Consider the following 72,089-nt stretch of genomic DNA (forward strand, 5'->3'; position numbering starts at 1 on the left):
CTTGGTCACTTTGCCATTGACCTCACATCTTTGGAGTTGCTCCTTATTCCATTTGCTTTTCTTGAGGACTTTGCCCTTGGAGTTCTTTGGAACTTCAAAGCATTCCATAAGAGCAAACCATTGCTCTATCTCCACCATCAAGAAGTTTTCGATCCTTGATTTCCAAAGATCGAAGCTTGTTGAAGCGTATGGTGGAGCCACCCTCGTGTCAAATCCAAGTCCATCTTGGAATTGCATCTTGAAGTTGAGCTTCTTGAATTCTTCGCCTTTGATGAATTTGCTCCAACTTTTTCAACCTCTAGCTTTGCTTGTTTTGTTTGCCCCTTCTGGCGATGATTCCGGTGAAGAGCAACCTCGCTCTGATACCACTTGTTGGGACCGAAAAGTAGCTAGACGGGGTGAATAGCTCGTCGCGTGCTAGGTGCTCGTCGTTTCTTGTTTCTTCAAAGATGCGCAGCGGAAATACAAGAAACAAATCACACAACGCTAACAAGGTTGGTTTACTTTGTATCCATGTAACGACCCGCCTTCTACTGACTAGGCTGTAAGGCGAATCGCTACAATACTGCTATACCGACTGTGCGGAAACTGAGCTAATTTAAAATTTGCTAAACTAATTACTGTAAAGTCTTAACCTGACATTCTAAGAGTATCTAAGTGTTGTACACATGCTAGGAGAGACAATCTATGCCTCTCGAATGTCCTGCTAACTGAAATCAGACATTTCAACCAATCCGTGAGTCGATTGAGCCGTCGGAACGATTCACAGGATCGCTACTGTATCGTGCCGGATCGGTCGGCTAACCGATCCATAAGCTTACCTCGCTCAGATGCAACTGGATCGGTCTACATCCAGAACACCCTGATCGATCGGGAGACCGATCGGTGAGCCTCGCCTGCTGCGTTACATGCTTGGATCGGCTCATCGATCGATCCGAGCGCTCTGATCGGTCGAAACCGATCGCTGCACTTCCTAACTTGTTACACGGATCGGTCGACCGATCCATAACCCTTGCCAACTCTCTGTTTGTGCAGGTCGGTCGGTGACCGATCCGTGACACTAACTCATTCGATCGGTCGGATCGTGGTTTCGATTTCGAATCAGAAACTCTGATTTCAGCACTGGTTCGTGCCAAAACCTCCCACTACAACTATCTAATGTATAATAAACATTCTAACAACATGTAGTAACAATTCTAACTTAAGCTAAAGCAAGGTTTACTGGTTCATGGCATTTTAACAACTTAAAGTGCATGAAGATATGAATTTCTAAAAGTTCTAATTGCTTAAAACATGAAATTGAACTAATAAACTGAAAAGTGCTAAAGTAAATGCTAAATCCCCAGAGGATCTTTTATTCCAGTTCCTTCCACACACATCCTCATCTGCATTGACCTCCAGCCTCCACTGCTAGTCCATTTTCCTTTTACCTGTATCTGCAGTATAAGGAAAATAGTATCTGTAAGCTTAAAGCTTAGTAAGAAACCATCTACCTCACTAAAACATGCAACGATGCGATTATGTTTTTAAACCATGCTGTTTGAAACATACTGAATATGCAAGCATGGCATGACATGGTATCATACAAAGCATTGAACTGAAACATGCATGCTTTAAATTGAACATGGCATACTTATAAACTGAGCATAAAACTGAACTAATCATGCATATATCTAAATCTGTACATGAACTCGAATCATGTAAACTGAACCTGAACTGAACTGAAAGCTAAACTAGTGTTCTCATCACTGGTTTCAAATTTGAAAACTATACATATAATAGATGAAAATACTAAACATGCTGCTGGGGCCCTGGCAACTGTACATACTGTGCGCGCATCCCTACGAGACCCGGGATTGCAAGTTCCGAATCCAGCAGGGTTACTAGGTTATCTGAACCTAGGGACGACTGTGGGAGTCCAGCCCATGGATATCTGATCCAAGTACAGTGCCAACTGAACAAAAGTAAAATACTGAATACTGTTTTATTTTACTTTGCTGTTCTAGGTTATCTGAACCTAGAGTTAGGTTATCTGAACCTAGAGGCTACTGTGGGAGCCCACCCAATGGATATCTGATCCATTAGCTGTAATAACTGATAATAAACTGAGTAAAATGTTTCTAATTCATTTTACATTCTGTTAGGACGCCTATTGGTGCATCCTTCGGAACTGAGCATTCTATCGAACGCTTGGTGTGCACTAAAAGCACACCCTAAAACTGAAAACTATAAAATTACTGAACTAATGCCAAAACTAACAAGCGAGAGCAATTATACTGCAGGTGAGGGGTTTCTTACCTCAATCGCAAGGTTTTCTTACGATTTATCCGCTAGGTTTTTCCGGAAAACTGCTCCGTTCGACGAACCGCTTACGTCCTCGCGTTCCTCTCGCGGAGAAGAACCGACTTCGTACGGGTGTTGTCGTCGGAAAGTGAACACACGATCCTAGGGAAGGAACCCTAGGTTTCCCTTGCTTTGTTTTGCTGCGCCGAGAGAAAGAAACGGGAGAGGGAGAGGGTCTCGGTGAGGGTTTGGAGAAGGTCACGAACCAATTAGAAATAAACCAACCCACTTAAACCTCCTATTTATATCATGTGGTAATTCCGGTCCAACTCTAATATAAATATAAATGTTTCTCCTTTCTCTCAGCACGGCCCTGCTGGGTTCACTGGTTACTAACATTATCCCTTAAACCATAGGTCTCGGGTTCGATTCCCGCTTAGGCCATTTTCGTTTCCAATTCTTTTTGCTACTTCCGATACTCGTAAAATTCCGGAAAAATATCTAAAAATTCCACAAAAATCCTAGAATAATTCTAAAATAAATTCGGGAATTTTTCGGGCTTCACAATCCACCTCACAAGAGGTGACTAGTCCAAGGATCCACACCTACTCACGCACCCTCCACTAATAAAACCCTCCTTTTCGGTAACTACCAAAGGCGGAGAAGCCCTACAAGTTCACACTACAAGAAGAAGGGGAAAGAATACAAAATACAAGCACAAAGCTTACAATGAGTACAAGAAAACCCTAACCCTAGCTTTCTTCCTCTTGCAATAGATCCGCCTCTTGACTTGGAAAAACCTCCAAGAACTTCAAGAACTGGCGTGGAGAGCTCTGTGGAGTCGCTGGTGAAGATCTGAGCTTTGTCGTGGAAGCAATAATGAAGGAAATGAACGCCTGCGACTTAAATCGACGCTAACGGTCGAATCCCGATCGATTGGAATGCTCCCAATCCATCGGGGAGGCTTTGGATCGATCCACGGATCGATCCAGAGCGCCTTTGTGCTCTGGAAAAACGCTTGGATCGATCCACGGATCGATCCAGCGCTTATCGCGCGAAGCAGCAGCGTCCTAATCGATCCACTGATCGATTGGGACCTCTGGATCGATCCACTAATCGATCCAGAGGCTTTCTGTGCGCTGGAAAACTTCCTGGATCGATCCACTGATCGATCCAACTCTTGGTTTTTACCCAAAACCAAGTCCCAAGCCTCCCAAACCAACATTCGGTCAACCTTAACCTATTGGTACATCATGCCTAGCATCTAGTCACTTCCTTGACCTGCTAGGACTTCCTCACCAAGTGTCCGGTCAATCCCTTTGACCCACTTGGACTTTTCTTTGTGCCAAGTATCCGGTCAATCCCTTTGACCTACTTGGACTTTTCTTTGTCATGCCTGGCTTCACTCACCAGGACTTCCAATCTGCCTAGCTTCACTCACTAGGACTTCTCTTCTGCCTGGCTTCACTCACCAGGACTTCTCTTCTGCCTGGCTTCACTCACCAGGACTTTCACCTAGCTTCACTCACTAGGATTTCTCCGCTACCTGGCTTCACTCACCAGAACTTTCATTTCGCCTAACATCCCAGTTAGGACTTCCCAGTCAAGTATCCGGTCAATCCTTGACCTACTTGACTCTTCTTCAATCAACCTTGTATTGTCAAGCATCGAAACCCAAACCAAGACTCAAGCTTGGTCAACCAGGTCAACCTTGACCTGAGAGATGTTGCACCAACAATTACAACATAGGTATAATCAACACGAACCTCCAATAGTACACACCAGACACATGTGCACACACCACAAGAGTATAATCATCATAATACCTCTAATAATACAACCTGACATGTGTGCATACACAATACAAGTATAATCAACATGATACCCCTAACAATATACACCCGACATGTATGCACACAACATAGGTATAATCAATATGATACCTCCAACAGTGCACACTAGACATGTGAGAACACTCAACATAGGTATAATCAATAAGATACTTCCAATTGTATACTTCGGACACATGTACACACACCACAATACATGTTTAATTGACAAGATACCTCTAATAATATACACCAGCCACATGTGCACACATGACAAACACGTATGCACCACAACATAGGTATAATCATCAAGATACTTCCAATTAAACATACTGAACACGTGTGCACATAACAACATAGGTATAATCGATAAGACATCTCTAATAATACTCACCCGACATGTATACATATACACCATGAGTATAATTAACATAATACTTCTAATAAAATATAATAGACACGTGTGAACACATAAAATAGATATAATCAACAAGATCTACAATATGTAGCAACACTTATACACATGTACACAATAGTATATACATAATCAGCATGATAACTCTTATAGTACATATCATACACATGTATACACTACTACATATAAACAATTTTAATAGAAATTTCTATCGTACACACCATACACGTGTGTACTCGATAGAATAGGAATATCAAACGGTGAGACTGTATAGACAATAAAGAGATCATCTCAAAGATCAAACATATAACTATCAAACATAGATAAAATATGAGTGGAATCAAGATAAAAGCAACTTAATGCATCTGATAATCCATGCACTAAGTTCAATGAACTATAGAGACCAAGGAAGAAGTACCCACCTTTAATATGTATTTCATGTCAAAATCACTCCCACATCAACATGTCTATCTCTAATTAAAGTCCTATAATACAATACATATTAGAAATCTTATCACACATTCAAAGAGCTAACTTAAATCCAAATCCAATTAGAAAACCTAATTGGATCATCCGAATCATCAATCAACTCTAATTAATCCATTCTACTAATTAGATTAATTTTAGCTAAAACTCATCCATATTACTCACCAAATGCGTAGCTGCTAGTGGCTTACGGTCGGAGGTGACCCACGGTCGAAAGAGATGGATCGCTGGTGAACAGTGGTGGCCGGAGCTAACTTGATAAGAAGACCCCACTCCGAGTGCTCTCAGCCTCTAATTTGTGACCATAGTAGCATTAACCATGCATAGAGATTAGATGACCTTCTGTCGGTGGCCGAAACATTGGTTAGCAGGTAGGCAACACTAGGATGGCCGACATCGATGGACGGTTGGAATCAAAGGGTGGAGATGGTTGCAAGCAGGCAGAGAGAGGGGTTGGTTGCACAAAGGGTGGGCTGCGTCGATGGTTTGCATGGACGATGGTCAACGGATTGCATCTCACGGTTCTATGGAGAAGGGTGGTTACGTAGGATTGGGAAGAAGAAGATGCGGTGGTGCATAGGGGTGGAGCGCCGATGTCAAGGGTCGTCCATGCCACTAGCTATTGCTACATACGACGATTGTGGCTGCGAAGAGGCCTCGTGGCGGTGAGCCGAGGCAAAGGAGAGGCAACTATGACCAACTATACTTGGCACATATGAAGAGGGTCGACGACACATGTGCTCGCAACTATTAAAGATGGGGCAACGGAGATGGTGCTTGTCGCGAGGCGGCCGAGAGAGGGATTGGCCACTGCTCTTATTATTGCCACGACCTGCGTTGGTGACCGGGGGCTGCACCGGAGATGATCGCCACTTCGTGGTCGTTGGCATCGATTCTCGACGGCCGACGATCGAGAGGAAGAGGTGGGTCAACGACGTGGATTTAGGGCATGGGTGAGGAAAAATGAGAAGTTAATTTTTCAATCAACTCCCACTTTATTGATATTCCAAACATGCTTCCTCTGAGCTCAATTGATTCTAAGCCCAATTGATTCATCTCCTTAAATATGTCATATGATCTTCGTTTAAATCCTGAAAATTTTTTAAAAATTCTCAAAAAATCTAATAAGGTTATTTCTCCAATAACACTTATTATTTAATTATTATTTGAATGTCTATTTTGCATTAACCTCTTGATTAAATTACATGAAATAATAGTTTTTTTTAGTTGGAGCCTGGTATCCATCCTATGCTGATTAATTTTGGGGTGACCGATTCTACTCCACCTAGAAGTTTTTCATTGGCCAGTAAGGTAAATCAAAAAGTCCTTACAGTGAATGAGCCATCAACCTAGCATTCTTAAGTTAATCACCCATTAAAGAAAATTTATCCGTAAATTTACCGAAATTGAAATTCAATCCTTGGCCACCTGCATTAATGACTAGTAGCCACCTATGATTTATCTTCTCCGTATTAACCTAGAGATGAGTTAACGAGGGTACTGGGAATGAATGAATCGCCTTTTGTTACTTAGAAACAAAAAGCATTCTGCCACGATGTCATTACTCGGGCTAACAATCACTTTTAAATAATAAGTTAAACTGAGATGTGTTCGGGTCCATTTAATTTTTTTTTTTAAAAAAAGTCATAGTAGATTGAGCAATAATTTTGAATTCAATTTTAGTTGTTTAAAAATAATTTAAATTGCTTGGTAGCTAGCCTTGTTATCTTCCATTTAGGGTAATCAATTGACTAAATTATTATATTTCTTAATTAATCAATCGAATTTCTAATTCTTAGGGTCAAGTCTGTAATTTTCATCTCACAACTAATAAGAATACCACTATCTTTTCTATGTGCAAGTTTTTCTTAGCGCGAGGTTATATCACATCAACTCCTAGAGCATATTAAACTAAATAAGCAAGTTGAAAGATTATTAGATAAGGCTTTCATCATGGAAAGCACAAGTCCTTGCATTGTCCCGACCTTATTGACAAGGCCTTATTGACAAAAAGGATGATTTTTGAAAAATGTATGTCAATAGTATTGTTATAAAATCAATAATAATTATAGGATTTTTTTATAATTAGACTTAACATTAGTTTTGTAGGTCACGTGTGGCCGATAAGAGGAGGTAAATTGTCCTATTAACGAAGTCAACACTTTCTTTTACCTTCCGATTTTAGCAAAGATCGATAAATATTAATTAATCAAAATGATCATAAAAAAAAGTAAGAAGCAATATCAATTTACTTAGGCTACGTTTGGTAGGGTGTAATCTGCCTTGTAATGTAATCAGGATTACATTACAAGGTTGATTATTTTGTTTGGTTTAATTTTAAACTTGTAATGTAATGTAATATGGATTACAAAAGGTAGTGAAGTTTTGTAATCTGGATTATAAAACAAATACTATGTAATCCGATTACATTACGAGCTCACCATTTAACCAAAATTTAAATGTCGAATATACCCCTAGTCCACCTCGGTCGTCGCTCGCCGCCACCCGTGGCCGTCGCTCGCCGTCACCCACGACCGTCGCTTGCCGCCACCCGCCGTCGGCAACCACCGCGGGCGACCACCGTCGGATGTCGCCGCTGGCCGTCGCCAGCGGCCACCGTCAGCCATCGCTGGCGACCACCGCCGGCCGGTGACGGCGACCACCGACGACCACAACCGGCCGCTGCCGGCGACCACAGCCGGCGACCACCACCGCCCACCCCCGCCACCCGCGACCACCACCGGTCACCGGCGACCATCGCCCCCGTCGTCACCGCCGCCAGCCACCTCTGGCCGCCGCCGTCGACGGTTGTCGTTGTCGCTGGTTGCCGGCGATCGCCGACGGTCAGTGGTTGCCGATGGCGACGGCCGGCGGAGGAGGCTAACAGCAGCGACCACTGGTTGCTGCAAGTTCCGGTAGAGGTGCGGCGGTCGTCAGTAGAGGTTGCATGATATTTTTGTCATTTAATAATATTACGAATTACATTGCTTATAAAAAATATAGACACCAAACAAAAGAATATAATCACCTTTGTAATCAAAGATTATATAGATTACATTACCAAACGTAGTAATGTAATCAAGATTACATTACATTACATTACATTACAAATTTGATTACATTACAAGTTACATTACATTACATTACTAGCTGATCGCCTCAATTTATTTTACAACGGTTAACTAATAAGTTGTTTATCCACTCTCAAGCACTCGGACTGGTCTGGGCACCTAGATGGCTACTGACATGGACCCGAAAGTGATCTATAGTAACGACTCTACAACGAGGTGCTTGTTTGGCACCAAGGCGGTTTGGGCGCCCTGACCCTCTCCAAGCGCCCGGAGTCCAGGCGCCTAGACTTGGTCTAGGTGCTTGGACAAGGTCAACTCAGAGTTGACTTTATTCGGCTTCGACTCTGATCGCTTGAGTGATTCTATAGCCATTCAGAGTTGAACTCATCCGAACCCAACTCCAGCCTTCTCTTCTTGAATACCCTTTCACTCCGGCTTCTCGTCCCTCGGAAGCATCACACACGTCCTTCTCGTCTGCCGATGTACTCTTCCCCAGTACTGTTGGTGCGGGAAGCATCTAACGATCGAACCTGAGTTTTGATAATGGCAAAGGATTCAAAGTTAAGGTGTGTTGTGATCTAACATGTTGAATGAGTATTTCAGGAAAAGTCCTAACTGCGGTTAGGCAGGTGAAAAACCCTAGGGGGTGGTAACCCTAGGTCATAGGGGGTGGTAACCCAATGCGGAAAGTCTTGGCAGGTCGATGGCTTCAGGCAAAAGTCCTAGGGGGTGGTAACCCTAGGTGGAAAGTCCTGGTGTCGCGAACCAGGTGAAAGACTGGACTAGCTGGGAAGCGGATGTCCAGCAGAAGTCCCGAGCGCCGAGCAAAAGTCCGGTCGATCCGGAGGATCGTGCCGGCAACAGGTAAATCTTCCGAGTGGAGTAGGTGAGGACGTGTTCCCGTAGAGGGAACAGGAGCTTCGGGTCGACCTAGGGTTTCCGGGGAAACCAAGTCGACCCGGACAGTTCAAAACTTTCAATATTTTATTTACTATTATGTTCTAACTTTGTTTTGCAGGTATGTGTTTGGGACTAACACATTTTGCAGGAACAAAGGAGCAAGTTACAACTCGGATGAACAGGTCCGAGGCGCCTCCATGGAGCTTGAGGCGCCTGGAGGCGCCTTAGATGAAGTTCAAGGCGCCTTAGGTCGAAGGTTGAAGGCGCCTTGGGTAGGCTGAAGGCGCCTTGAACTGGATGAAGTTCGACCAAGTCTGTGCTGATCTCCGCGGGTGACTCGGCCTGTTTAAGGCGCCTTGAAGGGCTTCAAGGCGCCTTGAACACCCTTTATAAGGGGTCTCGAGTAGTAGCACCAGAACAACGAACTCCAAGCAATCCTTACGCTACAAGCTGCTCTAGAAACACCCAGAAGTGCTGTTACAAGTCCCCGACAACCCGGAGCTTCAGATTCTGCTACTTTATTGTTGTCGGTATAATTTGTTTTAGTTCTTTCAATTGTAATATCTTATTGTACATTTTACGAGCTTATAGTTGTTGCCCACGGAAAGCGATCAAGGATCGCGGGCCTTCGAGTAGGAGTCGCCTTAGGCTCCGAACGAAGTAAAACTTCTTGTGTCCCTCTGTGATTGCATTCGTTATTTCCGCTGCGTATATTTACTTTGATAGTTTTACGATTCCGATACGATCAAAATAGCCACGAGCGCTATTCACCCCCCCTCTAGCGCATCTCGATCCAACAAGTACCTCGTCCCTCGTCCCTCGGATGCACCAAGCTTGTTGACTTTCTTTCTATGACATTTTTCTCGCTAGCTGCGTCTTCCGCTCGATTTCTTGTATTTCTAAGTTCCTTCACACTTAGACACAAGAATCAAATATAACAGGACCTAACTTAACCCGGTTGATAACATAAAAACTTACCTAGGGTACTTACAATTTCTCCTTTTTCGATTTGCATCTGTTGGTTGCTACTCGGAAAACCTAGAGGTTCCACTGTACAAAAATTTGTACAAAGGTCTGAACCTTTTCCTAGCTACCATGTGTTCTTTTAAATTAAATTTTGGATCGCCTGCGGAACTTAACATGTTTGATCCAAAACTTAATCTATTTGTTCTTTTAGGTTTTGACTTGGATCTCCTGCGGAACTTAACACGTTCGACCCAAATCACCTTAAGTTATTAATTCCATTAAATATTAATTTCCATAATTGGTTCCCAGTACTGACGTGGCGAGGCACACGGCCTTCTTGGATATGGGAGCAACCACCACCGACTAGACAAAACCTTTTATAGAAATCTAATATTTAATTTCCTAAAATAACTTTAGGTTAACCGAAAAGAACAATCAAATCACAAGGAAAAGAAAAACAAAAGAACACAACATCGAAAAACATATTCGAAATTCTAGAATCGTAAGCCTCTTGTATTTGGTATTATTTCCATAAATAACTAGTATGATGCGGAAAGAAAAATTACTAGTTATACCTTGTAGAAAATCCTCTTGATCTTCTACCGTATTCCTCTTCTAACCTCGGACGTTGTGTGGGCAACGATCTTCCGAGATGAGAAACCACCAACCACCTTCTTCTCCTCCTAGCTAGGTTCGGCCACAAAAATAAAGCTTCACCAAGGAAGAAGAAAAACACCAACCAAGCTCCAAGAGATGCAAGCTTTCTCTCCTTCTTCTTCTTCTTCTCCAAGTAGTATCCGGCCTCCACAAGAGCTCCAAGCAATAGAGAATTTCGGCCACCACAAAGAGGAAGAAAAGGAAAAGATGTTGGCCGGCCACACCAAAGAATAGGAGAGGGAGAATAATAGAGGTTGTCTCATGAAGGCACCCTCACCCCTTCTTTTATATTCCTTGGCCTAGGCAAATTTACAATAAAATTTCCTTAATTTCCTTGACATGATTTAATTGAGAAAAATAAAATAAAATTTCCCCAATTAAATTCTAATGGCCGGCCACATCAAAGGAGGTAAATTAGACAAGTTTTAATCAATAATTAAAACTTCCTAATTTGTTTCCGGAAATTTTAAAAAATAAAATTTCTCTTTAAAAATCTCTTCATGGTTGATAAAAGGAAATTTCTATAATTTTAATTTTATCAACATGTGAATAATTTTGAAGAGAAAATAAAATATCTCACCAATTTACAAATAAGGAAAGAGATCTAATCTCTTTCTTTAATCTTTTGTAGATCTTTAACAAGAGAGATATTTTAATTTTAATTCTCTTTAATAAATTATTTCTTCCACATAAATAAAATTAAAATTAAAATTTCTTTTTAATTTAATTTGGCCGGCCCCCACTAGCTTGGGTTCAAGCTAGGGCCAACCACCCAATCTTATACCTAGGTCGGCCCTAGCTTGGTTCCCAAGCTAGCTTGGCCGGCCCCCTATTGGTGGGTATAGAAGGTGGGTATAGGTGGGTATAGTACTCTATAAATAAGAGGCTACAATAGGGACCGAGAGGAGGAATTAGTTTTGGTCTCCCGATAAAATTAAGCATCCCGTGTTCGCCCCGAACACACAACTTAATTTTATCAATAACAATTCATTCCACTAGAGAACTATTATTGAACTACCGCACCAATCCCAAATTACATTTTTGGGCTCCTTCTTATTATGAGTGTGTTAGTCTCCCTGTGTTTAAGATATCGAATGTCCACTAATTAAGTGAGTTACTGACAACTCATTTAATTAATATCTTAGTCCAAGAGTAGTACCACTCAACCTTATCATCATGTCGGACTAAGTCCACCTGCAGGGTTTAACATGACAATCCTTATGAGCTCCTCTTGGGGACATTATCAACCTAGTATCTCTAGGACACAGTTTCCTTCTATAATCAACAACACACACTATAAGTGATATCATTTCCCAACTTATCGGGCTTATTGATTCATCGAACTAAATCTCACCCACTGATAAATTAAAGAAATAAATATCAAATATATGTGCTTGTTATTATATTAGGATTAAGAGCGCACACTTCCATAATAACCGAGGTCTTTGTTTCTTTATAAAGTCAGTATAAAAGAAACGACCTCAAATGGTCCTACTCAATACACTCTAAGTGTACTAGTGTAATTATACAGTCAAGATAAACTGATACCTAATTACACTACGACCTTCTAATGGTTTGTTCCTTTCCATTTTGGTCATGAGCTACTGTTTATAATTTATAAGGTACTGATAACATCATCTTCTGCATGTGACACCACATACTATATTATCTACAATATAAATTAATTGAACAACTACAACTAAATGTAGACAATTTGACCAAATGTGATTCTTTATTCATAATGAATGTTTACAAAGCTTAGACTTTCAGTATACACTCCAACAGCATCAACACTAAGTTAAGTTAGGGTTAAATAAATATAGAATTTATTTAAAAAAAATTGTCATGAATAATGCAATTAAGTATGACTAAAATATTACAAATAAGTCCTAAATAACCCTCCAATTTCTCTCCCTTGATCACATATTGTTTGAAGAAATGTATAATGAATTAAAATGCAAGTAATTTGAAGACATAATTTATCAAAGAAAATCTAAAACATAAAAAATCCATGGTACCTTCAGTAGAATGTTTTTCGTCAGATATTGTCTTTCTAATCCTAGCCAAAGCCTTCTCTTTAAAGTGTTCTCGTCTTTCTAGTAAAATACTTAGATACTTGTAAATATTACTTTGTATTATCAGTTTCATATTTTTCAATTTATCTTGAGAAAACTTATTTCCATCTATTAACTAGGGGTGAGCAGTCAATCCGCCAAACCGACCAACCCGCTTATACAGACCCGAACCGAACCGAAAAAAAATGATCCGCCTGATATAGGGCCGGATGTAGGGTCCTAATATTGCATTATCTGATCTAGTAGGGCCGGATAGTGTTTTATCCCAATAACCGAACCAACCCGATCCGATCACCCCTACTTGTAGCAACTAATGTTGATAAGCTGTTACACGTTGAAGTAACTACTGCCGATAAGCTGCTATACGTTGTAATAGTTATTTCCGATTAGCTGCTATAACGTGTAATGAGTAATGTCTATTATCATTTTAAAAAATTTTATTTTTTTTGTTATATTTATATTTATATTTTATATTTCATTGGATATAGGGTCAGATATCCAAATAACTGATAACCCGTCGGATATCTGAAACATAAGAATCGCCGGATATAGGGCCGGATGTAGGTCCCGATTTTGCATTATCTGATCAAGTAGGGTCGGATAGTTTTTTACCCCAATAACCGAACCAACCTGATCCGTGATCACCCCTACTATTAACATAGCTTGTTTATATCATCAAGCCATTAAAAAGAAATTAAATGACTATCAATGATTTTAGGATTTCTCTAGAGTAGACTTTTATAAGTCATTAAGATTTACACGTTTGATCAACATTAAAAAAATATTTGTATTCCTATAAGAGCAGCTTCTTAAATAAAAAGACATTTCTATTTCTGAACATTTCATATACTCTTCAAATGGATGCATGATTAGAGTTGAATATAGAAACTTTATTGAAATTTATTGATTTAGGATTATACAAAAGGCTAATTAGGTTATATTGAGTCAGAATTATTACTAATCTTGTGAAAAATTGATTTATGTAGAGGTACCTAGAACATACATCTTATGGCAGTGGAGTTCGCGGGAGGTGAGTAATCACTTCCTCGGTGGGGATGGCGAGCAGTGACGACAAGGTAGAGGAGAGGTAGAGGGGCTTAGAGTTAGAGGAGCGAAGCATGCCACGACGAGGAGCGCCATCAGGATGAAGCAAAGGTAGATCAGTCCGACTATGATAGGAGTCTCGTCAGCGCGGGGGTCAAGAAGCTGAAGAACGTGAGAGGAGTCACAGTGAAGGGTCAAATGCCTCACCATCAAGTTGCGGGAGTCGAACACCTCACTGTCGAGTTGCTGGAGAAGTGTCAGGGGCGATGGAGGTGAGTCTTTGACGAAGGAGGCGAGTCTGAAGGAAGGGTCTTTTTTGGCGCTTGAGACTTTATGAAATATTTAGGTTAAAAGAAATTAATATTTTAACCAAAATATATATTGTCTTGAAACCCAAAAAAGTAAAAAAAAAAAAAAAGATAACAGTCAGAGAAATCATTGTCGTAGTCCTTGTAACAATAGTTAAATACAATGGTTTTAAAAATCCGTTGTCATAATCCCTCCAAATAACGTTAAAAGACAATGATTTTTCAAAAATCGTTAACAAAAAAAAAAAAAAAAAGTACAAAAAGATAACTGTTATTGTTAAAGTCATTGTTAAATGCTCTAAAATAAAGATTTTCTTTTAAAAGAGTTATCTTTTTACTATTATTGATGGTAGATTTTCATGTAGTGTATAGAAGTTTTAATTTGCAAGAACATACATTAGTCTTGATTGATGGTGTATATTCACTTTATTGCACAAATTATAATTGCTTGTGAAGTTGAAGGACTTGATGATAACTATCAAGCCCCACAGCTATATTGAGAATAGACTTAGTTAGAGTTGGGATTAACTATAATAAGACAGACTAATTGATCTTTATTGATCCAAACGACATAACTTTGATTGTCTATACTTGAGGTGGAGGAGAAGTAGTGCTGGATTACTTAACCTTTTTTAATTTTTTTTTATTTTTTTTTAAATTCAGGCATGTAATTTTTTGAATTGATTAATTCTGAAGATGATCCATATGAACTTATGAAAAATTGTTATTTATCATTAGAATAAATTAAATTTTTATTGATCATTAGAATAAATTAAGAAGTGTGAATTACTTATCACTTTGGATCAACTTTCTATGATTATTTTTTTATTAGAGGAAATTAATTTTGTAATGCATTATCAAGTTAATTATGAAAGCACCTTATTGTTGCACTGTAACTCTAGTGCTATGTTTACCTCGGGTGAAGGAAATAAAAATTATCAAAAACTTTTATCATGAAAATTTTCCTTTATTTACTTTAAAAAATGATGAATTATATTTCTTTCTATTATTTATAAAAAAAACTTAAGAGTTATTTTTTTTATTTATATAATGAACACACAGATTTATAAATTTATTGGTGAATAATTTTTTCATTATTTTTGCTACTGTCCAAATTAAGCAATTCCCTCTAAGAACATTTCAACTAAGGATGATAATTTCATTCGAATCCGATCGAAGATTCGACATCCGACCCGAATGGAAAAGGATATGAATGGACTATCAATACCCGATATCCGATCCGAATACCCGACTAAATAATATATATATATATATATATATATATATATATATATATATATATATATATATATATATATATATATATATATATATATATATATAAACCTATATATATTAAAAAAAAATATTTTTCCAAAATTAACTTATTATTTTTGTTGATATTAGGAGGAGACTATATAGATGTTTAATCTATTTTTTAATTATATATATATATATATATTTTAATAAGTTATTAATTTTAATATATTTTTGTTGAATGATAATAGTTAGATAAAAAGAAAAAAAATTATAATTATAGAAGATATCATCTGGGTAATAGTTGACAGGTTAACTAAATCAGCCCACTTCTTAGCTATCAGAATATCCTACTCCATGGAACAACTACCTCAGTTGTATCTCAAGGAGATCGTTAGATTACATGGAGTCCCACGAACCATTATTTCAGACAGAGACAGTCGATTCACATCACACTTCTGAGAGTGTGTACAGTCAGCATTGGGCACTAAGTTAAAATTCAGCACAGCTTTCCATCCTCAGACAGATGGTCAGACGGAGCGAGTAAATCAGGTACTTGAAGATATGCTCCGAGCATGTGCCCTAGACTTCAAGGGAAGTTGGTGCAAATATCTGAGTTTAGCGGAATTTGCATACAACAACAGCTACCAGGCTACTATCGGTATGACACCTTACGAGGCTCTCTATGGGCGGAGGTGTAGATCTCCAATCTGCTGGTATGAGAGTGGTGAACAGAAAGAACTAGAACTTCAGACAGATCTAGTAGCAGATACCACAACAGCTATACAGCAGATCCGCCAAATGATAGAGATAGCTCAGAGCCGCCAGAAAAGCTATGCTGATACACGGCGCAGACCCTTAGAGTTTTCAGTTGGGGATTCAGTGTTCCTCAGAGTGGCTCCCATGAAGGGAGTAATGCGTTTTGGGAAAAAGGGCAAACTAAGTCCCAGATATGTGGGACCGTACCTTATCACTAGAAGAGTTGGCAAGGTAGCATATGAGCTAGAACTACCACAGGAGATGTCAGCCATCTATAATGTATTTCATGTCTCTATGCTGAAGAAGCATATCCCAGATGCCACCCAGGTGATTGAGCCCCAGTCGGTACCCGTCCGCGAAGACCTCAGCTATGACAGTCGGCCTATTCAGATAATAGACCGAGCAGTTAAGAAATTACAGAACAAGGAGGTACCATTAGTAAAAGTTATTTGGCAAAATCACACCACAGAAGAGGCAACTTGGGAGCATAAGACAGAAGTACCCAGAGTTATTCTAAGTTCGAGGACGAACTTTTTATAAGGTATGGGGGATTGTAACGCTCGAAAATTCTCAAAATTATTTTAGAAATATTTTATAATTTTTTTGGAATTTTAGAATATTTTTATGGAATTTTTAGAGTAGCGGAAGTAGCAAAAATAAATAGAAACGTAAAATAGCTTAAGCGGGAATCGAACCCGAGACCTATTGGGTCCTACGACTTATAGTGGACTCTAGTAACCAAGTGAACCCAACAGGGCCGTGCTGAAAGGAAAGGGGAACAATTATATTTATATTTGAGTTGGGCCGAATTACCCACTTAATATAAATAGGGAATTAAGTGAGGAGTTTTAATTTTTACCGTGACTTACCTCTCCTCCCTCACCCTAGTCACGCCGCCCCCTTCTCCTCTTCTTTCTCTCGGCGCACCAAGACCAAGAAGGCTAGGTTTCCGTCCCAACGGCCATAGGAGCACCTTCCGGCGACGACTCTGACACGAGGATGTTTCTCTCCGCGAGAAGAACGCGTGGACGCAAGAGAATCGTCGAGAAGATCGTCCCCACCGGAAAACTAGCGACTAGATTTGTAAGAAAACTAGCGCAACAGGTAAGAAACCCCTCACCTGCAGTATAAGTAGTTTCCGTATGAATTTTATACTTCAGTTTAGTAGTATGTAGATTTTCGGCACAAAAGATGCGAATTAGTGCATACCAAGTGTTCGATTGAATTATTAGCACGGTTAAAATGCAACTTAAGTATTTTACTAGCTTAGCTAAATGCAATAGAAGCATTCATTCAGTATGTTTAGCTTTAGGACAGCTTATATGGGACTACGGTCCAATGGGTGGGCTCCCACAGTCGTCTCTAGGTTCAGATAACCTAGCTATAGGTTCAGATAACCTAGCTCTAGGTTCAGATAACCTAGAAATAGCAATATAAGAAGAATTTAGCTATAATCAGTATTTTATTTTAGCAGTGGCACTGTACTGGATTAAATATCCATTGGGTTGGGCTCCCATAGTCGTCCCTATGTTCAGCTAACCTAGTAAACCCTACTAGATTCGGAATTTGCAACCCCGGGTTTAGTTAGGGATGCGCGCACAGCAAGTACAGTTGTCGGGCCCATCAGCAGCATGTTTAGTATTTTCATCTATTATATATTTATAGTTATCAAACGCTCACAAGATAGTTATGTGAATTTGGTATAGCTTCAGCATTTGTCTAGCATTAGCTTAGCTCAGCTTGTTGTATCAGTGTAGTTTTCATTATTGATACATATGATAGTTCTATGATTAGTTTTGGTTTCCATGTTGTATGATACTATGTCATGCCCTCACCTGTTCAGCATATATATTTCGAATAGCATGTTTTCAAAACATAAATTGCATCGTATGCATGTTTTGTGAGGTAGATGGTTTCTTACTAAGCTCTCAAGCTTACAGATACTATTTTTCCTTATATTGCAGATAAAGGTAAAGGGAAGATGTACTAGCGGAGGCTGGAGGTCAATGCAATGATGAAAATGTGTGTGGATGGAACCTGGAATAAAGACCTTGGAAGAACTAGAACCTTTAAGAACTTAGTGTTTCTTATCATGTTACTCTTTGCTTATTCAGCACCTAAATGCATGGAATTATAGAAAATCTGCTTAGATTGTTAGTAAGCATATTTAGAATGCTAGTTGTTTGATATTAGAATGTTCTCCAGTTATTTTAGAACTTATGTAGGTGAGTTTGGCACGAAACAGTGCTGAAATCAGAGCTTTGCTGTGAAATCAGAAACCCCAATCGATCAGCGGATCGATTGGGGCCCTCAATCGATCAGCGGATCGATTGGGGAGGCTGGTTCCGCGAACAGTAAGCTTCTGGATCGATCAGTCGATCGATCCAGTCGCATTCTGTCGCATACAGTAAGCTTCTGGATCGATCAGCCGATCGATCCAGTCGCATTCTGTTGCGAACAGAGAGTTTGGGGATCGATCGTTCGATCGATCAGGAAATCGCTCCCGCGAACAGAGAGTTCTGGAATCGATCATTGGATCGATTGGCCAGTCTGGATCGATCAGCCGATCGATCCAGAATATTAACCCGAGCACAGTAGCCATCGGAATCGATCCATGGATCGATCCAATAGCTTGCAATCGATTGAGTTCAATCTGGATCGATTGGGAAGATGGGTTTCGACCAAGAAACCCGGTAATTCAGCTCCTTGACCATAGGGGATGTAGGATATGCCATGTATACCTTAGATTGCATCCCTTAGCACATGTAGGACCAAGAACTTGTGTTAGCTTAGTAAAGTTTTAATTGGTACAGCTTTCCGCACCTAGACTAGTAATGGTCATGGATATAGCTTAGCACAGCATATTGTAACGGTCCAGCCTTACAGCCTAGCCAGTAGAAGGCGGGTCGTTACATATCCGATCATTTAATGAGTATAGGTATACCATCAAAGATTCTATACCCGATAAATATAAGGATGAAGAATATAGAATCCGATCCAAATCCGACCCATTACCATATCTAATTTCAATCTACGCAATTATTTTTGTTCATGTCATAATTTTTGCTTCCTACCGACGGCTCCAACTGGTGGCCCCGTGAGGGCGCCGGATGTGTCAGTGTGGCCCAACGAATGACCTTGGAGGTCGCTCGTGGTCGGAGGTGCTCGGAGGTTGGCGACCCCTGCTTCCGTCCAAATCGTGTTGAAAGCAATTCTCTAACAACGTTTCAAACTACACAACTATTTTTGTTCATGCCATCATTTTTGCTTCCTACTGGCGGCTCCTGCCGATGGTTCCGCGAGGGCGCTGCGTGCGTTACTACGGCCCAACAGAGTGACCTTGGAGGTCGCTTGCGGTTGGAGGTGCTCGCAAGGCTGGTAGCCCCCCAAGGGCGAGCAACCTTCAAGGTTGCTCGCGGGTCTGCAACCCCCCGAGGGTGAAATACCTCTGGCGGCACCACGAGGGCGAACGACCTCGAGGGTCGCTCGTGGGGCCGGCGGTCCTCGCGTGGACGAGAGTTCGCGGGGCTGGCAGTCCTCGTGTGGGCAAGCACTCACGAGGCCGGCGGTCCTCGCGTGGCAGAGCGCTCGCGGGGCCAGCGACCCTAGCATGGGCAAGCGCTCGCGGGACCGATAGCCCTCCGAGGGCGAACCACCTCGAGCTTGGAGGCTGTTCTCGAAGCCGTCGGCCCCGCGAGGGTGAGAGTGAGCAACCTCCGACCGAGAGGCATTCTGCCGGAGGTCGAGTGGCGGTAGAAGATGACATGCAAGGAGGCGTTCCTTCGCCAGCACGTTGCGAAGTTACACAACATGCTCCGCAGCCAGCAGTTGGCCAACTACGAGCTCGAGACCTCGGAGGTTGCTCACGATCGGAGGTAAGCCCCATGATTCTCTGTTTCTTCCTTCGTGTAGCTTTTCTTTTCTCTCTCCCTCCTATTCTTTCTCTGCACTTCTCTTTCACCATTCTTTATGAAATTTTGTCCGCCGTCAATTTCTTGCCCTTACCTTTCCATAAACATAGCCTAAGGGCGATTACTTACAATCTAATGCTGGATTACTGAAGTTGATGAATGTTCAAGAATCCAACTAATCAAATCAGGAAGACACGACGCTAGATTCCAGACGCGTCCCTGTTCTCACTGTCTTGTGGCCCTAAGTAGTTTTGCTTGACCACGCCTGGACTGCCGGTGCAGTTCTGTTCTCGACCGCAACGCACACTTTGCTTCCTCGTCACGCCATCGCTCGGACAACTCGCAAACCAAATTGCCTTTTGCCTGCTCTTTTGGATAGGCATGGGACGGGCCAACTATAAGACCAGCTGCTCGGATGCAATTCACAAACCAAATGGCTTCGTTATTATTGTCCTTCTCTCCCTGCAATTCCGACTCCCTCGTTTGGAGGCCTTCCCTCTCACAATCTCCCACTATCTCATCAGCATACAAGCCCTCCTCCGTCCACCGCCGCCGCGGGTGTTCACGGAGGAGTCCGCCGCGCCTCCTCGTGGCCAACCCCTCCTCTCCTGTCGCCCCGAGCCCTGCCGTGGATGACAACCACGACGCGGAGGAGGCCTCATCGTCCACTCGATCGGAGCCTGCCTTCTCCTGGAGGGATCATTGGTACCCTGTCTCCCTCATCGAGGACCTCGATCCGCGCGTCCCCACCCCCTTCCAGCTCCTCAACCGCGATCTCGTTATCTGGAAAGATCCCAACTCCGGCAACTGGGTCGCCTTAGATGACCGCTGCCCTCACCGTCTCGCGCCTCTATCGGTATTGATCTCCGCTTTCCGCAAAAATTTTCGCGTCGGTGAGTTTGATTGATGGTGTTTCGTGTATCCGGGCAGGAGGGAAGGATCGACGAGAGCGGTTACTTGCAGTGCTCGTATCATGGATGGTCCTTCGATGGGAGCGGCGCGTGTTCCCGGATCCCGCAGGCAGCGAGCGAAGGGCCTGAAGCGCGAGCAGTTCGATCGCCCAGAGCTTGCGCAATCAAATTTCCTACCCTGGTCTCGCAGGGTTTACTGTTTGTCTGGCCCGATGAGAAAGGTTGGGAGAAGGCCACTGCTACCCAACCTCCCATGTATGTTTGCCTACAAAATAGATTCGATTATCACGTTCCTGAATTACATTATGTAAGTTGTTTTTTACTTTGACTTAGGTTGCCAGCAGAATTTGATGATCCCAATTTCTCCACCGTGACTATCCAGCGTGACCTGTTCTATGGCTACGATACACTCATGGAAAATGTCTCGGATCCGTCTCACATAGAATTTGCACATCACAAGGTAGTATCGTACGTTGCATTGATATTGAAATTTTAATCGATTTTATATCTGGTTTCCCTTTGTTGGTAGTGAAACTACTCCTCTGCCATTTAAATTCTCCTATCGTGTTGTATATGTTTTAGCTACTTTTACTACCACCAGATTGTTTTCTGGATTGCCAAAAGCGTTGTGTGCGGATGCTGGTACTCTAGAACCTCCCAGCGATTGAGCAAAATCACTAGACATCTGTAGTCAGTGTATTGTGCAAGAAAGCGCCACACTTCCCAACTGTGGTGAGTAGGATTTGCTATTTTAGGAAGATTTTTAAGTCAAAACAAAAGGGAAAAAAGACATAAAAATTCTAGATAGGAAATATTTCTATATTCATGGTTAACCAAAGATATAGTATTTATCTGATATAATTTGTTGATAGTTATATGGAATTTTTATATATCAAGGTTTTCACCATGTATATAAGGGGATTACCCAAACTAACTTACTTTTTAAAGTGTTAGTTGCTAAATAAATCATGAACTTCACACATTTTAATATTTTTTTTAGAAATTAATAAATCTATCATGAAATTTGTAAATTTGTTCTAATCTATCACAAAAATAAATTGTTGTCAAATTATCATCAAGTGATGAGATGATACTATGCCTAGGTAGCACCAACTCAAGTGCAACATCATATCCTATTAAATTCAATCAACTAAAAAAAAAAAATCCTAAAAATACCTAAAATCATTCTAACTCCACCCTAAACCATCCGCTCAACCTGTGTCATCATCACCTATGGGTCCATAGCCATTTATTGACCACTACTTCTTGTCACTCCCACTTACAGAACTTAGAGTAATGGCTTGGTGATAGCAACATGCCTATATTAGTCAATGATATAAAACAAATTGTTTCATGTGTTGTGTGGTTGTAATAGTGTCGATGGCCCAGGAAATGGTTTTCATGGGTGATTGAGGGGATGCAAACAAGGTGGGGTCGAGAGTAAGTGCAAATGAATTTATGATTTTTTTTTAATTTATTCAATATAATGACATGTGATGTGACATTTGAGTTAGTAGACTTATTCATTAGGTGTGATGCCACATCATCATTTAACTATAATTTGGCTGAAATTTAACACCATGATATATTTGGTATGATTCTAAAAAATTCACTATAAATTTGTTAAATTTGAAAGGTCCTAATAGATTTATTAAAAGTGTAAAATTCATGATATGATTAGCAATTTACCCTTTTCTAAATAGAAATATAATTGATGTAATGTTGCAAGTTCCTTAATAAGCCAAGGAATCAACTCTATCGGAGGTGAACAAATCTCCTTATATTCATGTATTTATTTTGTGCATCAATATTTTCATGTCCACTTTTTGATACTCATTTTCCCTTTTTTTTTTCCTTTACTCCATTTGTTCCACCTGGCACAATCTTACATCCGTCTTTTTTTTCACTTGATTATCTATTGATTCCTTCCCTTGGTACCTTAGGGAGTATCTTTTTGACTGTATGACCCTGAAGGCTATGAACGTTGAAGAAGCTAGCGGTAAATTGTTTCATCTTTGTTGGTGCTCATGCATTGGAAGGACTGCTTCCTTCCTTTCTTCAATGCACATGTTCCCAACACGTTTGTGGAATAGCCTTTTTTTGCAAACTTGTTTATAAAACACTCTTCATGCTAGCTTCATGCTGTCCTTAAAGCTGGCTTGTGGCTGACTTGTTGCTGCTATTAACAGTCAAGGAAGGTTCATAAAACACTCCCTTGAACCTGAGATGCGAGGGGAAAGGAATCCATAAATTGACCTTCCTGGCCTTTGGGGCTAAGCAATTAATATGAAAAATGCTTCCCAAAGTACGAATGAAGGAATCAATAGATAAGCCTTCCTTGCCTTAGGCAAGGCAGGCTCTTTAGTTTGGCATACAGTTACTACTAGCAATTTTCTTGGCTACAACTGGAGAAGGAATCTGAGAACACATTTTCAACAATTTCATGAGTGGCTCCTCAAGGAAACCACTACCTCTATCAACCTGGGAGGGATTTCAAAACCCTCTATAATCATAATTCACTCTAGTTCTGCCATTCAGTTTCCATTTACTTATTATCAGCATGCTTCATAAAGTTCTAGATGTTGGACGTTACCTCATTGCAGCAGGCACTATCCTTCTTTATGTCTTCTTGATTTTTAGCCTCTGCCATAGTGTGAACCTCCAATTGATGAAATTATTTCAATGCCAGCAATACTGTTAGTCAATGTTTAGCTTCCTAATCTAGTGTCATTAACAGGTCACTGGGAGAAGGGATAGAGCTAGACCATTGCCGTTTCAGTTGGAATCTAGTGGTCCTTGGGGCTATGCTGGTTCAGATAACGGGAACCCACGCATCACTGCTAAGTTTGTTGCTCCTTGCTATGCTATGAACAAGTGAGTGGTAGGGAAGTTCAGTTTCCTGAATTTTTTAGTTCCATTTCTAAATTTGGCTAGACATTGGATCTCTTTTTCTGTTAGACCTGTGAATGAGCATAGATGACTGTGTCTAATTGACTTTGTCTATTCTACATATCATGCCTAATGTTCTACATATTCAGCCCATGTTCTTAGTTATTATTTCCTATGAAGAGCACTCTTATCTAAAAGCTAGTACCAAGTAAGGGAATTTCATCTCCCCAAAAGAAATTTAGTGGGTTTCTAGTTTCTCTTTTAGGTTAGTTCATGCTTAAGTATAACAAGTATAATAATGAGCACAAATAGGTTTTGTGATTCAACACTAATAGAATGTCCAAGGTTGATCTATGTGCAGGTGATTGATATTTAAAAGTCTTGTGAGGTGAATATAAGAACAATATAAGAATGATGCAATGTTCCTGTATGACCGTTAGATTCGATAGAGGGGGGGGGGGTGAATATTGATTCGAAAACACAAGAGTTTAAGCGCAGCGGAAAAAGATAAAGTAGACACAAATATTTTTACTTCGTTCGGAGCCTGTGACGACTCCTACTCGAAGGCCCGTGGTCCTTGACCACTTTCGTTGGGCAATCACTAGCAGATCGAAATATGATTACAGAAAAAGTACAGGAGATGCTAGTAATAATAAAGCAATACCGACAAAAAGAAAATTAAGCAAAAACCGAAAGAGCACTTTTGTCGGAGCGTTGTTGGCGTCGCACTTGAATGTCGAGCAAGATCGTGAGAAGAGTTCTCGATCAAAGTTGATTCAAGCTCCTGCGGGGCTTCTTTTATATCTTGTTCAGCGCTGGATCCCTTCCGGCGCCGGAGGTCCGAACTGCCCAAATCAAGATGCTCCACGTAGTGACGAGGTGTCCGGATAAAATTCGCCTTCCGGCGCCCGCCCCTTCCGGCGCCCGGACCACCTTGTTCGAGAAGACTCCTTTTCCTTGTTTGCAAAACAAGGTTAGTCCGAGCAAATATATATCCTGAAACAAATTGTTAGCACAGTTAAAGTTCGACAGGTAGATAAAGAGAGTATGACTTAGATTCGTCTTCCGAGACCGGAATCTAGTTACGATCTCGACTTAGACATCCGAAATGGATCTAAGCCGGATCGACGCCTAATGTCCCTTCCCGAACGCGTCCTCATAGTCACTCCTCTCAGGTGACTTACCTCACTTACCGCCAGACGGCCAGCCCGTCGACCGTCTGGACTTCTCGCCAAGCGTCGGCCCGTCGACCCGCTTGGACTTCTTGCCGATTATCCGGTCACTCGTCGACCTAGGAACAAGCGTCCGGTCAGCCCGTCGACCGCTTGGACTTCTCGCCAGCTATCCGGCCCGTCGACCTAGGTGGACTTTTCCTGCACACGATCAAAGTGTCGACAACAACAACTAACTTAACCTATTTGTCATTCATCAAAACTGGTTAGACCGTTAGTGCTACCCGCACCAACAATCTCCCTTTTGATGGAATGACAATTTAGTTAGTGAAAGCATATGCATAAAACAACATGCATTTGTGTGGTTTTAAAGTCAGTCAGGTTTTCAAATTGGTTTAGCTAACTTAACCACCTAACCCTCCTCCCCCTTTGGCATTCATCAAAAAAAACAAGGGTAAACAATCATAGTGTAGAGTTACTGAATAACACTTAAACAATCATAGTTCAGAATTTAAGGACAAAAGTACAATTTTTCAATCCAAGAAAAGATCAAGTTGACTTGGGGGAGTATAAAGTTTTGAAAACTTGAATAAAGCAGTAGTTTTTAGCTTTTAGAAAAATTTCAAGATTTAAATTTACAAACATAAGTGTATAAGGTCTAAATTTCAAGATTTAAATATTCAAAACAAGTTTCAACTTTGAAACGCTTTTTCAAACATAAGTTTTCAAAACCAAAAATTCCAAAACTAAGTTTGAAAAACCTATTTTTTTTTTTTTTTTTTAAAACTAATTGAAATTTACTTTTCAACACTAAGTTTGTAAAAGATTCAATTTTCAAAATCAAGGAAAATGAGTTTGAGAAGCTTAGTTTGTAAACTAATTTTTTTCGTAAAATTTAATCTTGAAATCAAAATAAGAATTAGATTCAGGACAATATTCAAGGTAAAGTTAAATTAAATTTAAATCTTTACTTTTAGTTTTCAAAGGATATTGGTAAAAGTAAGATCATATTTTTAGAGTGTTTTTGTAAAATTTGTTTTTCAAAATCAAATTTTCAAAGTTCAAAACCTTTCAAACTTTCAAATTTTTGTAAAAAATTTCACAATTTTTAAACAAGGTGTTTTTAAACTTTGATTTTCAAAATTAAGTTTAAAATTCAATTTGGAAAACTAAAGTAGTTTTATTTCTCCCCCTGAATTTGATACTTAACTTTAACCAGCTGTCTAACCAATTAGGTACTAACTAACTATCAAAAGATAGTAGCTTTCACTTGGTTAGTCAGATTATAATCAATCAGTGTTTGACTTGACTGATGAACTTTAATCTGATTAATATCTGAATTGTATTTAACGTCCAGATTTATGTTGATGCACTGAAATAAGCATCTTAAGTCCAGACAGTTGGCCTATGCATCTCACCCCTTTCTATGTTTATCAAACACAAGCAAGGTAAACATAAGGTGTTGGTGAGATGCTCAAAAAAACTAGTTCTATGGGTACATGCTTTCTAAGGATGTAAAACTAGTCTAAGGCCAAAACTGTTTTCGAAAGTCTAAAAATGGAAAGTTTGAAAACAAACAAGTTTAACCTATAAGTTGGTAAAATCATTTTTGAAAGTATTTTTGAAAGATCCTAGTCTATTAAGCACATCCCTAATTTTCGTCGTAAGTTGCTAAATTCACTTTCAGGGAGAGGTTTTGTAAAAATGTCAGCTAAATTTGATTTGGACTCAATGTACTTGAGTTCAATGTCGCCTTTAGTAACATGATCCCTGATGAAGTGGTGTCTAATTTCAATATGTTTGGTTCTTAAATGATGCACAGGATTCTTGGTTAAGTTAATTGAACTTATATTGTCAATTAATACTTTTACATTTGTGATATTTAAGTTGAAATCTTTTAGAGTATGCATCATCCATAATATTTGTGCAACACATTCGCCTATAGCTATGTATTCTGACTCAGTTGTAGACAGAGCAACACAATGTTGCTTTCTACTAAACCGTGATGAACCTAATAATTGGCATCCACCACTTGTGCTTTTGCGGTCTAATTTGCATCCAGCATAATCTGAGTCAGAATACCCTATTAGTTCAAAATTACTTGTCCTAGGATACCAGATTCCTACATTTGTTGTTCCTTTAAGATATCTAAAAATTCTTTTAACCTGTGTCAAATGGGATTCCTTAGCACAAGTTTGGTATCTAGCACATATACTAACTGCAAATAAAATATCAGGTCGGCTTGCAGTTAGGTACAGTAGGCTACCTATTGCACTTCTATAATATTTTAAGTCAACTGGTTTTCCATTTGGGTCACTATCTAAGATTGTGTTTACAGCCATCGGTGTTTTTATTTCTTTTGTATTTTCCATTCCGAATTTTTTAAGTAATTCTTTGGTGTATTTATGTTGAGAGATATAGTTTCCTTCATTTGTCTGTTTGATTTGTAATCCTAAGAAATAGGTTAGTTTTCCCACTAAGCTCATTTCAAACTCTTTTTCCATTAGATTAATAAATTCTTCTAAAAATTCTGAATTTGTTGAGCCAAATATTATGTCATCCACGTATATTTGTGCAATAAATATGTTTGTATTTAATGATTTGACAAACAAGGTTGGGTCAATTTGACCTTGTTTGAATCCTTTAGATGTTAGGTAAGATGTTAGCCTCTCATACCACGCCCTGGGTGCTTGTTTAAGTCCATATAGGGCTTTCTTTAATTTAAACACATAATCGGGGTGTTCTAGCTTTCAAAACCAGGAGGTGACCTACATAAACTTCTTCTCCGATTAGTCCATTAAGAAAAGATGACTTAACATCCATTTGGTATAGTTTAAATCCCTTATGGGCTGCATAACTTAGTAACATTCTAATGGATTCTAATCTGGCTACTGGGACATATGTTTCGTCATAGTCAAGTCCTTCAACTTGACTAAATCCTTTGGCAACCAGTCTAGCCTTATTTCTAGTAATTTCCCGTTTCACTTAGTTTGTTTCTGAATACCCATTTTGTTTCTATTATTTTCTTATTCTTTGGTGGTGGGACTAGGTCCCAGACCTCATTACGCTCAAATTGGGCTAGTTCTTCTTGCATAGCTATAATCCAATCTGGGTCTAGTAGGGATTCATCCACAGTTTTAGGTTCAATTTTTGAAATTAATGAGATTTGACTTAGGTTTCTAAAGGATGATCTGGTTTGAACTCTTAAGTCTGGGTCATCAATTATTTGATCAGTTGGATGATTTGGGTTTACCCTTATTGTTTTAGGAGGTTGATTCTCTTGATGTTGTTCCTCGTCTTCATGATTTAGAGTTTGGTTGGTTTCTGGAACAAACTCTGGGGGTTGTGTAGGTTCTATGTCTTGTTTAGTTTCTTTAAATTTTACATTAGTAGTTTCTTCCATTTTTAAGGTAACTTTATTATAAATTCTGTAGCCTCTACTGTTTAGGGAATATCCTACAAAAATTTCATTTTCAATTTTAGAGGTGAATTTTCCTAAGTGTTCTCTTGTATTTAAGATAAAAACTGTGCACCCAAATACCTTAAAGTATTTTATGTTTGGTTGTTTATTATAAAATATTTCGAAGAAAGTTTTGTTATGAGTTTTATAACAGAATGTACTTATTGCTTTAGCCTAAAGATATTTAGGTAGGTTATACTCATTTAACATTGTTCTTGCAACTTTTAGTAAAGTTCTATTTTTTTTTCGACAATTCCATTTTGTTTAGGGGTTATTGGACTTGAGAACTCATGATGGTAACCGTTTTCTAGACAAAATCTATTAAAGTTATGATTTTCTAAATTCTCCCCATTGTCACCTCTAATTCTTTTAATTTTAATATCTTTTCGTTTTCAATGTTGCAAAATTTGTAAGAATTTCAAAAGTTTCATCTTTATGTTTTAAGAATTTTACCCAAGTAAACCTAGAGTAATCGTCTATAATTACTAAACAGTATAAGTTTCCATTAATGGATTTGACTCCATGGGAGTCAAAAAGATCTAAATGTAGAAGTTCTAAGATTGAGTTAGTTTGTGGTTGATTTGTTTGTTTGTGGGTTGACTTAGTTTGTTTTCCTTGTTGACAAGCATTACATATAGTTGAATCTAAGTTAGGTAACTTCGGTAAGCCTTTTACAAGTCCATTTAGTTTACTTATATTTCTAAAGTTGGTGTGAGACATTCTCCTATGCCATAACCAAGTTTCTTCTTTTTGTGTTAAATAACACTTAATGGAAGAAATGGTTAAGTTGATGACATAGATGTTGTCTTTTCTAAAACCTTTTAGGCTTATGGTAGGATTATCTAGATGTTTGATTGAGCATTCTGTAGATAGAAACTTGACCTTATACCTAGTATCACACAATTGACTTATACTTAGAAGATTATATTTAAAGTTTTCAACAAGTAAGACATTTGTAATTATAAAGTCTGATTTTAATTCAATATTACCTATACCAATTACCTTGAGTTTGTCGTTGTTTCCAAAGGCAACTGTTCCTAGGCTTTTGTAAGTGAGTTGAGTGAACTTGGTGTGATCTCCAGTCATATGTTTGGAGCAACCACTGTCCAAAATCCACTTGGTTTCCTACAGTAAGTAGGATTTTGAAGTTAGTCTTTCGAGCATGCATTAATTTAAGTTTAAAATTAAGATTTTGAGATTAATTTAAGTTTTAAAATTAAAATTTTGAAATTAATTAAAATTAAGTTTTAAAATTAATTTAAGTTTTTAAAATTAAAATTTTGAATTTATTTTTAAGTTTAAAATTAAAATTTGAATTTAATTTTTAAGTTTAAAATTAAAATTTTGAAATTAATTTTTAAGTTTAAAATTAAAATTTTGAAAATAATTTTTAAGTTTAAAATTAAAATTTTGAAATTAATTTTTAAGTTTAAAATTAAAATTTTAGTTGAAAATTAAAATTTTGAAATTAATTTTTAAGTTTAAAATTAAAATTTTGAATTTAATTTTTAAGTTTAAAATTAAAATTTTGAAATTAATTTTTAAGTTTAAAATTAAAATTTTGAATTTAATTTTTAAGTTTAAAATTAAAATTTTGAAATTAATTTTTAAGTTTAAAATTAAAAAAAACTTTTAAAATTAAAATTTAAGCCTTATTCATCTCACCCGATCTATATTATCAATCAGGGAATCCTATGATTTTGTGAGATGAAATTAGTTTGATTACAGAGTTTTGTTTTAACTTGTGTTAGATTCAGACTTAGCTTTGGTTTCCACAAATAGACATTCTTCGGATAAACTTCTAAGCTTGGTGAGTCACAAGGACATCATTAGAAGTAACCAACCTTTCGAGGTTTTCCGAATAGTCCTATCCACGGAACTTAGTACTAAATCTTGGTCTAACTGGTTAGGATTCGTTTAAGGGTAGCTTCGGTCAGTTCCACTTGGCCAAATGCACCAGATCGAAACCATATCTTTCTAGACATGCGATGCCCAAGTTTCCCTAACGTACTATCATCCAAAAATTTCACCAGTACCATGATTCAAGTTAAACTTGGTCTCTAATTCTAATTGCCCTGCCGGGTTTGTTAGTTTTGGGTTACCCTGTCGGGTAAGTTAGTTTTGGAGGTGCCAGCTATTCTAGAGCCTCCCCCTGAATTATTGGCCATTAATTTAAGTTTTGATTTTAGGCTTGTGTCGATTCTTTTTATAGTTATAGTTAACTTGGTGATAATTTTGTTGTTTTTTAAACTGTTTAAGATTTTGAATTTGATTTAGTTTTGTATTTTGGATTTTGGTTTGGTTTATTTATATAATGTATTTTTTCTTTAGGTATATAATATTGATTAAGTCCTACTTGCGTGGTTAGACACGCTTTCGGAACCCAAGCTAGATTGGTTGACTTGTATTGGGTTATTAATGATTTGAAGGTTTTATTTGAATTCGACTTATATCCTAGTCCGGCTTTATTATAACATGCTTTTTGATTATTTAGGATTAAATCTAAATTTTTTGATCTTGTTATAAATTTTTCTAACATCTTTTTTAAGTTGTTTATTTCATTTTTTAATGATAAATTCTCCTCCTCAAGTGTTAGATTTTGAGTTGGATTTGAATTCTTTAATTGTTCTTTGAGGTTTTGATTTTCCTCAAGAAGTGATTTGTTTTCATTTTCTAATTTAGTTAATTTACTATTTAAACAGGAAATAATTCTAAAAAAATTTTTGTTTAAATTAAAGTATACCTCATTCGGGCCTTCGGAAACGAGTACGGACTCATGGCTTGTTTCGGGTTCAGACCCGTCTTCATCTTCCGACTCGTTATCTGTTTCGGCTTCGCGGGCCATCAGTGCGATGTGGCTCTGATGTTTCTGCTCTTCTTCCTCCGATTCGTCCGAGGAGTCGTCCCACGTTGCTTTGAGTGCCTGCTTTTTGGTTGACTTTGGTTTGTCGAACTTTAGTTTTGGACATTCGTTCTTGTAATGTCCCTTTTTGTTGCAGCCGTAGCAGGTCACGTTCTTTTGTTCTGAGGGAGAGCTGATCTTTTGAAGATCCTTTTTGCTGAAGCTCCTCTTTCTCCTGGTGAACATTTTTCTTACCAAGTTCACCAGGTGTTCTTCGTTTTCGGAGTCTTGGTCAGATTCTTCTTCAACTTCAGGCTTGCTTTTCTTGGAGGAACCTGCAAATAAGGCTACACCTTTCTCGGCTCCAGCATTAGTTTGTTCGTGCAATTGTAATTCACAAAAAAGCTCATCCAATTTTAATTTAGAAAGATTCTTAGAAATTTTGTAGGCATCCACTATTGATGCCCACAAACTATTACGTGGAAAAGCGTTTAAAGCGTACCTTATTAAGTCTCTGTTCTCCATTTGGTGACCTATCGCATGGAGCCCGTTGAGGATGTCCTTGATCCTCGCGTGGAGTTGATTCGCTGTTTCTCCTTCCTGCATTTTTATATTAAAAATTTTATTTAAAAGCAGGTCTCGTTTTGTTACCTTAGCGTCGCTTGTTCCCTCGTGCAGTTCGATCAGCTTGTCCCATAGTTCTTTAGCGTTTTTGTGTGGACCGACTCGGTTCAGTTCTTCTCTTGTCAATCCGCACTGTAGAGTGTTGATCGCTTTATTTTCTGTTGATGCTTTTTTCTTGAGATCTGCTGTCCAGTCTTCAGGATCCACTAGATTCCCGGCGTTGTCCACTGGAATTTTGTAAGGTTTCGTAATACTCATCCACTAGTCGAAGTCTGTCTTGAGGTAGACCTCCATGCGCTTCTTCCAGTAAGGGAAGTTGTCCCCGTTGAAGAGTGGAGGTCGCACTGTGCTGAATCCTTCTTGTTGGGACATTCTGTGCACAGATAAATAACCAAGAAAAAATATCCCAAGACTTGGTCTTGGATTAGTAGTGCGGGAAGAAAAAGATAAAAAAAAACTAGATTCGTGTTGCACTAATTTAAATTGATTAGTTAAATATTAAGTTATCGAAACACCAGTTTTAAAATTAATTAAAAAAAAATTCACCCCTGTCTGATTGGTGGTTGCACCAAATCAGAGCGGTGATACCACTTGTAGGACCGTTAGATTCGATAGAGGGGGGGTGAATATCGATTCGAAAACACAAGAGTTTAAGCGCAGCGGAAAAAGATAAAGTAGACACAAATATTTTTACTTCGTTCGGAGCCTGTGACGACTCCTACTCGAAGGCCCGTGGTCCTTGACCACTTTCGTTGGGCAATCACTAGCAGATCGAAATATGATTACAGAAAAAGTACAGGAGATGCTAGTAATAATAAAGCAATACCGACAAAAAGAAAATTAAGCAAAAACCGAAAGAGCACTTTTGTCGGAGCGTTGTTGGCGTCGCACTTGAATGTCGAGCAGCAAGATCAGTAGAAGAGTTCTCAGTCAAAGTTGATTCTGAAGCTCCTGTCTGGGGCTTCTTTTATATGCTGTTCCGGGCGCCTGGATCCCTTCCGGGCGCCTGGAGTGTGACGTAACTGCTCAAATCAAGATGCTCCACGTAGCGACGAGGTGTCTGGATAAAATTCGCCTTCCGGGTGCCCGGACCACCTTGTTCCAGAAAGACTCCTTTTTCCAGCAAAACAAGGTTAGTCCGAGGCAAATATATATCCTGTAAAACAAATTGTTAGCACAGTTAAAGTTCAACAGGTAGATAAAGAGAGTATGATTTAGATTCCGTCTTTCCGAGACCGGAATCTAGTCACGATCTCGACTTAGACATCCGAAATGGATCTAAGCCGGATCGACGCTTAATGTCCCCTTCCCGGGAATGCGTCCTCACAGTCACTCCCCTCCAGTGACTTACCTCACTTACCTGCCAGACGTCCGGTTAGCCCGTCGACCCGTCTGGACTTCTCGCCAAGCGTCCGGTCAGCCCGTCGACCCGCTTGGACTTCTTGCCAGCTATCCGGTCAGCCCGTCGACCTAGCTGGACTTCTTGCCAAGCGTCCGGTCAGCCCGTCGACCCGCTTGGACTTCTCGCCAGCTATCCGGTCAGCCCGTCGACCTAGCTGGACTTTTCCTGCACACTTGATCAAAGTGTCAGACAACAACACAACTAACTTAACCTATTTGTCATTCATCAAAACCTGGGTTAGACCGTTAGTGCTACCCACACCAACAGTTCCAAACACAAATCATCAATCATAAGCACAAGCATTATTAGCTTTTGAGATAGAACTGGATACTCAATTGGTTCCTTGTCCACCATTCCTCCAAATTGATCACCATGCCTCAATCAACATGCTAATACTGGCAACTTGGACATTCTTGTACAGAATTTCCTTGACAGTTTTCCTAAGAGAGATTTTCCAGGATGTCAACGTTCTATAGTTTTTCAGTGTGCAGGAGATATCTCCCGGGATTCAATCTCTACCATTTTGTACAAGTCTGTCACAAATCTCCTTCTTGAAGTCATTTAACCTCTTCATGTTCCAAGCTAGAACAAGAGCTGGCAAGTTTTCTAACTGAAGCTTGGACCACTTAAATCAAGTGTACCATAAGTCCTTTCAAGATGACGGTTCAATGCAAGAATAGAAGGCTTTCATAGCTTCTAAGTTTGATGTGCCTCATTGATGGAATTGAGGATGGCTGTTTAGATCCAAAGATAAGTACGTAGTCATGAGAAACATCAATACAAGGATTAAATTTTAAAACACGTTTGTGTGCTTTTTCAGGGTAGTCTAAAGGGTTAAAATAAAATAACATTGCTGGAAAGGTTTTTCCAGAGAACATAGGAAAGAAAGCTTTACAAAATGGTGTTTACTTGGAGAGAAAGTGAGGAAGGATAGAAAGTTAGGAAGATGAAGATACCCTTATTTCCCAAAACTAGAAATAAAGTAACTTATTCCATTCTACCCTTATCCTCCCTCAAATCCCACTTCCTTTGAGAGTTCACCGTCTTCCCACCCAAGGACAGATGTAAGCTGCTCATGCCAGCTACGTGTTTCTTGAAGTCCTATTTCAACATGCATGTGCAACGTTAATCCCAACTCCAGCATACATGTTATGTCATAGCCCTATACTCATGTAGGCAAGTTAGGTCTGTCGATACCTAAGCCGTAGTCTCAATGGAGGGACTGTTATTAGTAAAGCACCTAGACGCTTAGGCCTGAAACCTTGGGCCAAAACCAAGCAAACATTATGAAGTGGTTTAATACAAAAAGAATAATATTTGTGATCTACGTACTTGTCCATTGATTAATTTGGAAAATTACCTATTCTTTATGTTATCATATTTCTCATATGTTTTCATGCAGTATGTTTTGCCTTTCTTATTGCTAACTTTTTGAGGTGTCAATTCTCCATACTCAGTAATAGCTTGTTCACTGCTTTCATTATCCGTGACTTTATTCATTTGTGTATCTTTTTGCCATGCTCTAGCTAGAGGTTTTCACCATGCTTAATCCCATGCATTTATTTGAAGGATAGAGATCAAAACAAAATTGCCTGTTCTTGGTGACCAGAACTGGGTAATCTGGATCTGTTCATTTAACATACCTATGGCCCCAGGGAAAACTCGCTCCATTGTTTGTAGTGCTCGAAACTTTTTTCAGTTCACAATGCCAGGCCCTTCATGGTGGCAGGTATTCCAATAAGCTCAGAAATTTTTTAGTGTTTACATTTTGTTTTCAGTCATTAGCTAAGGAATTTCATATACGTCTGAAATTCTCTAGCTTCTGTTTCTTGTACTAATGATGCTAAAATTTAGTGCTCCAGTTGTCATGTGATACCCCTTCTATTTGATTCTGGAACCTAGTAAATTGGTTGTATGCATCTTCATCCGCTATTGAACGAGTACAGAAAAAAATGTCTTGTTTTATTGCGAGCCTGTTTTTTATTTGAATTAGTGCTGTGTTTTGGAATTTCCATAACTGTCGAATCATTGGTTACAAGTCATTGTGGCATGTGTCAGTCAATAACTTCGATAAACAGTTTTCCATTGTAGCTGTCTGCTGGTTGAAGTTCTGTACAATCATGTGGTGCCTGCATGTTGATAGCTTCCTCATGTTTTCTGTTGCTAAAAAGTAACTTTGATGCTTGCTGCAGCTGGTTCCCCGCTGGTATGAGCACTGGACTTCAAACAAGGTGTATGATGGCGATATGATTGTACTTCAAGGACAAGAAAAGATTTTTCTTTCTGAAATGTCAACATCCTCTATAGATGTCAATCAGCAATATACGAAGATTACATTCACACCTACACAGGCTGATCGTTTGGTTCTAGCATTCAGGAATTGGTTGAGGAGACATGGAAACGGTCAGCCTGATTGGTTTGGCCACGCTAACCAACATGCATTACCTTCAACTGTCTTGTCCAAACATGAGGTGAGATATCCATTTCTTTCCAGTTACTTTACTGAAGATGCACTTTTCTCTGACAATCGAAGTATTTAATTACGTTTTGTTGGTCTAAAGTAACTTTTAGTTCTCTTATAAACAAAATCATTGATGTCCTAACATGCTAGGGTATATAAACTTTTTGTTTACTGAGAAGATTCTTTAGGATCATTTAAAGTTTGTACTGGCTTTGCTTGTGGAAAATAATCAAGTTAAATTGACAATGAACATAATATGGGTAGTACAACTAATTCGGTTGCATGATAGTCAGAAGACAACTCTTTGATCCATTCCAAAACCCTCAAATTACTTTAGAGTTTTCTTATATTGTTGTAACCAGAATGCCTCGACTTGGTCTAACCCCCAACCGTAAGACTTCTTGCGTAGATCCACTTTCATTTTCTTTTTGGAATTTTGTTTCTTGGCTTAAATTTGTAGCTGTATATTGTCCAAGAGCATCCAACATGAACCAATTGTATGTGTGAATTTATACATAAAGAGAAGAAAATTTAAGCCAAAAAACCGTTACAGAATTAAGAAAACAAGCTGAATTGTGTCAAAGTTGATTGGTGTACCGTTTTTTCTTACAATTCGAGATGTTCTGAAAGAGACTAGTTTTATTTTTATATATTCGGCCACCATACTTGTCCATGTGCTTCATCCCAACTTCAACACCCCTCAAGCTCATCATAACTTGGAGGTATAAATTGTTTTCTATGACAAGTATGATTCAAATCTGCTTTGATGCTATGTTAAAATTCATTGGCTCACCATTTTTTTTAAAGTATTGAGTTGTTAGAAAATAGACGAATTTTATTTTTATATATTGAACCACTGCACTTGTGTATGTTGAATTATTTTTGCATATGGGACTAATGGGCATATAACATCCCAACTTCAAAAAAATTCTAACCTAACTTAAAAGCATAATTGTTTCTACTATTAGGTGGTTTGTGTCTGGGTTTCCTATTTTAAAACCCTAAGAAGTAATTGGTATCTCCTTTTTTTCACCTTTAGAGGTGAGCTTGGATCTTTGTTAAGCTTAAATTGACTTGCCAATGGAATAAAAACTGCCTTTGCACTTTTCAAGTTAAACCCCTCCAACATTTGTTCGATATGTCTCATGAGATAACAACTTTATACCATTGTTAACCCTAGTGAGCTTCATACTAGCAATTAGGTAGGCCTAAGTCTTTCATATCAAATAATGTGTATAGTTACTCTTCAACTAACAAATCATAGTGATGTCTTGTCCAACAATTAACATATCATCCACATAAAAAGGTAAAATGGTAAAGTTACCTCTAGGAAAAGCTCTTAAAACTAGATACAAGATTCAGAATATATTTTTTTGTATCCTTAGCTAGGAACACAAGAATCCAGCTTCCCGTAGCACTGTCTGGAAGCTTGTTTTAATCATACGTAATAATTTTCAATCTGCAAACCAAATGATCTTGCATTACAACATAAATCCCTTACTAGGTCACCATGCAAGAATGCAATCTCCACGTCAAGCTACTGGAGTTTAACATCCAAACTAGCCACCAGACTAAGTACCACACCGATGTAATTCGTCTTCACAATTCAGAAGTTTATCTCATCAAAGTCAATTAGAGGTTTCCTTCCTTTTGCCAACTCAACAAGATTGTAAGTGTCAATTCCTTCTAAAGGATTCATCTCCTCTTGCATGACTGATCTCATTGTGAATGAACCTATACCCATTGGAAGCTCTTTGGTTCTCTCATTAGTATGAAATGTATTCCCTACACTTGCTGAATAAATGTCTCTTTAACCGACCGTCTCAATACAAATTTAACTAGTGGTGGGGATTGTCCCTTCTGTTTTCAACCCTCTAGCTCAACTGGTTGTGTGCCACACTATCCATGATCAACTACTAGTGTATCAAACTTTGATCGTCTATTGATCAACTATAACACATACAATAACTAGTGTAAGTCTATAATACCTCCCTGGGAAAGCTTTATGTTCTCTGTGATCTTTAGTATCTTCTTTAGTCTCATGCTCATAGATGACTTCATATTTACTTCTCATAATTTTCTTCTTTCGATCTCAAGCTTATAGTCAGACACTTCATTTCCATATTCTATGACTATACAAGGAATTGAATTTATATCAATTTTATGTTTGTTTCTTTGGCACATGTATGAAAGCGCTGAAGCACCTTAATGGACCAAAACAATCCCATGTTGGTCATCCAAAACCTCATATGCCTTCATAGGAGTGTAGCGAGTTCAAATCTAGTTTTAGTTTATGATTTGAATTGTTTTGGGTCATCAAGGGTTTTGACTCAACATTTCGATGGAGGCATCATAAGTATTGATAAAAAAAGAATGAAGGTGAGAAAAGGTACATCATGTGCCTTTTAGGAATTTTTAGAGTAGAGGACAAGATTTGGGAAAAAACAAAACTTGAGTGATACTAAAATCTTGTCAATTATAATGTGGAATTCAACTCATTACACTAGTAAACATATACAACACAAGTATCAATGCACTCACACAACACAAAATTATCATCGTGGAACTAGATCCGCTATAACAACACATATGCTCAAATAAATATCAACGTGGAACTAAACTCATTGCACTAAAAATCCTAGTAACCTACCATCTCTAACAGACTCAACATTAATATGGGATTAAATGACTACATTAATAAACCTATTAACTTCTGTGATATGCATGCTTTCTTGAGCTATCAAATGAAAACTTTTTCATTTGATAAATGTTGTGTGAATCGTTTCTTCCAATTCTGCTCCATGCTGTGCCACAACTTTCAGTCATAAAGTTAATGATCTTGTCTTCCTTGCAGATGCTCGACAGATTCGAGCAACATACCCTCAAATGCTCATCCTGCAAAGGTGCCTATGAGGCTTTTCAGGTTTGGCAGAAATTATTTTTAGCGTCGACAGTCATTTTTTGTGCAGTTGCTGGAATTCCTTCAGAAATTTCATTTCGTCTCCTTCTCGCCGGGGCTGCCATTGCCAGTGCTGCCCTGGCTTATGCTCTCAATCAACTCCAGAAGAACTTTGTATTTGTCGATTACGTGCATTCTAAGATTGATTGATCCGTATCATGTTGGTCCACGAATAGTGATGGTTTAGAGCAAGAACCAGGTATATGAAGTTATATGAACCGCCGTTGTGGCTAGTAAGATGATGCTGTAAATGTCTGAGTTCTATGTTGTGGCTAGCAGGAACACGGTTTATTAGAAACGTTGTTCAAAACAAATACAAATACATTAGTAGAAAAGGATTTTCCTCAGAATTTGCGTTCAAACACTCATTCATTACCATACTGACTGGTTAATTAATTGAACTCAATGGTGAGCTTCTTTATTTCCATCCAGTTATAACGTGACTTTAAAAAGTGACCAACGTGCATTCGCAGTTGAGAAAGAATTGATTTTAAGAAAGGCGGCACCAAATAAATTGATGCTAGGAAAGAATGACATCATAACTCAGCTCACCTTCTCTTTATGTTTATTCCAATGAAAAGAAACTGAAGATGGATAAGGGAAAAAGAAGGATTTTTAACAACTCTTCATGATGAATAGGTGGAGAAGATTTTATGAAAAGAAGTCAAGCAAATGCGTGATGAAATTAGTTGCTCTTAATTCTCAATTTGACAGCTTGAATCTATTTATTCAAACGTATTTTTGAACATCTTAGGCTAACAACAGAAATTCACCTTACATTAGCTTTCTTGTTTTATTAATCATATTTATTCATTCATTCCTTAGACAATAAGTGGATAAACCACATTTATACACTGTACACTAAATTTATCATCTTGCGTTCTTGTTTATCTCAACCTCAAAGTCACAGCTTGACAATTGTTAAAGAGAATAAACCGAACTACTCTCAATTAGTCAGTAAATAATAAACAATTAGTAATGTAATTAAACATCCATAATTAAAATAAAATGTGATGTCATTCATCTCAAGTAGTAAGTATCATCGGTCACACGATAAGATACAGATAGATAAATCATGAGGAATATTTTACCGTTAGATTCTTGGAGAACTAAACATCCATAATAGACAGTATAGCATTGTTGTTGAATCATTGGTTAGGCTTAGGGGCACTCTCTTACCTTTCAAAATCTTCTCTTTTTTACCTTCCAAAAAATCTTTTTCTTTTAAATAGTTACCAATATTTTCTGTCCGATCTTGTGAGTATTTCAGTCCTCTATCTATTAATGGATAACTAAGTTAATACATGTATTTAGTTAATTATCTAGCTTCTCAACAAGTACTTGAGTCGACTAATCTATTATAACTCGTAAGCTCTCTGATGGCTCCAATCAACGAGCTTCTTTAATTTTTCTATTATATCATTAGTCAATGAAATTGACAATTAGTCAATTGATATTGCCTTAATCAATTACTTAATTAATTGACTTGCAAACAGAAAAAATATATATTATGTTCGTTGATAAACCAACCTAAATCAATTGCATAATTGGCTCAATCATTAGTCGATTTAAATCTAATATTTTTCAAGTCCGACCAACTCTAAGGAGTTTGTATCTTTTCAAGAGACCTTAGCTTAGCTTCAATACTTCCTCATCTACCTAATATTGATCAATCTTGTCCTATTAAGATTTTCCCTAAGAGGCTTATGCAGAGAGTTTATCATATGCTAAATATTAATCAATTTTGAGTTACTAGAACTTTCACTTACCTGCTTTAGATCCAAGTTGACCCAGCAAAATTTTCAATTGCATACCTATTAAGGCTTTCACTTGTCTAGCCGACTTCCATTTGCTTAGTTATATGTCAATTTTAACATACTAAAATTTTTATTTGTTTAATCTTAGGTCAACATTGACCAATTAGGAGTTCAATTAATATTAATAGATGATGTCACCTGGGTAAACCAGCCCTGACCGAGAGCCTCTCGAGACCTACTTCAATCCAAAGAAGCCTAAGTGGCTTTGGGCCGAACGACCATGTCATGGGCCTACTATAAAAGAGCCGAGTTGAGCTAGCTTCTCTGGGGTTCACTTCTCACCACCTTTGATACGAAATCAGTATCCACTAGTGGTTCTCTTAGAGAAAGTGACATTGGAGTGACAACTAGACAAAACTGATAATAGAGACCAACAACTATCGCCGTAGGCGAGAAGACTTGCTCGTGTGGTTAGTCAAGGGAAGGCACCTCAAGCGTGCAGTTGTCCACGTGGCTCATCTCGAGCTAGTGTGGCAACCGACGTGGATCATATTCAACCGAGGCTTTAAAAACCTTCACACAGATATGTGAAGCTATATGATTTTCTTGACACTAGCAAAAGCTACTTTTTTATCTTCCTCTTTTGAGCTCCTCACGCTCCTCTTTGTCCCTTCATTGACTAGACTGACGGAGGGGCAATGCTGGCGATGTCGGCCCTCCAACTAACGCTCATTGATCTCCAAGTCTCATCTCTCGAAGGTTACCTTGGCCACCACCAACTAAAGAGGAGGAAAGAAGGAAGGGGCCTGAGTGGGTGAAAAGAGACACTATTAAATTGGTATTATCTATGGGAAGAGGTACAACAAATTACATTAGAAAAAATAGAAAATAATACAATCAGTTTTCATCTTAGGAGATCCATGGCCAGGACAAGTCTTCCCAGACAATGCATCGAGGGGATATATGCGGTTCATGAAGGTGAGCCTTCCTTTATGGTAGATCAGGAAGTTAAAGCTATCAGCTTGTTCCCTTTTTTGTGGAAGATGAGTCATCCATATCCCTAAAGATCTCTCGCTTGCACAGCAGAAGTCCTTAATCGGATGCTTGGTTGAAAATCAATACTTCTTCGCTTGGTCTCCAGCAGACTTGGTAGAAGTTCATCCTGAGGTCATGAAACATTTTTTGCATATTCAAGTGGAGGCTTGGCCGATTAAGCAAAAGAGACATCATTTTGCCCAAAGCAAAATAAAGTGATAAGGGGGGAGGTCAAGAAATTATTAGGTGCTAGACATATACAAGAAGTGAGATTCCTGACCTGACTATCAAATGTGTGTTGGTACTCAAGCCCTTAGGAAAGTAACGCATGTGTGCCAATTTTTGGAACTTAAATAAGGCATGATCCAAGGCACATTGATCAGTTGGTGGACTCCACCGCTAGACACCAATTCATTTCTATGATGGTTATCAAGGATATTAACAAATTCCTTTAGCTAAGGCAGATCAAAACAAAGTCAGTTTCATCAACGAAGATGACACTTTATGTTATGTTATCATGTCATTCGGATTAAAAAATGCTGGAGACACATATCAAAGACTCATGGATAAAGTATTTGTGGAGCAACTTGGAAGAAATATTGAAATATACGTGGATAACATCCTCGTCAAATCCTTGATGTCAGATAACCTAATTCCTGACCTAGAAGAAACTTCCATAACTTTACAAAAGTATCAAATGAAGTTCAATCCCCAAAAATATATGTTTGAGGTAAAGAGGAGTAAGTTACTTGGCTACCTAGTGACCAACTGAGGATTGGAGACCAACTTCAAGAAGATTGGAAGCATTTAACAAATGTAGTCTCCCCCCTCCCTCGAAACTTACAGGAGGTACAAATGTTAGTTGGATGAATTATAGTACTATTTCGTTTCATATCTCAGTAGACAAGAGTCTCCCTTTCTTCAAAATCCTTCGAAGAGCTACTCAATTTCAGTGGGATGAAAAATATGATAAAGTTTTCCTAGAGCTAAAAGATTACTTATTTAAATTACCTATTCTAACCTACCCCCAACCGGGTGAAGAATTACAAATTTTCTTGGCACTTTTAAACATATAGTCATTAGTGTTGTATTAATCCGACAAAAAGATCGCAAGCAACATCATGTATATTATCTAAGCCATCTATTCAAAAGGACTATAGGACACGGTTTGGAAAAACTCACTATAGGACTTGCTTTAATCGCTCGACACCTACACTCCTATTTCCTATCCCATCCGACGATAGTACTCAATAATACTCCCCTAAGATAGATTCTGGCTCATCTCGAAGCTACTGAGCGACTTATTAAATGGGCCACTACTCATCAAATATAATATTGAATATTAATCACGTCTATCAGTCAAAGCATAGGCCCTTAAGAATTTTCTGATAGAATCAATACAGGATGAGAAGCACGAGTAGTGGATAACATATGTTGAAGACTCTTCAAACCATGAAGGCAGTGGAGTAGGTGTAGTTCTGATCTCCACCTAGAGATAAGAAATTAAGTTGGTCATTAAGATCAACTTCCAGGTCTCGAATAATATAGTTGAATATGAAACATTACTCACCAGTCTACTCGGCACCCAAATCATGGGTGTTGAGCATATTCTAATTAACTTAAGCTCTCAACTAGTAGTACGGTAGGTCAACGGAGTTTTTGAGTTCAAGGATTAGAAGTACTAGAAATATAGTGAAGTCATGAAAAATGCTAAAGAACACTTTGTTGAAGTTGTGTTGAAACAAGTCCCCCGAACATAGAATATAAAGATGTATGAGTTGGCTAAACTAGCCAGCTCCTTGAAAGAATAGACTTCCAAGGAGATAGTGTCTCAGATCGAGTTACTGTCTCAAGTACTAATCAATATGGAACCTGTAATAATGATTGGAGGATTGAGTTCTTAATTTATCTTTAGGAGGGGAGGCTACCCAAGGATACTATATGAGTATGACAGCTTAGACAAAAAGTCATGCGGTTTTGCTTCATTGATAGATCCCTTTACAAATGAGACAGTGCGGGTTCTCTCCCAAGATGATTAGGGAAGGAAGAAGCTAACTATATGCTATGAGAATTACATGAAGAAACTTGCGGAAGCCATATTAGGGGTTGCTCTTTAGCTCGAAAAGCATTATTGGCCGGATACTTTTGGCCCACCTTAAGGATAGATGCAATGTGGTTAGTAAAAACTTGCGAAAGCCACCAACGACACCATACATGGCATAATAGACCAGCTGATGAGATTGGCAGTAGTTGCTTGCCTTTTTTATTAATGGGCAATGGATCTGGTCTAACCTTTCCCATGGAAAACAGGGCAAAAAAGATTTTTTTAGTGAAGGGTAGTTCATTCATTATTTGATTTTTTTATTTCTTTCGCCATTTGGATAACTATTTTTGTTCATTGGCAAGAGATATTTCTAAGTCAATAATCTTTTGAGCTTGTGTTGTTGTTTGAAGGGGGAAGACAATTATTTATCTTAACACTTCAGTCTTCTTTACTTTTCGGTCTTCACCCTCCACTAAGTCAAGGAGAGACATCAAAGAAGATATTTTTTTTCTCAAGCAAATTGTTCTCCTTCTTGGATAGTTTCTAGATCCTTCGAAATCAATTGTTTCTTTGATTGAGCGACTTCTAGATTTTTCAAAATATTTTGCTCTCCTTTGAACGACTTCCACCTCTCTCATCAGTCAATCATACTCTCCCTACAAGGTATCAACTCGGGCCTACTCCTCGATCATCTGGGCCTCCGTACTGTCCGCTTGAGCCTTCTCCTCCTCCCCTTGAACTATGATCTTCAAGAGTTTTTCCTCTAAATGAGAAATTTGATCTCTTAACTCAATTATTCAGTAATATTTGTGGATAAGATGTTGTTTCTTTCTTTTTGATGAGTGTCTAGCTCTCGAGCACCTTCGAATCCCTATGTTCAAGAAATAATTTTTTACCATGGGACATAATACATGACAAAGATATAATGATGAGAGCAATTATACTTATCTGTATCATCCCTTCCAAGATATATTTCCAAACTTGAGTCTAATTGAGATCATGCAGAAGTCTCTACTGCCCAAACTAAGTCGTTGCAGGTTCACAGTAGAGAAAATGAAAGAACACATATTGTGGTAGGAAGAGGAATGCAATATAATTTTGAGATTACAAATCAACAGGAAAGGACATGTGGACTCCTTGGTAGGAGGAATCACGCCCTCTCTAGTTGGTCGAAGGAAGCAAGTGGCTGGGCATCTGATCTAACAATATTGGAGGAAGAGGGGAATGTTTCGCCTCAGCGTTGGAAGTCGAACAAGTTGTATCTGTAGGTTCTATAGAATCCTTGCGGTGAGGTCCGTGTGTTAAATGTTTGAAACTCCTCTTGGGATGAGGGAAGGAGGAGGAAGAGCTCGTATGAAGTTAAAGAGCTTCTGGGACACTAGCTGATAAAAAGGTCATGCCAACCAGAGGGGAAGTAGATCCCACTCGATAAATGGATGGGGAAGAGGATGAGCCTCCCACCTCTAGGTTTGATTCCTACATTAAGCTCAATCCTCCTTGTTTGGTGGGGGATTCCCTAACCTACAATGGAGCATCAACTCGACCTTCCTCTCCTACAGAAGAGGTGATGGGATTGAGTGTCTTCTTTTTCATTGTCTTCTTCTTCTCTTAGACAGGCTTCTTGACGATTCGTGTCTCTACGTTCTGAGGACTAGAATCCCTGACTCTTGATCGAGACTCTCAAGGCACTTGGGTCAACCCGATTGCACCAGGTTTTTAGGAAGTGGAGATAGTTTACCTGACTTCGTCCTTTTCTTAGCAGGTTGTTTCGTAGGAAAAGTTCTAGGAGGAAGATCAGAAAGAGCAGCCTCAACCTGTGCAAATCATGAACCTCTTCTTCTTCATAGATTATTCTGTTGCTTGCATAGAAGAAGCTCCGATGTTCTTTAAGGCAACAACTGGGGGAGGAGGGGAAGGTACGATCTTGGCATGTGTGGTCCCTTCCTGATCTTGAGTGCATAGCTCTTTAAGAGCAACCAACATGGCGGGCTCTGTAAAGCACACAATAAGAGGAATGCAAAATTATATGAGATAACTAAAAGAAAAGTTTGACATACCCAAAGAGAAGGATGGGCCATCAGGTGTAAGACTTAATCTCAGTCGGACGAGAATGAGCTCCTTCAGACTACTACCCAAAATATACTCTCGGCCTCTTATAGATAGAATGATCTTTCTATAGCTCTCATTGATCCTATAATTGAGAAGGGGAGGTCAGGTCGGTAGGTTTATGAGCCAATCAAATGAAAAGGGTATAGGTTGGGGGAACACATGAAAAAGTATTATCTCTTCCATCCCTTGAGGGATGATGGAGCTCCAATTAGAAATAGAAAATCTAATCGGACTATGGAGAAAAACATACCTGACTTGGACATTTTGAGTTGAAAAAATAGTAAAAAAGGATTGTGAAGGAGACACAATCTAAATAAGTCACAATTGCATAAACCCTGGTTAGGAATCGAAAGGCATTGGGACTGAGTTGATGAAGTGGAAGAGAAAAGTAAGCAGATACTTCTATACGAGGGGATTGAGGCGAAAGCATAATCCATCTTCTAGTTGTGCAGGAAGAGAAGGTCATTTGGTCACTGTAACGGATAAGATTCCATGATCTGAAGGTATGTGGAATTGAGCTGCTAGAATTTTACATGACTCGTTATCTAGCTTTGATATACTATTTTCAAACCAAAATTGTAAATCCTCCTGGCTAGTATTAGATGTATCATGAGAGGAAGAGGGCAATCGGATGATAGACATATCTAAGTACAAGACTAACTTAGCTTCTAAAGTAAAAGAAGGGAAATGATAACTTACTCCAATCAGAAGAAAGACGTGGGGAGAGGAGAAGGCTACGAAGCTATAGTAACTACAGTAAAAATGCACAAAGTGTCATTTTCACATAGCAGAATTTGCTTTTATAATTCGATAAGCTGGTATCGTTATAAGTTATAGATGGTCAAGATCAGATCTAATACTACTAGCCCAATCAAACGATTAGAAGTGACCACCCTTCCTAATAAACCGTATGAGTATGGGAGGGCGTTGTGGATATCGAGCTGCTCGACGAGATTGCATATTGAAAGACTTGCAGGCAGAGTCAATTAATTGTGATGGTGGCCACTAAAAAATGGTTCTTTGTACATGGAAAAAGTCAGAGCACCGAAATATAAAGCAATATATCGAGCGTTCAAGTGTGCATAGAGAAGGCACATTATATGATAAAGGTTTAGAACTTCGAGTCAGCTGACATTAGCACCATCAATGTTTCAGATGGAGAGATTGACAGATGTGACAGTAGAAGGAATCAAGACATGGGTCATAGACAGGAAGCAAACAAGACTCGAATGAGTAAAGTAAGAAAATATGTGGTATGCCGAGATGTCATCCTTCTCGAGCAGATAGAAAGCAAGCATATCCTTTGAATCTAGTTATTCTTAATAGCATATACTAGGATACCTCAGATTGACCCTCTATACTTACTCTATAGTTGCAGGCTTGATGCCATCTTCACAAGGGTAGGATTCATGTGATATCCATAATGGAGGAGACCACCTTATGGTTTACACTCAAGATAGTCCTCACTATTACAAGAGTAATTTCAATTCCCGATCGAGATGGGATGCGTTTCAACTTAAATAGTTCGCTTGGCTTTGAGTCCTCCCACCTCCAATCCTCAACTAGATGCAAAGATCATTATTATTACTGCCCGCAGGATCGAGCATCTTTCTCGGTTCTAGATACAAAGGTAATTCTTATTATTGATCACGGGATCGAGCACCTTTCCTCAGTTAAGATAAAAAAAGTCATTTTTATTACACACCACGGGATCGAATACCTCTCCCTGATTTAGATATAAAGGTTATTCCTATTACTAGCCACGAGATCAAGCACCTCTCCTCAATTCCCCGGTCCAAACATAAAAGTATTCTTATTATTGGCTACGGGATCGAGCTTCTCTCCCCGATCCAGAGATAAAGGTTATTCTTATTATTGACCACGGGATTGAACACTTCTCCTTGGTCCAGAGACAAAGGTCATTTTTGTTACTGGCCATGGGATCGAGCACCTCTCCATGGTTCAAACACAAAAGTCATTTTTATTATTAGCCGTAGGATCAAGCACTTCTCCTCAGTCTAGACACAAAGGCATTCTTATTATTGGGTGCGGGAGGGTGCGGGATCGAGCACTTCTCCTCAGTCTAGATACAAAAGTCATTCTTATTATTGGCTACGGGATTGAGTACATCTCTCCAGTCCAGATACAAAATCATTCTCATTACTAGATGCAGGATCGAGCACCTTTCCCAGGTCCAAACACGAAAGTCATCTTTATTACTAACTGCGGGATTGAGCACCTCTCCCTGGTCTAGGCATAAAGGTCATTCGTATTACTGGCTGTGAGATTGAGCACCTTTCCTTGGTCAGACATAATGGTCATTCATATTTCTTGCTACAAAGTTGTGCTCTTCACCTAGATGTTTATTCAAGAATGTAGATGCTCCTCCCTTGAGTTGGCCTATAAGGAGCAACATTTGGGGAATATTAATCACAAATTTCTTCTATCTTCAAAATCTCTATAGCCAATGTGATCGAAGCTAATGGCGGATGACATACTAAATGCAAATCTCTTCACTTTCTAATTCATCAGACTTCATTTAATTTCACTTTTTTACTTTGACTTGGAGAGGGGACATGTGATGCCACCCGAGAAAAACCCACCCCAGTTGAGGGCCTCTTTGGATCTACTTCAATCCAAAGAAGTCGAGGTTATGCTGCTTTGGGATGAACAACCACGTCATGGCCCTTCTATGGAGGAGCTCGGTTGAGCTGGCTTCTCTAGGGGTTCACCCCTCACCTCCTTTGATATGGAGTCAGTATCCGTTAGTAGTCTCCTAGAAAAGTGACATTGGACGGATAACTAGACAAAATCGATAGTACAAACCAATGGCTACCATCGCAGGTGAGAAGGTTCGCTCGTGTGGTCAGTCGAGGGGTGGTGCCTCAAGCATGTGGTCATCCACATGGCTCATACCGAGCTAATGTGGCAACCGACCTGGATCCGATTCAACTGAGGCTTTATAAACCTTCACACAGGTAAGTGAATGTATGATTTTGTTGACATGGAAAAAAGACTACTTCATTCTATCTTCCTCTCTCGAGCTCCTCACACTCTTCATTGTTCCTTTATTAACTTGATCGTCGGAGGGGCAATGCTGGCGACGCCGGCCCCCAACTAGCGCTTGATGATCTCGATATCTCATCTCTCGGAGGTTACCTTGGTCACCACTGATAAAAAAGGATGAAAGAAGGAAGGTGTCTGCACGGGTGAAAAGAGACACCATCAATAGATATTTGATTTTTTTTTCTAGACTTTGTCTTTTTTTCTGTCAATATTTATTAGATGTTTTATTATTAACACCTATCAAGTAAAAAGGTGAAGTCATCATCTTAACAGTCTCTCTAAGACGATCCCACACTCTCTAAAAGGGATAAATCATATAGGACATTTGTCCTAGCACAACAACCAAACTGAGAATTGATCCTAAAATCTATTAATATAATTACTCATATAGATAACTATGTCAATCCGTGGGACAATATATCTTCCAAACTGCATCAACACCTATCGAATTTTATTGATGTCAACACCTAATTTACTTTCATTCACTATCAACACTTTAGTGACTTTTTTTTATTGTCAACGTCTCTTGAACTTTCTCTTTGTTTCGGGCTATCCAACTTGTTTCTTGCTATCCACCTAATCAAAGTTTAACTTTCCTTTTGCATAAATTAGGTAGCTGATAGTGACTAGCTTCTCCTCAGGGGACTCATGTCTGCTCCTGGAAGGATGTAAATACCCAACAATTATGAACTAAACACAATCACACTCGATCGCAAGTCAAAATGTAAAGTAGAAAGCGAAAAACAACTCCAAGAAAAGATAAAAGGCAGGCATGGGATGGGATGGGATTGAGAAAATAAGAAAAGCAAAAGGCATCAAGATCCCGAGCATATGCTCCGCATGATGCCAGACACAGACACAGACACAGACACAGACGCAAGATGAAGACGAGCTAAAAAGGAAAGACTAAGGCCAAGGCCACCATGTGGTGTCACCCACTGCATTCTTGTGCTCGCCGCATATCCTCAGAAGATGCCCCTTTCCCTGCATATATAAACACTCTCAAACCCTCTCCCTAAACCCTCCTCCGCCTCTCACTCGAAACCACCATGTGACGACCCGGCGGCCGACGTGGGTGCATGGTGGTGATGTCGCCGGCGTCGTCGCCTTTAATTATATTTCCTTCCAGCTGCTACTGCTTTATATATGAATTATCTGCGTGTGTTTGTGTTGTAATGTAAGTTTAATTTGTAGGGCAACTTGGAACCTTTGGCATTTGTGATTCGCACCTTCCCTGCGTAGTCGTGCCACCATTATAAACTGCAGGTCCTAATTCATGTGAAGGTGGCTGTCATTTTGGTCTCGTCTTTGGGTTAATTAATGAATGCGTATGAATAAGCCTTGTTTCCTTGATATATAGCTTAATTAATTGGTTGCGATATATCTGTTGCCTTCAATTGATCGGTTTAAGGTGTTTGTGTTGCATAAAATGGCTGATTCTAGTGGAAACAGGTATATCATGTTTCTCCACTAAATCTTCTGTTGAGGAATCACCAGTGCAGCAGCTGTCTGAATCATAGTTGGAAGTGGCACTGCTGCTTGCCACTATGCAACTGATTCTTTAATTAAGTTTTAACTGTCTCCAGTTCTCTTCAAGTTCGAAGATCATACCTTAACAAAAATCAGAAATCTTAGGATGGAACTGTGATGGCAAATGCTTATAGCATACATATTATCTATTAAGTCGACACTGTAAAAGTACATTCCATTAAATTACTCATAATTCATCAAAATCAATCTACTACCTGAGTAAAGGTTACAAGCTATGCTATGAACAAGAATTAACACATTGGAAAGAATTAGAAATTACCTAAGAAGGTAGCTAGCTAGTCAAACCCTGGCTGAGGTTTCCCAGACTTCCACACACTGCTCAGCCTTCCTTGCCACCACCATTCTGTTGCCTCCGAATCCCAGAAGGTTTATCTTCTTCCCTTCAGCTACCTTTGAGCCGCCCATCATGTTCCTCTTGATCACTCTCTCACCCTCCAGTCCATCTTCAATCTTTGTCGTCAAAGATCCCATCAACACTTCCGTCCACATCTCCACATCGGCGCCTCTGCTGCAGAACACATGCCTTCCGTAGCTCTCGATCCGGCATCCACTTCCTTCCTTCTTCCCAGTTCCCAAATTAGAGCCGGATCCAATGCAAGTCCAGGGATTCTCGGAGCTCAGATTCCGGATATCCGCCATCAGAACTTCGCCTGAGTTGATCCCCACTTTGAACATTGCCGAAAGGCTATCAGAGACTGTGATGTCTGCAAAGCAGTCAGCTTTCTCTTTACCATGCCAGACTGCTTCCGCCGACCTCAAGTCCCAGAGCCGGATGTCACCGGAGAGGCCCGAAGGGCCGCTGTGGGATCCAGCGGCCATGAGCAAGTTCAATCCGGGAACCCACTGCAGCTTCGTGGCAGGAATTGCGGAGTCCAGCTCGGCCCCGTAGATCTCGCGACGGGCGATCTCGGTGACCGGCTGGAGTGTGGCGAGGTCGTAGGCGAGGATGGCGTTGGCGTTCCTCCGGCATGACTCGTAGCTGCAGAATAGATGGTCGGAAGAGGAACCGATGGCCTGGACGGCAGACGCAGGGGCGAATTGATGAGGAGACCACTGGAGGACGTGGCTGACGGGACTTCCGGTTCGTCGGAGGTCAAGGAGGTGGAGGCCTGGGAAGTCTGTGGCCCCGGCGGCGGCGAGGGGGCCGAGGGCCAGGAGGGAGTCGACGACTGGGAGCGGGGTGAGGGCAGTCGCGCGGCGGCGGAGGGAAGGGTCGAAAGACGATACCTTGCCACCGTGGGCGACAAAAAGGGAGACATCGGAATCGGCGGCGGGGGCGGGGGCTGGGGCGAGGGCAGAAGGGGAATCGCGGCCGGGAAGGGGGAGGAGGAGGGAGGGCCGGAGAGCGAAAGCGTCAAAGAGGGATGGATGGGAAAGGGCTGAGAGAAGAACCGGATGGAGGGAGTAGAAGCGGGCCTCGGCGAGGAGGTCGTCGGGATCGAAAGCAGAAGCAGCGCGGGAAGGAAGGCGGCCCGTGCGGAGGAGGGAGAGGAGGCAGGCAAAGAGCTCCGGGTCGCGGTCAATGAAAGGGATGGAAGAAGCAGCACTGCCGTAGGCGGAGGAGGCGAAAGAGGAGAGGAGGGAACCAGAGCCGGCGACGGAGAGGGTCTGCGCGGTGGTCTGGAAGATCTGGCCACCGACGTTGAGAGTGACGACGTTGCTGCTGGGATCGGCAGCGGTGTTGTTCACGGAGGAGAAGATCGAGGCTGCGCTGGCGAACGGCGGCATCCCTGCGTTGCTTTGCTTTGCTTTGCTTTGCTTTAGGGCGTGAAGACGAGGGAGGAGAGAGAGGGGGGATTTGATGACAGCGGCGCACGGTGCAAGTGGATTTGAGGAAGCGCGTGGTCAAAATTGGAGATCAGAGAGGATAGGTTTGGGCGTTCGGTTACTGCTGCGTCAATAATATGACCTGACGCTGCCAAAATTGAACGTTGACTGGAGTGAAGGGGCCCGCAGATGCCGGATCAAGGAGGAAGGAATTCTTCCCAGTCATGCCACGGCAACTATGTTTAAAGGCGTATTCGGTATTCCAGCTTTTAAAAGAGCGTTTCATCAATTTTTTTATTAAAAAATGTTTTTATTTTAATATTATTATAATAGTGCTTATGTAAAAAAAAATCAATTTAAATTTATATTATAAACTTAATCAAATTTATTTTATATCAATTAGTGCTTCTTATAACTATTGCAGTAGTCTTTTAAAATGATTTTGACAGTGAGTTTGATTTTTTTAAAATAATTTTAATTAAAATTAAGGGAAGTCATATCGACCAAAAAAAAACATATTCCCCCTCCCTCCCATTGGCTTGGTATTTCACGGACTTTTAAGTACATCTAAATCTTTCCCATATTTATAATTTTCACATCAATATCATACATTAAATATCTCATTCCTTAAATATTTTAAATTTTATAATTAAATATTTTCTCATCTATTAAATATTTAACTCTCAAATATTTCAAATTCTATTAAAAAATATGTTTTAATTTTTAATTAAAAAATTAAAAAAAAATCACTTAACATAACTCTGTATCTAGTGATTTCAAATCCCCTTAATAATATCCTCTTCTAATGAGAGATATTTGATATTGAGAAATATTTAGAGAAATATTTGTTCGACAAATAATCTATCTAAGATTTTAGAAATTAGCAAAATTTAAATACATCGAACCTAGACTGTAGAGTGGGCAGATCGGCCAAGTGGGTCCAACGTCAGAGTGGCTGAGAGATCGAGGGACAGTGCGATCGAGCGAGCATAGCAGAAGAATAGACTGATCAAGCTGAGTGGCTGACCAACAGAACAGTCGACCGAATGAGCGGCTGAGCGAGCATGTGGCTGGACGGGAGGCCGAGCGAGTGTGCGGTCGAGTCCTGCAGAGTTTCCTTGAAATAGATTCTCCCCACCTCCGGCTGTGCTTCGAAGTTTTCTTGGGTCGTCTGTTTCTCAGGATATAATAGTTAACCGCGATGCACACCAAGCTCAGATCAATGGGCAATGTAATAATCGATTAATGATCATTATTCGTCAAGCAGTGGAACACCCACGTTGGTTGTTTCACTTAGGCAAACCTTGCCTCGACCAATTTGACATTTGGCGCTTGCAAGACATGCTCGCACACAAGTTAACTTGGTTCAGTGTAATCCGAGCCTTGGATTTACACCCCCTGCGCACCCACGCTTGAGAGAAAGCCTCTTCCTATATATTTATTCACATCATCAATGTATGTGAATTAATATAAACCAACTAATATGTCTTGAAGCTCCTAATATGGGACTAAAGTTCCATTCACAATGGAGCTTTATGCCTCTTCCACCTCTTCTCCATTCACATTTATCCAACAATATCCCCTTCAAATATCTCTACTGTGGATAGAGTTATAAACAAGTCAAGCCGAGACAAACTTTAGGGTATCAAGCTTGTTTGATAAGATAATCGAGCTAAGCCAAGGCAAGTTGAGCCTAAAATAAACTAATTATTTGAAATGATTGTTCAAGTTTGTCTTGGTTTATTTTTTATGAGCTTGAACTTGGTTTGTCTAGATGTTATCAAACTTTCAATTTATGCTTAACTTGAACTTGGTTCGTTTAGATATTATCGAGCTTTCAATTCAAACTTGACTTGATTGTTTGGAAGTTTTATTTATTTGATTGGTTGTTAAGTTTGATCATTTAAATTTGTTTGTTTATTTAAATTTTTTTATTTAGCACATTGATAATGTAGGACCTTGGCAGCCGACTAGAGGGGGATGAATAGCCCTGTAAAGGAAAACAAACCTTCCTCCAACTTTAGAGTTTTATAAGAATCAACACTTACATAAAAGAAATAAGTGTTGGTGCGGTTAGCACTAACCATCTAACTCAGGTTTTGATGAATGATAAAGTGAGTTAAATTAGATTTGTTGTGATCTAACACTTTGATTGAGTGTGCAGGAGAAATCCAGCTAGGTCAACGGGCCGATCAGATAGCTGGTGTGAAGTCCAAATAGGTCAACGGACTAACCGGATATCTGACACGAAGCCTAGCTAGGTCGACGGGCCGACCAAATAGTTGGCACGAAGCCCAGCTAGGTCGATGGGCTGACCGGATAGTTGGCACGAAGTTCAGACAGGTCAACGGGTTCATCGGATGTCTGACAGGTAAGTTAAGGTAAGTCACTAGAGGGGAGTGACTTGGTGAGGACGTGTTTCCCGTTCGAGGGAATAGTAGGCGTCGATCCAACTCAGATCCATTTAGAAAATCTAAGTTGAGATTTGGGCTAGATTCTAATCTTGAGGAGATAGAATCTAATTACTACTCTAATTGACTATAATTATGCTAACACTTTATTTTGCAGGGTAGTATAATTTATATTTGCCTCGGACTAACATTTTCCTAGAGGAAAAGGATTTGCTGGGAAATGGTGGTCCGAGCGCCCGGAAGGGATCCGGACGCCCGGAATGCAAAATTCTATCTCGACGCAAACATGGAGCGCACTAATTGGTTGGGCCTACATCACAGTCTAGGTGCCCGGAAGGGATCCGGGTGCTCGGAGCATTCCTATATAAGGAGGCCACCACTTGGAGCAAAATACAACAACTTCTGCTACAATTGCTCTGTTGCACACTGCTCCTGCGACGCTGCGAGGCTTCTTCGACAACCTATGATTTAATCTTCTATTTTTGTCATCGGTATTCTTTTAATAATTCCTGTAATAATTTTTATAATCATTTTTGCGAGTTATTAGTGATTGCCCAACGAAAGCACTCGACGAGTGCGGGCCTTAGAATAGGAGGCGACGAAAGCTCCGAACCAAGTAAAATTGGTTGTGTTATCATTGTTTTTATTTTTCTTATTTCTGTTGCATACTCGAATCGATTTTTGAATTCTTAACAATCACTATTCATCCCCCCTAGCAAAATCTACGATCTAACAATAAGAGACTAAATAAAGAAAGGAAGAGGCACAAAGGGTTTACTTGGTTACAACCGGGGAGGTTGTTAATATAAGAAAGATAAAAAAAACTCGCTAATGTCTTTTTCAGGCGGAAAAGTCTCTTACAGCAGTTAAAGCACTCAAAATGCAAAGCTAGACTCAAATGGAATCAATTACAAGTGTTGTTCTGAACCATTGGGATCAGGGTTGTATTTATAGCCCTGGTCAGGGCACCTGGAAGGGTTTCAGGTGCCTCTAGGGAAATAAAACTTTATACCGGCCCCATCGCAATGCAACACACCACATCACATTTGCCTAATTTTTTGGGTCTGAGCGCCCGGAGTCCGAGCACCCTGGACCGAAAAGTTAACATTTTATTGACTTTTAGTCTTGTTCTTCTGCTCCAATTCCGCTCATATTGGTTCAGGTCTTCCGTTTCGGCTCTGCTTGCTTAGGTGATCTCGACCATCTGGAAAAGGGCTCACCCAAACCCATTTTCCAGCATTCGAGCAGTCTTCCGTTTCGGTTTCTCGTCCCTCAGAAATGTTGCGCGCCTCCTTCTCATCCGCCCGCATACTCTTCCGCAACACTTCATACCTCGGACGCACCAAGTCCATCGGCTCTCTCCTGTACCGTCATTTTCACTAGCTGCATCTTTCACTCGACTTCCTGCGCTCCTAAGTTCCTGCACACTTAGACACAGGGGTTAAATACCAATAGGACCTAACCTGATTTGATTAATCACATCAAAACTACCTTGGGTACTAACAATCCCTCCCTTTTTGATGTGAACAAACCCAAATTAAGTTAGGGTAAACCTCAAAACTAACAGTTATAAAAATAACAGTTATAAAATTTTCAAGTAAATTAGCAAATACAAAAATTAAATTATACTACCATCCTCCTAGACTTAATCTTCACTACTCCCCATTTTGATCACATTAAAAATGGGGTACTTTAAAAATGCCTTTGGAAAAACTAAATTTAAAGTCTAAGGGAATAATTAAAAAAACTCTTTTAATTGTTGAAAAAATTTAACAAAGGTTAATCAAATAAATATAAAATTTTCAAAAAAAAGTTGAGTTTTGAGCCGAATTTTAAAAATTTGTATTTGGATAAATAATTCATAGAAAAAATTTTAACGATAAAAAGATTCCTAAGAGTTGTTTAGATATAGAAAACTAAATTTGCTAAAGTAACTCTAACAAATATGATTTTTATTAAATAAATTTTAACGATCAGAATTTTTTAACAAAAATTTTGACAAATAATTTAAAATATTAGTTAAAATAATTAAATGCTTCACAAATAGTCAATTAAATATTTATTTTAATAATTGACTTTCATGCTGTAGCGAGGCACTAGACCTTCTTGATTATTGGAACAATAATCATGATCCGGCAGTAGACCCAGGGTAGGCTAACTAAGCGAGCCGAGCAGCTGGGGTAGGTCCGAGCGGAGCTAGAGTTAACCCATCCAAGGGCTTGGGTTTCCGACGTCAAGGCTGGGAGATCGAAGGGCCGAGCGGTAGTCCGCTCGGCAGAAGCATAAGGGCCGAGCGGGAGTTCGCTCGGCAGAAATATGGGCGAGGGTAAAAGGTAGCCGAGCGGCTCATCCGCTCGGCCCTGGATCTAGGATGTTAGCAGGAGCATGTCTGATGATTAGGCCGTACACAAAATCGCACGATGGAGGATCTCGCCGTCACATCGTGAAATGGTCGGTACAGTAGCAGTATGGTCTCATGAACATCTTCCTGATAGATCCATATTTGGGCATGGCCCTTCTGACAGACCCATACTTGAGCATGGTCAAAGGCATGTTGTTGATTTGACCGGGGCATTCGGGTCTCCTCCAAAGGTCTATATAAGGCCTCCATTTCTTCACCGGAGGTATGAAAAATCTTGATTTGGGAACCACCTTTTTGTTATTCCTCGCCTGACTTGAGCGTCGGAGGGCCGTCGCCGGGACACCCCTCCCGGCCCGGTTTTGTTCGACCAAGCCGGAGATATCCATCGAGGATCGCGCCACGTGCCAGCGTCCTTTGATTCGATTCGGACAGGATCAAATTGGCGCCGTCTGTGGGAACGCTCCTGCTTCCGATCGGAAACAATGGACGAGGCTGGACGACAGCACACGGTGACGCTTTCAAGGGAGGAACTCGACGCTCTGGTCGAGATAAGGGCCGCCAAACTCGTGGAGCAAAAACAAAAAGCATCCGCCGAGCGAGCGGAACAACAAGCGACATCTGCGTCTGGTGGCCGAGCGGAAGCACCTCAAGCCACCATCGCATTCCATCGGGCCCTATTTCGCACCCCTGAAGCAGCACCAGCTCGAAGAGATAGAGGCTCTTCCTCAGACGAAATGCCAAGACGGGATGATAGAAAAGGGAAAGCCCCCCGGACGGACTCATCTCCCGAGCGGACCAACCGCCAATTTTCGGAAGCCATTCTGCGAGATCCTTTGCCCAAGCACTACGTGCCCCCTACGATCGGCGAGTATAATGGAACAACGGACCCGGATGATCATTTGGGTAAGTTTGATAATACCGCCACGCTCCACCAATACACTGATGGAGTGAAGTGCCGAGTCTTCCTTACCACGCTCTCGGGATCGGCTCAGCGGTGGTTCCGTAGGCTGCCGGACGGATCCATCACAAGCTTCAAGGACTTCCGAACGGCCTTCCTCCACCACTTCGCCAGCAGTCGGCGTTATCAGAAAAAAAGCGTCAGCTTGTTCGCCATCAAACAAGAGCCAAAGGAATCGCTTCGAACTTACATCCAGCGATTCAACCAAGTGGCGATGGACATCCCAACAGCCACATCGGAAACGATGATGAACGCCTTCACACAAGGCCTTGTTGATGGGGACTTCTTCAGATCGCTCATCCGAAAGCCGCCCCGAGACTATGATCACATGCTACATCGGGCTAACGAATACATAAACGTGGAAGAAGCGCAAGCCGCTCGGAAAAAAGAAGCTCCAACCGAGCGTGCACTTATTCATGCCGAGCGGAAGCAGCACTCCGCTCAGCAACCACCTAGAGGACCAAGGGCTGAAGCAATTCGATCTCCCCACACCAGATCGCATGTACAAGAAGTGGATGCCGCTCGGCCCAAGCCAAAGAAGAGGTGGACTCCTATGTTCTGCTCCTTCCACCAGTCAGATACGCACAACACGAGAGATTGCCGGAGTCTTCCCTTCGTGACTAATCCCGTTCCCAGGAGGGCTGAACGCCGGTCTCCCCCCCGTGACAGGAGGCAAAGGGCTCAGGAAGCCGACCGGACCCGCATGGAGAGGCAACATCACCAGACGCCCGATCGGCACCGATCACCCAGACAAGAGAATCGTCGGGCGTCTAGGGAACGGTCCCGACCATCCACTCGGGAGGAAGAAAACAGGAGCAATATTTCCCGGGGCGAAATCAACGTTATTGCTGGCGGGCCGACCGGAGGAGACTCCAACCGAGCAAGAAAGGCGGGCGTCCGGCAGCTGCAGATCCACGCGGTCGGCTGTAGCCAAGAGCGGGCGACCGGACCAGAAATCACTTTCGGGCCCGGGGATTTAGAAGGAGTAGAAGTACCCCATGACGACGCGTTGCTCATTAAAGCGGTAATAGCAAATTACACCATTCACCGCATATTTGTTGACACAGGGAGCTCGGTCAACATCATATTCAAGAAGGCGTTCGATCAGTTGCAAATTGATCGAACCGAGCTGCTGCCCATGATAACCCCGCTCTACGGGTTTACGGGCAATGAAGTTCAGCCGGTCGGACAGATTCGGCTGGCCATCTCACTGGGAGAAGAACCGCTCCGGAGGACCAGGACAATAAACTTCGTGGTGGTCGACTCTCCATCATCTTACAATGTCATTCTGGGACGACCGGCGCTCGGCGAATTCCGAGCGGTTGTCTCAACCTTCCACCAGAAGATAAAGTTCCCCGTGGAGGACAAAGTTGGAGAAGTGCGGGGAGATCAACTAGCAGCTCGGCGTTGCTATATAGAGATGATCCGAGCAGAAGCTTCTTCCGCTCGGAAGGTCCCCCGAATTGAGGTGCACGCCATAACTGAGAAACCCCCTGCTTTAATTTATGATGAAAAGGAGGAAGTTCAGATCCATCCGACCCGATCGGAAGCCACCACTTTCATCGCTGCGGATCTGGGGGAAAAACAGAAGGAGAGGCTGATCCAATGCCTCCAGCAAAATCATGATGTCTTTGTCTGGTCGACACATGAGTTGCCCGGCATTTCGCCAAGCCTGATGCTGCATGAATTGCATGTCCGACCGGACGCTCGGCCAGTGAAACAGAAAAAGGGACTTCAGCGCCGAGCAGAATACCATTATCCGGGCGGAAGTAGAAAAACTTCTAAGGGCCGGCCACATACGCGAGGTACAGTTCCCGAGCTGGCTGGCCAACGTAGTCTTGGTCTCCAAGCCGGGCGGCAAGTGGAGGGTCTGCATCGACTTTCGAGACCTGAACAAAGCATGCCCCAAGGATTTTTATCCTCTGCCCCGGATAGATCAGCTGGTGGACTCTACGGCCGGCTGCGAATTAATTTGCATGCTTGATGCCTACCAAGGGTATCATCAAGTGCCGCTCGCCCGGGAAGATCAAGAAAAAGTAAGCTTTGTAACGAATGACGGCACATATTGCTACAACGTGATGCCGTTCGGATTAAAGAATGCCGGGGCCACTTATCAACGCCTGATGAACAAGGTGTTCAAGGAGCAGATCGGGCGGAATCTAGAAGTTTATGTGGACGACATCCTTATCAAATCCGTCCGAGCGGCTGATCTTTTCAAAGATATGGAAGAAACCTTCCGAACACTGCGCAAATATGGAGTCAAGCTAAATCCCCAAAAATGTCTGTTCGGAGCTAAAGGAGGGCGTTTCTTGGGGTATATAGTGACTGAGCGGGGAATCGAAGCAAATCCCAACAAGGTGAAAGCCCTGCAAGACATGCCGCCCCCAAGAAATACAAGAGAAGTGCAAAGGTTGACCGGTCGGATAATTGCTTTATCCAGATTCATCTCTAGAACCTCCGATCGGAGCCTGCCCTTCTTCAAGATCCTGCGAAAAGCTACAAAGTTCCAGTGGGATGAGGAGTGTGACCGAGCATTTGAAGAGTTGAAGACATACCTAAATTCCCTGCCTATACTTGCCAAGCCGATCGGCGGGGAATCACTGTATATGTATCTGTCATCAACTGAGCATGCTGTAGGCTCAGCACTTGTGAGAGCAAGTGACGAAGAGCAGCCGGTGTATTTTCTGAGCCATATTTTGAAAGATGCTGAATCTCGCTACACCGGGCTCGAGAAGTTGGCCTTTGCTCTGGTTCTAGCCGCTCGGCGCCTTCGACCGTATTTCTTAGCCCACACAATCATTGTCCGGACGAACAGTCCACTCGGAAGAGTCCTGTTGAATCCAGAAGCGTCCGGACGGCTTATCAAGTGGACAACAGAGTTAAGCGAATTTGATATCCAGTACCAGCCCCGCCCGGCGATTAAAGCCCAATCCTTGGCTGATTTTGTGACCGAGGTACAGAGGCCAGAACTGGAAGCTCTATGGAGGATATGTGTGGATGGGTCTTCCACTCGGCTCGGAAGTGGGATTGGGATATTGCTCATCTCACCGCAAGAAGAAAAGATGCACCTATCAGTCCGGCTGGACTACAAGGCCACCAACAATGAAGCGGAATACGAGGCCATTATAGCCGGATTACAGGCAGCACGGCATGTGGGAGCCGGTCGGGTGATTCTCTATTCTGATTCACAGTTGGCCGCTCAACAACTTTCTGGCACCTTTGAAATCAATAGCGTTCGGCTTAAGCTCTACGCTGAAGCCTTTGAAAAACTCAAAGCTACTTTTCGAGAAGTGCTTATTCAGAAGATTCCCCGAACGGAGAACCAGGCGGCTGATGAATTAGCCAAACTTGCGAGCTCAATAACGCCGATCGCCATTCAACAGCCAATTGAAAAAACGCTGCTGGTGGCGCACGTCGATCGGATGGAAGGGCTCTCATTTCCAGACGACTGGAGGACATCCATCATAGAGTTCCTCCGCTCAGGAAAAACACCTGCCGATCGGGATGAAGCCCAGCTTCTCAGGAGGAGGGCCGGTCGGTTTACACTCATCGGAGATCAACTGTACAAGAAAGCTTTCTCGCGCCCTTTGTTGAAATGTGTGAGCTCAGAAGATTCGGCGTACATCCTTCAGGAAGTACACCAAGGATCATGTGGCGGTCATCCGGGCGGGCGCTCGTTAGCCAAGAAGATCCTCTTGGCCGGGTACTTTTGGCCAACCTTACAAGCAGACGCCGCTCGGACAGTATCTACCTGCCTTTCATGCCAGAAGTATCACAACTTCTCCCACCGACCGGCAGAGGAGATGAAGGCATCAACCATCTCATGTCCGTTCGATCAGTGGGGAATGGATATTGTAGGTCCATTGCCGATGGCGACCGGGCAGAGGAAATTTTTACTAGTGGCGGTAGATTACTTCTCCAAGTGGGTGAAGGCCCGAGCCGTTCGGCCGGGTATATGGTATCACTTGAAGACCGACGAGCACCGTCGTTAAAAATCGAGAGTCGGACCGGCGACTATAAACCGCCGGGCGACCGACCAAGAGTCGGGACGCAGTCGGACCGGCGACTATAAACCGCCGGGCGACCGACCAAGAGTCGGGACGCAGTCGGACCGGCGACTATAAACCGCCGGGCGACCGACCAAGAGTCGGGACGCAGTCGGACCGGCGACTATAAACACGGCGATCACCAAGAGTCGGACGCAATGATCGGCGACTATAAATCACGGGCGATCGACCAAGAGTCGGACGCAATGATCGGCGACTATAAATCACGGGCGATCACCAAGAGTCGGACGCAATGATCGGCGATTATAAACCGCCGGCGACCGACCAAGAGTCGGACGCAATCGGACCGGCGACTATAAACCGGGCGACCACCAAGAGTCGGACGCAATGGACCGGCGACTATAAATCACCCGGCAAGAGGGACGCAGTCGGAACGGCGACTATAAACCGCCGGGCGACCGACCAAGAGTCGGGACGCAGTCGGACCGGCGACTATAAACCTCCCGGGCTGGACCTCTGCACGGACCAGCATATCATATATTCTCTCCCCCGTTCGAGGTCGCGTTATCACCGAAGGCCCTCGAGCCGTTCGGCCGGGAGGATTATGTCCGAGCCACGGGCTCGATGCCGAAGACCCTCGAGCCGATCGGCCGGGAGGATTATGTCCGAGCCACGGGCTCGATGCCGAAGACCCCCGAGCCGATCGGCCGGGAGGATTATGTCCGAGCCACGGGCTCGATGCCGAAGACCCCCGAGCTGTTCGGCCGGGAGGATGTGGACCGAGCCAAACGCTCGATGGGAAGACCCCGTGCCGTCGGGAGTGTAGTCTCGAGACCGACAAACTGTCGTTAGACATCGAGAGCCTCACCGACCGGTTTTCAGTTTGCCAACACTTGGCATTTGCTGAATACAAGCAGTGTGAATCCTCTAAGCGATTTAAACGAATAGAGCTTAACTGACTCTACGAACGAGCACCAAGAATACAAAGGCAATGAAGGGTAAACAATTTTAACAAAGGCCGTTGCGCCGAGCGGCAATTACAAAAATTTAACATCCGCCCAGCGGATGAAATACAAAGAGTGCTTAAATGACGCACATCACTCCGGGTCCTCGAAATTAAAGAAAGCATCGGGGATATCATCAAGCAGGGCCGTCAGGTCGGAGGCGGGAATATGCATGCCTTCAGGAAGGTGGCCGCTCTTCTTCAGATACGCCACGGTGACCTTAACCGCCTCGGCGAAAGTAGAAGAGATGTGGCCCCCAAACTTTACGCCGAACCTCTCTGACTGAAGGTATTCTTGGCGCGCTGCAGCCAGGCGACTCGGTTCTTCCTCCTTATATTTTTTGAGGACCGCCCGGGAGCCAGTTAAAGAATCTTGGAGGGCCTTCAAGTTTGCTTCAGCCTTTGTGCGTTCGGCCGAACGGGCCTCCTGTTCGGCGTTCAGCTGGGCCTCCAGATCCTTGGATTGTTGACCTAGCGCACGGACCTCCACTTTCATTTTGTCCAGGTCAGCGATCGCCTGCCTCTTCCGGCTACCAGCGCGCTTCACCTCTTTGTCGCGCTTCTTCACCAAGGCCTCTAGCCTGGCCACCTCATTAGCCAGGTCGGCAGCCTTTTTCTGTTCGGCCTCGAGGATTCGTTTCTCCCGCTCGGCCGTGGAACCTTCCGACACTTGAAGTTTTTCCAGAAGGCCCTCTAACTCGGCCAGCCGACGGCTAGTGGCAATTTGTTCAGCCCAGCGCTGTAAGGGAAATAATAATATCAGGAATCAAACAATAGCATGACACGGGAATGAAGATGGGTTTACCTGCGTCGCCTGCTGCATATTATTATCGCCGAGTTGCTTGGGCGTCATCAGGGCCGCCTGAATCTGGGCGTCCTCGAAGAGCTTAGCGAGCGGACCCGTCAAGGTTATTTCGTGAACAGGGCTCGACGGCCGATCGGCGGATAGCAAATACTCCTCCGATGGGAATCGGAGGGTGGTCTTGATGGTTGGATGGCCGGACGCCGCTTCGGCAGCTGCGGTAGCCTGGCCCGAAGACTCCCCTATAGTGGAAGTTTCGCCGAACCGTCGCAGGCGACGACGAGTCCGGGGAGGAGAACCAGAAGGCTGTGCCGGTGGCGACGCCATAGGGGTCCCGATCTGTGATGGCGTGCGGTCGGGCGAAGTCACGCCGATCGGCGCTTGTAGTCCCTCCTGGGTCGGCGGAGGGTTCAGGTCTCTTCGACGTTTCCGCCGCATCTCCAATGGGGGATCCTCGACATGCGGAACGCCCAACTCGGCGGGAGCCGAGGAAACAGGATCGATTTCCGCCTCAACCGCCGCAGAATCGGAAGAGGCAGCTTCTGTTTCAGGGGCGGACTGTGCCCTGGTGGCCGCTTCAATCTCATTGGACTTCAGTTTCAAATGAGCAGTAGCCTTAGAGCGCCACATGACTTCAGCTGCAGGGGAAAAAATTAAAATCAGTTAGACAAAAAAAGCGAAGGGAATGAAGAATCCTTACCCATGCGGTATGGGAGATTGGCCCGAACGGGAGACAACCCAAAAATGTACAAGACCCCTTTGAGCAGCAGCTGGTCAATTTTGTACCGCTGACCAGATAACCAGTTGGCCGCATGAAGGTAGGCCGGGTTGCTTCTGAATTTGCCGAGCTCCGGCTGGGTCGGCACAGCAGTTTGCCATTTAGTTCGGAATGCTGGCCGATCGGGGAGTCGAATGTAAAAGAAGAACTCCTTCCAATGCTTGTTGGAGGTCGGCATGTTATCAAAAAACTTGAAGCCTATTCTGCTTTGGAAGATAAAAGTGCCCGGTTCTGATTGTTTGGGGTAGAAGAAGAAATGGAATATCTTAGGGTCGAGAGGAATGCTGTGCAACTTAAAGAGGACGACCATCCCGCTCAGCAACCTAAAGGAATTCGGCACAAGCTGGCCGAGCGGGATGCGGAAGTAGTTGCAAACTTCCAAAATAAAAGAATGAGTGGGAAATCTGAGGCCGCCCTGGAATTGGTCTAAAAAGAGACAAATAGAGCCGGTCGGCGGGTCATGTGGCCGATCGGTCGCGTCGGCTAGGATTATTTCGTGGTCATCAGGAAGCTCATATGTCCGGATGAGGCGCCGGGCGTGCTCCTCATCGAATCGGCTCTCCATGGTCAAGTACCAAGGGCCCAGAGCGCTACCAGCGGGTGCGGAGGAGCTTGCCATCTCAGAAAAGCGGAAGAATGGCGAGAAATTGAAGAAAGGGGAAGGAAAGGGGCGAAAGGAGCAGGAAAAACCTAATAAGTGAAGGCAGAGGACTCACGGGGAAGGAAAGAGGTCGGAAGAATCACCGATGAGGGGATCGCCGCCTAAACCCAGACACTAGATCACCGGAGGCCGCAGCAATGGAATGGAACAGAAGGCAACACGCAAACAAGCGTGCGGCGAAGGAAGGAGAGGAAGACTTTATACTGCAGAGGCAGGTCAGCCTCCACCGTCCGATCCAGGGCACGAGAAACAAGGACGCCATCGGGCCGTCCATTTCAAACGAGCGCATCCCCTCGTAAGTGACGTCGCCGCCACACCAGGATCGACACGTGGCGCTCTGTCACCGAGTGCAATTAATGCGCGTCATACCGCGCATGCTGTGATTTAATGAGAAAGATTTTGCGCGATTTTCGGGAAATGCAGGCGAATAAACATTTATCTGGAACGACAAGGCATCCCAATTGAATAGCCGAACGGCCTAACCTGATGTAAGGACCGAACGGCTCAAAGAATATTATAGGCGACGACTACCCGCTCGGACACGCAGTCCAGTCAGTCGGACTTACTGCCTCCTTCGACTAGACTTGAAGGGAAGGCAAGTGATCCGGCAGTAGACCCAGGGTAGGCTAACTAAGCGAGCCGAGCAGCTGGGGTAGGTCCGAGCGGAGCTAGAGTTAACCCATCCAAGGGCTTGGGTTTCCGACGTCAAGGCTGGGAGATCGAAGGGCCGAGCGGTAGTCCGCTCGGCAGAAGCATAAGGGCCGAGCGGGAGTTCGCTCGGCAGAAATATGGGCGAGGGTAAAAGGTAGCCGAGCGGCTCATCCGCTCGGCCCTGGATCTAGGATGTTAGCAGGAGCATGTCTGATGATTAGGCCGTACACAAAATCGCACGATGGAGGATCTCGCCGTCACATCGTGAAATGGTCGGTACAGTAGCAGTATGGTCTCATGAACATCTTCCTGATAGATCCATATTTGGGCATGGCCCTTCTGACAGACCCATACTTGAGCATGGTCAAAGGCATGTTGTTGATTTGACCGGGGCATTCGGGTCTCCTCCAAAGGTCTATATAAGGCCTCCATTTCTTCACCGGAGGTATGAAAAATCTTGATTTGGGAACCACCTTTTTGTTATTCCTCGCCTGACTTGAGCGTCGGAGGGCCGTCGCCGGGACACCCCTCCCGGCCCGGTTTTGTTGCAGGTTCACCGGAGCATTCGAGGATTCCGCAGGAAACGCCACGTGCCCAGCGTCCCTTGACTCCTGATTCGGACAGGATCAAATCACTTCTAGACAAAGCCATTTAAAAAAATTAAACATTTAATTTTCTTTCTGAAAGCCCTAAATCCAAAAATAGTCAATCTAAATATGATTTTGGAACTCAAAATAGATTCCTTCTTATAGGATTAATCAATAATTTTTTAGGAATATATTTCTGTGATATTTTTCTAATTTGACCCTTATGGTATTTAAAGTGTCAATTTAATATATTGTATTTTCTAACATGTTGACTATGTGAACATGCATGATTTTTTAATTCTTCTATTTCTGCTTTCAATTTTTTATTTTTTATTTTTATTTTTATTTTATCGAGATCTTCTAATCGACAAGATATAGCTAAGGTTGATTTTAACTCTTTATTTTATTTTTCTAACTTATAGTAATTTTTTGATAACATTTTTACGAACTGAAATAACTTATCAGGAGGAAGAGACCGTACCTAACTTACCTTGTCAACTTACCTTGTCGATCCCATAGTCTGAAGCTCCCCCTGAAGTGTTGTTTTCTTCTGATGTTGCTGTTGGATCGAGACGCGCTAGAGGGGAGGGGGGCGAATAGCGCTCGTGGCTTTCACTTATCATTTTCGAAAACATTCGAGTAATGCAGTGGAATAACAAATAAAACACACACAAGAAGATCCAAGTGTTTTTACTTGGTACGGAGTCTTGGGCGACTCCTACTCCAAGGTCCACGCTCATTAAGCGTTTACTTTGGACAATCACTATAAGTTCGCAAATATACAACGATGAAGTACAAGTAATGCAATAAATAAGTTATACCAACAACAGAAATACTAAGTTTGAAGCTCCTGGTCGTCGGCGTCGTAGAGCATAGTTAGAGCGTTCAGAGCAGCGTACAAGAGCACAGGTTGTTCAGTTCTTGTTTTATCTCGAAGTTGCTTCCTGAGGCTCCTTTTATAGCCTCTGCAGGACTGATCCAGATCCTCAAAGCTCGGGATCAGATTTAACCCGAAGCGGATCGGTCGACCGATCCCCACGTTCGGTCGACTGATCAGATGATCTCCTCCTAATCTGATCCGCTAGTTCTGCTTCGATCTGGTCAAGTCATATTCTTGGTTCGGTCGACCAATCCTGAGGTTCGGTGGACCGATCCCTCGACTGCACGCGGTGTGCAATCTGGAAATCTGGTCCTTTTGTGTTGCGGTTCGGTCGACCGATCAGGTCGTTCGATCGATCGATCATGGCTAAGTCTGACCCTGCAGAAATGTTAATTTTCTACAAAACAAAGTTAGACAAATAGTAAATAAAACAAATAAGTTGACAACTTTCAGGTTGTCTGATTCTAACTTCGGATTTCTTACTAGAAACCCTAGGTCGAACCGACGCCTACTGTTCCCTCTGCGAGGAATGCATCCTCACCTACTCCACTCAGGAGAGCATATCTGTTGCCAGTCGGTCCTCCAGACCTACTGGACTTTCTGCCTAGGGTTACCACCCCCTAAGACCTAAGGTTACCACCCCCTAGGGTTTTCCGCCACCTAGGGTTATCTCTGTTGGTGCAATTTCCAGTAGGTCAAGGTTGACCTAGTTGACCAAGCGTAAACCTTGGTCATGGTTTCGATGTTTGACAATACAGAAAGACATGTAGACATGCACAATGCAGGTGCAGTTGTCCATGCGGAGAGATACTGATCAAGGTCTGATCAGGTTAAATGAAGAAGAGTCAAGTAGGTCAAGGTTGACCGGATACTTGACTGGGAAGTCCTAACTGGGATGTTAGGCAGAGTGAAAATCCTAGTGAGTGAAGCTAGGTGAAAGGAAAAGTCCTGGTGAGTGAAGCCAGGCAGTTCGGAAAGTCCTGGTGAGTGAAGCCAGGCAATCGGGAAAATCCTGGTGAGTGAAGCCAGGTGAAAATCCTAGTGAGTGAAGCTAGGTGAAAGTGAAAGTCCTGGTGAGTGAAGCCAGGCAGTTGGTGAAAGTCCTGGTGAGTGAAGCCAGGAGTTGGAAAGTCCTGGTGAGTGAAGCCGAGCAGGAAAAGTCTAGTGGATCAAGGCAGATGGGATGTGAGGCAGTGTGAAAACCCTAGTGAGTGAAGCTAGGTGAAAGTCCTGGTAAGTGAAGCCGGGCAAGGGAAAATCCAGATGGATCAAGGGTGATCAGACATCTGGTGTTGTGAAGGTCAAGTAGGTCAAGGGAATGACCGGATACTTGGCACGAAGAGAAAAGTCCAAGTGAGTCAAAGGGATTGACCGGACACTTGGTGGGGAGTCTTAGCAGGTCAAGGGAGTGACCGGATGCTAAGCATGATGTACCAACAGGTCAAGGTTGACCGGATGTTGGTTTGGAAGGCTTGGGACTTGGTTTGGGCAAAAACCAAGTTCTGGATCGATCTGGGTACCGATCCAGTGATACGGCTGATCGGTCTGGTGACCGATCAGTAACCAAACAGAATGCTTCTGTGGATTATCTGATCGGTCTGAAGACCGATCAAGAAGCAAACAGAAGAGAAGAAGGAGAAAGGCTGATCGGTCCTAAGGACCGATCAGACTCCTCCTGGACCGATCAGGACATAGCCTGATCGGTCCAGAACTATCCGTTGTAAGCCAACGGTCTTCTGTCTTCTTCTGTCTTCTGGCTTCTTCTTCGCAGGTGGATGCAGGTATAAGAGGGCTGAGGGCTTCTACAGTGCGGTAATTCTCTCACTCTTCCTCTGGTCCGAAGCTTCTGCTTCTTCACTGCTGTGCTATTGAGCTTTGCTGAGCTCCGAAGCTTCGGGTGAGCTTCTTCGACTGAGTTGCTTGTTGGCATTTGTCCGTGAAGTTGGTGCTTCATCCGGGACTTCAGTCGACGAGAAGGCAAGCGAGTATTTGTACATTCATTGTGTATTTTGTTCTTGCTCTTCTTTGTATTTCCATATTGCTGTTGCAAGTTATTGTGGCGAGGTTTCTCCACCCACAAGGAGTACTTATTAGCCGGTTCTCCGGGGACTCATCCACCGACGAATTGATAGGGCTCGTCCACCTTACGGACACGCCGAGGAGTAGGAGTATATCTCCGAACCTCGTTACATCCATCGAGTTTGAGGTTTGTCTTCTTCCTTTTCATTTCTACGGTTTCATTTCCGCTGCGCTAACCCTAATCGTAGGAAGAAACGCGAAGAATTTGGGGTCGGCTATTCACACCCCCCCTCTCTAGCCGAGTACATCGATCCTAACAATCTCCCCCTAGGATTTTTCGCCACCTAGAGTTACCTCCCCCTATGACCTAATGTTGCCCCCCTTAGGATTTCCACCACTTAAGATTACCACCCCCTAGGACCTAAGGTTGTCGCCCTTTAGGATTTTCCTCCACCTAGGGTTACCACCCCCTTAGGACCTAAGGTTACCGCCCCTTAGGGTTTTCGTCCACCTAGGGTTACCACCCCTAGGACCTAAGGTTACCACCTCTTAGGGTTTTCCATCACCTAGGGCTACCACCCCCTAGGGTTTTCCACCTACCTAACCGCAGTTAGGACTTTCCTGCAACCTTATTCACACACATTAGATAACAAACCAACTTAACTTGAACTCTTTGGCATAATCAAAACACTGGTTCGATCGTCGGATGCTTCCCGCACCAATAGTTACTCCCCCTTTATCGATGCTCTTGATGCTCATTTCAGACAAGTTTCCTTCATCTTCGTCTTCTTGGTGACTTGCCACTAGCGCAAGTCCGACGATTGCTTCAATCGCTCTGATTCAAATGATGTTTCATCCTATGTCACCTTTAGAGTTTTATACTTGTTCTGGGCTATCTTCTTGTTATTTTTCTTATCCTTGTACTTGTCTTTGTTCTTCAATTTTGGGCAGTTATCTTTCACGTACCCTTCTTTATTGCAGTAATAACACTTTACATTTCTTTTCCTTTTTCTACCTTGTACTTGACTAAATTTATTAGATTTAAAGAATTTTTTAAATTTTCTTACTACGAACGTCGTTTCATCATCCGAGAGAAGATTCAGAGTCTCGTTCGCTCGTTTTTGCCTTTAAGGCAACGTTGTGCCTTGGCTCCTTCTTCGGATCTACACATCTTATTTCATGGACTTCAAATATTGAAAATAATTCTTCTAACATACTTAATTCTAGATCCTTAGATATATTATAAACATCTACTAATGATGTCATTCAGTAGTCCTAGGAAATGCGTTAAGCGCGTACCTTAGCAAATCTTGGTTGCTTACCTTTTCTCTGAGATTCGTGAGTCCGGTGATGAGTTCTTTTATTCTTGAGTAAATGTGTACAACGGTTTCACCTTCTTCTAACTTAATGTTACTGATCTGGTTCCTGAGCAGATCCCGTCTCGCGAGTTTTGCCTCCGAGGTCCCTTCGTGCAGTTCCAGGAATTTTTCCCATAGCTCCTTTACTGACTCGTAGGCTCCGATCAGGTTGACTTCTTAAGGCGATAAAATGCTAAGCAGGTGAAACTCTGCTTTGTCGTTTGCTACGAAGTCGGCTTGCTCCTTCTTCGTCTATTGATATTCTTTTTTATCTTTCGGGGCTACAAAATCATATTTCATAATGATTAATAATTCAAAATCTGTTTTAAAAATTATCTCCATCTTTTTCTTCCAGCTTGCGAATCCCCCCTCGAACTTCGGTGGATAGATGTTCAGTTCGGCCATCTCGTGTGCTTTATTCGACAGTCCTGAAGTGAACCCGCTCTGATACCAATTGTAGGACACTTAGCGACTGGTTAGAGGGGGTGAATAACCCTGCAAAGGAAAATGAACCTTCCTAGAACTTTATACCTTTATAAGAATCAATACTTGCATAAAAGAAATAAGAGACTAAATAAAGAAAGGAAGAGACACAAAAGGTTTACTTGGTTACAATTGGGGAGGTTATTAATCCAAAGAAGATGAAAAGCTCACTAATGTCTCCTTCAGGCGGAGAAGCCTCTTACAACAATTAAAGCACTCAAAATGCAAAGCTAGACTCAAATGGAATCAATTACAAGTGTTGTTCTGAACATTGGGATCAGGGTTGTATTTATAGTCTTGGTCAGGGGGCCTGGAAGGGTTCCATGCACCTCTAGGGGGATAAAACTTTATCCCCATCGCAATGCAACGCGCCACGTCACGTTTGGCTAATTTTTTGGGTCCGGATGCTCGGAGGGGTTCCGGGTGCCTCAGACTGGGTTGGGGTGCCCTGGGCCAAAAGGTCAACATTTTGTTGACTTTCGGTCTCGGTCTTCCGCTCTGATTCCGCTCGTATTGGTCCGGGTCTTTCGCTCCGGCTCTGCTCACTTAGGTGATCTCGGCCATTTGGAATTGGGCTCACCAGAACTCATTTTCCTGCCTTCGAGCAGTCTTCTACTCCGGCTTCTCGTCCCTTGAAAGCGCCGTGCGTCTCTTTCTCATCCGCCTGCATACTCTTCCGCAGCACCTCGTACCTTGGATAAATCGAGCCCGTTGGCTCTCTCCCGTGTCGTCCTTCTCACTAGCTGCGTCATTCACTCGACTTTCTGCGCTCTTAAGTTCCTGCACACTTAGACACGGGTTAAATACCAATAGGACCTAACCTGACTTAGTTGATCACATCAAAACTACCTTAGGATATTAACATATAAGAGTTTTATTAATGAACATAGCTTACAAACATTGTTCATGTGTTGTTCACGAACGTTAATGATCTGAACACATATGTGTTCAATCTTATTTATTTACTTTTACACATTGTTCAAGTTTATTTATTTAATCAATTTTGTGTGTATTAAATAACCTCTTATTAAATTGAATATCAAATTTGTTCATGAATGTTCAATTCAATTGCAGCTTTAATTATGGATGTCCTAAATATTCATGATTAAAGTTCAATTA

The 72,089-nt window shown here is 41.8% G+C and overlaps 2 protein-coding genes across 2 annotated transcripts; one reads left to right on the forward strand and one right to left on the reverse strand.

Annotated features, from left to right (window-relative positions):
• Nucleotides 1-20,376: 20,376 nt before the first annotated feature.
• LOC121998254 (pheophorbide a oxygenase, chloroplastic-like) lies at nucleotides 20,377-39,043 on the forward strand. Its single transcript, XM_042553074.1, has 7 exons — nucleotides 20,377-20,817; nucleotides 20,892-21,127; nucleotides 21,206-21,332; nucleotides 23,610-23,746; nucleotides 34,831-34,990; nucleotides 35,454-35,732; nucleotides 38,577-39,043. The coding sequence occupies exons 1-7, from the start codon at nucleotides 20,377-20,379 to the stop codon at nucleotides 38,829-38,831; spliced, it is 1,635 nt and encodes a 544-aa protein (XP_042409008.1). The 3' UTR covers nucleotides 38,832-39,043.
• Nucleotides 39,044-50,337: 11,294 nt separating this feature from the next.
• LOC121998255 (BTB/POZ domain-containing protein At5g41330-like) lies at nucleotides 50,338-52,051 on the reverse strand. Its single transcript, XM_042553075.1, has one exon. It carries the CDS (start codon nucleotides 51,969-51,971, stop codon nucleotides 50,523-50,525), a length of 1,449 nt encoding a protein of 482 aa, XP_042409009.1. The 5' UTR covers nucleotides 51,972-52,051; the 3' UTR covers nucleotides 50,338-50,522.
• Nucleotides 52,052-72,089: the final 20,038 nt, after the last annotated feature.

This window comes from Zingiber officinale, chromosome 6A (assembly GCF_018446385.1).
Source record: "Zingiber officinale cultivar Zhangliang chromosome 6A, Zo_v1.1, whole genome shotgun sequence".
In the NCBI taxonomy this organism is placed as follows: Eukaryota; Viridiplantae; Streptophyta; class Magnoliopsida; order Zingiberales; family Zingiberaceae; genus Zingiber; species Zingiber officinale.

What these genes read in the sequence shown, in the direction of transcription:
- LOC121998254 (XM_042553074.1), top strand. Translation starts at nt 20,377, where the DNA reads ATGCAATTCACAAACCAAATGGCTTCGTTATTATTGTCCTTCTCTCCC. An exon ending in ACCGTCTCGCGCCTCTATCG is followed by an intron (nt 20,818 to 20,891) that starts GTATTGATCTCC and finishes GTATCCGGGCAG; the next exon opens with GAGGGAAGGATCGACGAGAG. An exon ending in CTGTCTTGTCCAAACATGAG is followed by an intron (nt 35,733 to 38,576) that starts GTGAGATATCCA and finishes TCTTCCTTGCAG; the next exon opens with ATGCTCGACAGATTCGAGCA.
- LOC121998255 (XM_042553075.1), bottom strand. Translation starts at nt 51,971, where the DNA reads ATGCCGCCGTTCGCCAGCGCAGCCTCGATCTTCTCCTCCGTGAACAAC.